The 72,089-nt window shown below is 37.8% G+C and overlaps 2 protein-coding genes and 3 long non-coding RNA genes across 6 annotated transcripts; 3 read left to right on the forward strand and 2 right to left on the reverse strand.

The window, feature by feature from the left end:
- The first annotated feature begins 322 nt into the window (after window positions 1-322).
- Window positions 323-5,694, forward strand: LOC130245473 (uncharacterized). Its single transcript, XR_008839333.1, has 3 exons — window positions 323-410; window positions 2,178-2,314; window positions 5,656-5,694. It is a non-coding gene; the product is annotated as an uncharacterized LOC130245473 (long non-coding RNA).
- Window positions 5,695-27,067: 21,373 nt separating this feature from the next.
- On the reverse strand, window positions 27,068-31,970 carry LOC130246048 (uncharacterized protein C15orf39 homolog). Its single transcript, XM_056478893.1, has 3 exons — window positions 31,536-31,970; window positions 29,585-29,621; window positions 27,068-27,275 (listed from the first exon to the last, which is right to left on the reverse strand). The coding sequence occupies exons 1-3, from the start codon at window positions 31,909-31,911 to the stop codon at window positions 27,269-27,271; spliced, it is 420 nt and encodes a 139-aa protein (XP_056334868.1). The 5' UTR covers window positions 31,912-31,970; the 3' UTR covers window positions 27,068-27,268.
- A 7,808-nt stretch (window positions 31,971-39,778) lies between these two features.
- LOC130246049 (uncharacterized) lies at window positions 39,779-40,544 on the forward strand. The gene is made up of 3 exons (XR_008839390.1): window positions 39,779-39,852; window positions 39,945-40,014; window positions 40,138-40,544. It is a non-coding gene; the product is annotated as an uncharacterized LOC130246049 (long non-coding RNA).
- Window positions 40,545-48,907: 8,363 nt separating this feature from the next.
- LOC130245929 (uncharacterized) lies at window positions 48,908-51,408 on the forward strand. 2 transcript variants are annotated; one of them, XR_008839381.1, is made up of 5 exons: window positions 48,908-49,197; window positions 49,292-49,361; window positions 49,481-49,582; window positions 49,675-49,742; window positions 50,061-51,408. It is a non-coding gene; the product is annotated as an uncharacterized LOC130245929 (long non-coding RNA). The 2 variants fall into 2 exon arrangements; XR_008839380.1 differs by having other exon boundaries at window positions 49,292-49,582.
- Window positions 51,409-55,038: 3,630 nt separating this feature from the next.
- LOC130245834 (uncharacterized protein C15orf39 homolog) lies at window positions 55,039-64,585 on the reverse strand. The gene is made up of 4 exons (XM_056478608.1): window positions 64,431-64,585; window positions 59,430-62,342; window positions 57,461-57,497; window positions 55,039-55,132 (listed from the first exon to the last, which is right to left on the reverse strand). Exons 2-4 carry the CDS (start codon window positions 62,299-62,301, stop codon window positions 55,126-55,128), a joined length of 2,916 nt encoding a protein of 971 aa, XP_056334583.1. The 5' UTR covers window positions 62,302-62,342; window positions 64,431-64,585; the 3' UTR covers window positions 55,039-55,125.
- Between the last annotated feature and the right edge of the window lie 7,504 nt (window positions 64,586-72,089).

Below are 72,089 nucleotides of genomic sequence, written 5' to 3' on the forward strand. Positions count from 1 at the left end.
TGTTTTTTTTGAGAATGACACCCAGCATTTCATAATTATTGTAATACTTTTAAAAAATCCAGTTTTCAGTGTCAAGCAATCAGATTAACTGTTTTGTTAGAAACGATTGGAAATTGATTAGAATGGATTTAAGACACATCAGATTAATCTCTAATGGAATAAAAAAAGAACATTCTCACTAATTTTCTCCAGATTCCCAAAGACATCTTCTTGGTGCATGATTGTTCATAAGACATTTATCAGTACAGCAACACAAATGCTTTTGTGTGCAGGAAGAATTTCCTCAGACAGGAAGTGAAGAGCAGTACTTTGGGAAACTCTGCTGCTGCTGCTAAGCTTCTAGAGCAACTGCAGTTCCGATACCGGATCTCTGCTCACCTGCACTCAACTCAACACTGATGCAGCAAGAGGTGGGTCTTCATTCATTGGCACTCTGTGCTTTTGACAAATAAAGCTTTTGGTTACCTTTAGATTAAGCCCGTTTCACATTCATTCATTGTAATTAAATTCTATATGTCTATATATACACTACCGATCAAAAGTTTGGGGTCAGTAGGATTTTTAAATGTTTTAAAATAAGCTTATCCTGCTCACCAAGGCTGCATTTATTTCATTGTGAAATGTTATTGCACTATAAAATAATTGTTCAAAAGTAGTTTATAATTTAATTTAATAATTTATTCTGTGATTTTAAAGATCATTTTCAGCTTTATTACTCCAGTCTTCAGAGTAATATGATCTCTCAGAAATCTCTCTAATATGAATTATTATTATTGATGGTAATAGTAGTAAATGCAATAATGACTAGAGTAATAATTTCATTTGAAACAACATACAATAAGAAAGCAGTTATTTAAAATCTTAATAAATATTTAAGTTATTTTTTTTTACATTTAATAAATGCCACCTTGATGAACAGAATAATTTTTCTTTCAAGAGTTCACACTTAGCTGATAATCAATAAAGCGTATTTGGCATGCTGTCCCGGGAGAGAGCCCTGAGCTCGTAATGTCCTCGAGCCCGGGCCTCCCTCCCGTTAGAAGGGCGAGAGTGGAGTTCGAGCTCAGGTAGGTCTCGAGGACTCCCCTGCTTGTCGCCGCGTGAGAAGTGTAAACTAGTGTTGTTTCGGTGATAATTTGGTTTAGTCAATTGGCTATAGTTTATGTTTTTGGACGGTGGGAGGAAACCGGGGGACCCGGAGGAAACCCATGCGAACACGGGGAGAACATGTAAACTCCGCACAGAAACACCAACCAGCCCGATAGGAGGTTGGACCAGCGGTGTTCTTGCTGTGAGGCAACAGTGCTAGCCACTGGGCCACCGTGTCGCCCTATTGGAAAAAGGGGGAGGAAGTAGGGGTGGAAGGGGGGGAAGCTTCAAGACGAAGATAACTGGAGTGAAAAACTGGTTATTTATAATGCTTCCGTAATCATATAATGGGTCAGATTACAAAGCTAATGAGGAGCCAGCCGTGTTGATCATAAGCAGGTGATCCTCTCGAAATTAGTTTATAAATAAACCAAACTTTAAAAAAAAACTGAAAAAAAAAACCTGACCCCAAACTTTTGACCGGTAGTGTATGTATATAGTTATGTCCATATTAAATTTAATTAAATTCATCTTTATTTCTATAGCGCTTTTACATTTTAGATTGTGTCAAAGTTGCTTAACATAGAAGTTTTAGTAAATTGAAACTGTGTCAGTCCAGTTTTCAGAGTTGAAGTTCAGTTTGGTACAGTTCAGTGTGGTTTAATTTTCACTGCTGAAAGTCCAAACACTGAAGAGCAAATCCACCGATGCGCAGCCCCACAAGTCCCAAAACGAAGCAAGCCAGTGGTGAGAAACAAGCTTCACCAATAGACGAAAGTGAAGGAAAATATATTATATTATATTATATTATATTATATTATATTATATTATATTATATTATATTATATTATATTATATTATATTATATTATATTATATTATATTATAATATATTATATTTTATTATATTATATTATATTATATAAGTTGGTGGTTCATTTCGCTGTGATTTTCGCCTGATTAATAAAGGGACTAAGCCGAAAAGAAAGTGAATGAATATTATAAAATATTTATTGTAAGAAATACACTACATCTGTTACAATGTATGCCCGTACGTAGCCCATAGATTCAGTTGTTTTGTCATTGCAGATTGTGGAGGAAGCTCCTATGACTATGAGAAGCTTGAGTTTGATCCAGAATGGCTGGCCATCTTGAAAGCAACAGCCAACCTAACCCTCTGCTGGACAACAGATGACACAACAGAGACAAAACATTGCAATGATCAGGTAAGTCAGGGAAGCAGTAAGGCTGCGGGTGCTGACTGGACCAGAACACCTCTTCACCTGCCTTCAGAACAGGCCTGTAGCCAGCCTGGTGAAAGGGGCGGTTCTTCTTTCTCAAAAAGTGGGTCTTTCTGCAGTTATTCGCCTAATTTTGTATTTAATTAGAAGATTTAAGCATGTTAGGGACATTTAAAGCACTATTTTTGTGCTTAAAACAGCACAAACGCTTGTCAGCTGGTCATCGTAACCACACTTTTTGATGTACCAAAAGCATTTCCTAAAGATTTAGAAAAAAGAAATATGAAAACAATACTTATTTTTAAAATACAAACTAAGAATCTGTTAAAGTTTTACATTTATTAGGCAAATAACAAACAATCCAGCACAATGAAATTTCCACTGTTACTATTTGAGATGCTGAATATGGCACTGTGTGACTTCAGAATGGTAAGTCACGCCATGCCAAATTCAGCATCCCAAATTCTGTATTGACAGCCAACACAGGATTCCACTCGGCTTTAAAGCCTTTTTCGATGGGTTATTTTCACAATTCATTATGGAATAGCAGTCAAAATAGGACAAATGAGTTCATGTATGGAACAAATTCTGGATTTTTTTCAGTGAGGAGTGGCTCTTTCGAACCACCCGAACCCCCTTCACCATGTCCTTCTCATCCTTATTCTCATCCAAGCGTGCTCGAAGCAAACATATACTAAATACTAAAGCAAACAAAGAAACTCTGTGTGAAACAGTATTGTTAAGACAAACACTTGGAAAAAATACTACTACAGTGCAAACAAAATAATATGAGAAAAATATACAATACATGCTTACATATGTAGATTCTTCTCCCTTTCATGAAGTATTTAGTACTATTTCTGTCACAACTTGTGACACAGTCACTATATTGTGCTTTGAAAAGTCGGTCTAAACTAGCATGCAAGTATGACTTTAAAACAACATTAGCACTATTCAATCGATTGCCAACAGTGTTGTTTATAGTCATTAGCTGCTAATGTGATTTCTTTATTTAGAATGGGCATATAATACTTTTCTGAAATTAAGGAGAATGTCTGAATATAAAGCAACTTAAACCTAAATAATGAATATTTGATTGATTGGTTAAAACTTTTTTGACTGACTCAGGTAAAGTTGGCTTTATATTTGCACGTTTGGACTTTCAAAGTCAATTAAATAGTGCTAATGTTGTTTTGAAGTCATATTTGCATGCGATTTCAGGCCGAACATTCAAAGTACAATACAGGCACCTTATCCCTGTTCATGAATGAATGAAATTAACCAATGTGCAAGGATAAAACCAACTTAATAAGCCTAATAAAAGCTAAGCAAATTCTGTTACAAGTATAGACTTCTCATTAGAAATAATAAGTTAACAAAAAAGTCAAGGTATACATGTACATAATCTATGAATACAGTAGTTAGCCTTTATTTTGACACAAAGTTGTGCTACATCTCTCTCTAGTGGCTGACTGAGTATAGTATTGAGAAGACAGCATTGAGGAGTATTCGTTTCTGCTCTAAATGCAGTTTCACCGAACGCTAAATATACATTTTTTGTGCTATTTATATTTAGATTATTTTTAAAGAAAAAAATAAAACAATTATTTTAGATTTTTTTTTTCTGTTTAAACGCTTTGAAAGAATTGCAAATAGTTCATCATTTGTTAAGCAGTAACTCTACATTAATATACATTAGCAAGCAGTTTATAAATACAGCTACATAACTTGTATTCTTGACTTATAAGCACATAATGTGCTCTATTATTGTATTTTCGTACTTTGTTAATGATTAATATTTCATTATTAAATTAAGTATTGCCTTATATAAAAACCAATTATTGTACTGTTGAAGTCAGAATTATTAGCCCCCCTTTGATTTTTTTTTTCTTCTTTTTTTTAAAAATATTTCCCAAATGATGTTTAACAGAGCAAGGAAATTTTGACAGTATGTCTGATAATATTTTTTCTTCTGGAAAAAGTCCTATTTGTTTTATTTCGGCTATAATAAAAGCAGTTTTTAATTTTTTAAAAACCATTTTAGGGACAAAATTATTAGCCCCTTTAAGCTATATATTTTTTCCGACTGTCTACAGAACAAACTAAGGTTATACAATAACTCGCCTAATTACCCTATCCTGCCTAGTTAACCTAATTAACCTAGTTAAGCCTTTAAGTTGGTATAATCCGTCAAAAAGACTTAAGCATTCATTTAATTGTTGCAGCGTAAAAGGAGACAAAAAACAGTTTATACTCACGCGTGAGGATTGGCGGGTTATAAACGATATAAACAAACAAAAGGTAGTCAAATCGAGAATCAAAGTTGCTATTTTTATATCCTTTACAGAAATATTATAATTGTTATTATATTATACAGTGCTTCACGGAAATCGCACACTGCACCTTTAAAATAATGGCGGCGCGGTGGCGTTGCTGTGGTTACCGCATTCTAAAAAAAGAATACGTTCGAGAAATATTTTGCTAGTGTTAACTGCATTAAGTGTCTGACCATCGCTGACATTAGCGGTATGTAAAAATCTTTCTAAAACTTTAATTTTAGGTTATTATATTTCGTTTTTTGGACGTGATTTTTGGTGAAGAACATTAAAGATTTTAGCATTTCTCTCGGTCAAATTGTTTGTGATTATTACGTTATATTTGTTTTTCCACTTCTTTTTTCGGTTAGACTGTATATTGTACTGAATGCTGGTTGGAATTGGAGATTGCCTATATTGTTGACTTGTCAGTTTCAGGATTTCGAATGTATATATATATATATATATATATATATATATATATATATTCTAGTTTATGTATTGTTATGTTCTTTAGTAGCCTATTTATAATCGTAGAATGCCATTTGTTATGTTGTCAGGTTGGTAGACAGATACACAATATTGTTTGTTTGTATGCTTCATTTAACATTTGCAGATTGTTATTTGTTATATTGTCAGATAAATATATCTGTCATAATGTATTTGTATGCTGTCAGCTTTAACACCTATTGCACATTACTGTACGTCTATTGTCAGATAGTTTGTTTGGCTGTTGTATTATTAATTTGTAATTTGTGCTGTTGGCCTGTTCAACATTTGCAGATTTGTATTTTTATTTGTTCAGATTATAGTTGTATTAATTATTGTAACACATTTATGTATTCTAAGTTTATAGATTGTCATCCTGTGAAGTATTTATTTATAGCTGCGAAATGTTATTTGTTAGTGTGAGAACAGAACCAGACTGGAGACAATGATAGATAAAGCTTTCAAAGAATCATGGAATTAAGATGAATTAATGACTTGATATTTTTCTATTGTATTTTGCAGATCGCAAGGAACCACATGGAGGAAAAAATGGAATCACACACTTCAGCAATGACTGGAAATTGATGATTAGGAATTTAATTATTTTTTAAATCAAATGGACAATTGCATCGATGTATGTCCTTCCAAGGGGTGGTGGTTGGTATAGATAATTAGGCCTTGTCCATGTCAGGTGTTTCTTTTTCAGGTAATGGAGAGAGAACAGGCAGAAGAGGGAGACTCACAAGAGCATCGGTGGACATATATCTGAAAATTGCTGGAGAACAGCATGTAGGGCTTTGTTGGTGCTGTCTTTGTCTTTTACAGGATGGAGTGGAGCAGAAGAAGGAGACTCACGGGGAAACGGTGCAGATATACTTAAAGACTTGGAGCTCAGCAAACAGGTAGAATGGTTTAAACAGATTGAACAATGGAGTTAGTTTTTCTAAAAAAAATTCTGAGATTAATTAAAAGACTTTTTATTTTTCTTTTAAGCAGATTGACATGGAGCATGTGGAGAAACAGGGAAACACACCTCAGTAATGACAAGTGCATCGAAATAAATTAGGTACTGCCTTCAACTTTTAAGTTGAATCAAATTAACTTTAAAAAACATTTAAAATTATATATTTGAATTTTTACACAATAAGTGATGGTTGGGTATTTAATCCAGCTTGACAGAGATGTGGTTGTATGCTTCATTTGTATATTGCTATTTTGTTTAACATTTGCAGATTGTTATTTGTTATATTGTCAGATAAATCTATCTGTTATAATGTTTTTGTATGCTGTCAGCTTTAACACCTATTGCACATTACTGTACGTCTATTGTCAAATAGATTGTTTGGCTGTTGTATTATTTATTTGTAATTTGTGCTGTTGGCCTGTTAAACATTTGTAGCTTTTTATTATTTGTTCTGTTTATAATTGTACTGGTTATTGTAACACATTTATCTACTCTGTTTACAGATTGTCATCTTAAAGCATATTTATTCATAGCTGTGAAATATTATTTGTTAGTGTGAGAACAGAACCAGACTGGTGGCAATGGCAGATGAAACTTACAAAGAATAGTATGAAGATTATTTAATGACTTGATATTTTTCTATTGTATTTTGCAGAATGGAAGGAACCACATGGAGGATAAAATGGAATCACACACTTCAGCAATGACTGGAAATTGATGGTCGGGAATTTTTTAAATCAGATGGACAGGTGCATGGATGTATGTACTTCCAAGTTGAAGGGGTGGTAGTTGGTATAGATAATTAGATAGGCCATGTCTATGTAATTTTGTTTTTCAGGTTATGGAGAGAGAGAACAGGCAGAAGAGGGAGACTTACAAGAGCATCAGTGGACATTTATCTGAAACATGCTGGAGAACAGCATGTAGGGCTTTGTTGGTGCTGTCTTTGTCTTATACAGGTTGGAGTGGAGCAGAAGAAGGAGACTCACAAGGGGAACGGTGGAGATATACTTGAAGACCTGGAGCTCAGCAAACAGGTAGAATGGCTTGAACAGATTGAACAATGGAGTTAGTTTTTTCTAAAGAAATTTATTGAGATTAATTAAAGACTTTTTATTTTTCTCTTAAGCAGATTGACATGGAGTATGTGGAGAAACAGGGAAACACACCTCAGTAATGACAAGTGCATCGTAATAAATCAGGTACTGCCTTCAATTTTTAAGGTGAATCTAATTCACTTTATAAAACATTTAAAAATATATATTTACATTTTTACACAATAAGTGATGGTTGGGTATTTCCTTCAGATAGACAGAGATAAATACAACATTGTGTTTGTTTGTATGCTTCATTCGTATATTGCTGTCTTATTTGACCTTTGTAGATTGTTATTTGTTATATTGTCAGATAAATCTATCTGTTATAATGTATTTGTATGGTGGCAGATTTAACACATATTGCACATTACTGTATGTCTATTGTCAGATAGATTGTTTGGCTGTTGTATTATTTATTTGTAATTTGTGCTGTTGGCCTGTTCAACATTTGTAGCTTTTTATTGTTATGTGTTCTGTTTATAATTGTATTAATTGTAACACATTTATCTATTCTAAGTTTATAGATTGTCATCTTGTGAAGTATTTATTTATAGCTGCGAAATATTATTTGTTAGTGTTAGAACAGAACCAGACTGGAGACAATGATAGATAAAACTTTCAAAGAATGGTATTAAAATTAATTAATGACTTGATATTTTTCTATTGTATTTTGCAGATTGGAAGGAACCACATGGATGAAAACATGGAATCACACACTTCAGCAATGACTGGAAATTGATGGTCAGGAATTTACTGACCATTAAAACTCAGATGGACGGGTACATGGATGGATGTTCTTCCAAGATGAAGTGGTGGTGGATGGTATAGATAATTAGATAGGCCTTGTCCATGTCAGGTTTTTCTTTTTCAGGTAATGGAGAGAGAGCAGGCAGAAGAGGGAGACTCACAAGAGCATCGGTGGACATATATCTGAAAAATGCTGGAGAACAGCATGTAGGGCTTTGTTGGTGCTGTCTTTGTCTTTTACAGGTCGAAGTGGAGCAGAAGAAGGAGACTCACGGGGGAACGGTAGAGATATAGACCTTTTTCTTAGAATGCAAATTCACCCATTATGCTTTACGTGTATGCGTAAGGAGGATGCTTCAAACTTCCGGTCGACAGATTGATGCGTATAAAGAGTCACATTTGGACAGCTTTGAAACAATAGTTTTAATCTATATTACTTTCTTTAACATCTTTAAACTCATACTGCTGTTAATCAGCGCCACCTTCTGAATGGAAAATAACCTCTGCGAGTCATTTTCCCCTCATTGTCAGATGGCATCTTGTGCTATTTAAATGGACCCTCGTCTTTGCTAAAGTCAACATTTTCTCTTTTTTTCAAATATTTGACTAACCCAAACAAATGTAATTCACCAAAATGTTTGACACACACATACGTACTGTCCCACTAACACATTGATCGAAAGAGTAGCACAAAGTGAAAATAAAATGGCATTTTGAATTGACAGAAAAACACATATCAGGATAAATATTACACAATATAAACTAACTAAATGAAAAAAAAAACTGCCCGATTAGAATCAACATGCAAATCAGCCAGCAGAGGATCAGTAACATACTTTTACTGGTCATTTTTGGAAATTGCATGGCTTACATACCTGTTAGTTTCAGGCCATCTTTGAAACACCTCTCGGGCAGTGTGCTCGGGCATTCTGTCTGAATGGGGAAACACCAAATTCTCCAAAATTGCTTGCCAAGCTTACGATTGAATTTCATATTAGGAATCTCCAATAAAATTAAACATCAGCTGTCTCTTTAGTTTAATTTCTAAACGTCCAAATCACACAAAATCTGCTGAAACTCAAGTCTGGTCCAAGTCCTCTCCCCCAGAGTATTGTCAGTCTATAGCGATCGATGATTGGCTCCTGTACTAGAAGGCGGGCTTTTCTCACCATATAGCGATCGATGATTGATTCCTGTAATAGTAGGCGGGGCTTCATTTGCCATATTGACCATTACACTTTTCTGCATTCAAAGCTGTACGAGAGACATGTTTTGTGTATTCTATAGTCTTTGGTACAGTATAACAGCTGACAGGTCGGGAACACTAACGCTATATTTCAACATTTTATCTGATGGCAGACACTGAATTAGGAGAACTTTTTTCTCTCGCACTTAAACTGCATCTGACAGAAGCATAACAGCTTTAACGCACTTCTTACAAAATTTAAGTTTTGCATCACAAAAACACTCCGGAAGCCACTTAAAACAACATTGACACCCAGTTGAGAAAAGCTGCTCTTGCTGATCACAATTCTAAATGGAAGTTCTAAGCATCTTACCGGAAGGTGCTGGTCACTATGCAGCAATGAAGAAAAAGGTCTATACTTGAAGACCTGGAGCTCAGCAAACAGGTACAACTGCTTGAACAAACTGAACAATGGAGTTAGTTTCCAAAGAAATGTATTATGATTATATATAGACTTGATATCTTTTTCTCTGGCAGATTGGCATAGAGTATGTGGAGAAACAGGGAAACACCTCAGGAATGACAAGTGCATCGTAATAAATTAGGTACTGCCTTCAATTTTTAAGTTAAATCCAATTAACTTCATAAAACATTTAAAATGATATTTAAATTTTTACAGAGTAAGTGATAGTCAGGTATTCCCCAGATAGATAGATAGATAGATAGATAGATAGATAGATAGATAGATAGATAGATAGATAGATAGATAGATAGATAGATAGATAGATAGATAGATAGTATTAAACAAGCAGGTTGAGCTCTATTGATGTTGTCTTTGTCTTTTACAGGTGGAGTGGAGAAATTAGGGAATCACACATCTCGGCAATGATAAGAAACTGATGGTCAGATGACAGATGTCCTTCCAAGAGGATAGATGTCTTGTCTGTGGCAGGTATTTCTTTTTCATGTAATGGACTCTACAAGCAGAATGAAGAAACTCACAAGAGCATTGGTGGAGATTTATCTGAAGAACGCAGGAGAACAGCTTGTGCATTGCTGGAGCTCAGCAAAACATGTAGAGCTCCGTTAGTCCTGTCTTTGTCTTTTACAGAGTGGAGTGCAGCATGTGGAGTAAAATAGGAATTACACACTTCAGCAATGACTGGAAACTCATGGTCAGGAATATTCTTCAAAGGCAGAAGGATGGGTACATGGAAAGATGTACTTCCAAGAACATGGGATGGTGGTGGGCATACATTGTTAGATAGATTTATTATTTACTTTGCAGGTAATGGAACCACAACAGGCAGAAGCAGGAGCAGACAGAAAAGGAGACTCTCAAGAGGAACTGTGAAGATTTATCTAAATAACTCTGGAGAACACTTTTGCAGATTAGACTGGGGCTTGTGAAGAAATGGGAATCACACCTCAGCAATGATTGGAAACTGATGGTCTGGATAGGTATTTCCTGGATTCATGGATGGATAAATACAGTAGAAGTCCTTCCAAGAGGAAGGGGGTGGAGGTGGGCATAGGTTGTTAGATAGATGTCTTCTTTGTGGCAGTTATTTACATTGTAGGTAATGGACAGACAGGCAGAAGAGGGAGCATCGGTGAAGATTTATCTAATAATTGCTGGAGAACAGATTGTGCATCGCAGGAGCTCAGCCAGCAGGTAGGGCTCTGTTGGTGCTTTTATTGTGTATTGCAGATTGGAATGGAGCAGAAGAGGGAGACTCACAAGGGGAACGGTGGAGATATACTTGAAGACCTGGAGAACACTTTGTTTATCGCTGGAGTGCAGCCAGCAAGTAGAGTTCTATAAGTTTTTTTTTGTCTTTTGCAGTTTGGGCTGGAACATGTGGAGAAATGGGAATCACACCTCAGCAATGACTGCAAACCGATTCCCTATTTCTTGGATTGATGGATGGTTACTTAGATAAATCCATGTCCTTCCAAGAGGAAGGGGGTGGTGGTGGGCTTAGATTGTTAGCTAGATGTCTTGTCTACGGCAGATGTTTTTTTTTCAAGTAATGGACACACAACTGGCAGAAGGAAGAAACTCACAAGAAGAGCATCGGTGGAGATTTATCTGAAGAATGCTGGAGAACATCTTGTGCATTGCTGGAGCTCAGAGAGCATGTAGAGCTCTGTTAGTCCTGCCTTTGTCTTTTACAGGCTGCAGTGCAGCATGTGGAGAAAAAAAGGAATTACACACCTCAGCAATGACTGGAAACCCATGGTCAGGAATACTCTTTAAAGACGGATGGATGCATGGATGGATGAACAGATGTCATTCCATAAGGAAGAGGGTGGTTTTGGGCATAAGTTGTTAGGGTATAAGTTGTTGTCTTCTCTATTGCAGTTATTTACATTGCAGTTAATGGACACACGACAGGCAGAAGAAGGAGACTCACATGGGGAACAGTGGAGATTTATCTGAAGAACGCTGGAGAACATTTTGTTTATTGCTGGAGTTCAGCCATCAAGTCTGTTAGTCTTGTTTTTGTCTTTTGCAGATTGAAATGGGAATTACACCTCAGCAATGACTGCAAATTTGCAGTCAGGTTAGGTGTTTCCTGGATGGGTGAGTAAAAAGATTTCCTTCAAAGAGGAAGAGGGTGGTGGTGGGCATAGATTGTTGGATGGATGTCTTCTATGTGGCAGGTATTTCCATTGTAGGTAATGGACAGACAGGCAGAAAAGGGAGACACACAAGAGCATCGGTGGAGATTTATCTGGAAATTGCTGGAGAACAGCTTGTGCATTGCTGCAGCTCAGCCAGCAGGTAGGGCCCTGTTGGTGTTGTTTTTGTCTTTCGCAGATTGGAATGGAGCAGAAGGAGACTCACAAGGGGAATGATGGAGATATACTTGAAGACCTGGACCTCAGCAAACAGGTACAACTGATTAAACAGATTGAACAATGGAGTTAGTTTCCAGAAAAATGTATTAAGATTAATTAAAGACTTGATATCTTTCTCTTTGGCAGATTGGATTGGAGCATGTGAAGAAACAGGGAAACACAGCTCAGTAATGACAAGTGCATCATTAAAAATTAGGTACTGCCTAAGATTATATATTTTCATTTTTACAAAGTTAGTGATGGTCAGGTTTTTTCAGATAGATAGATAGTATTGAACAAGCAGGTAGAGCTCTATTGATGTTGTCTTTGTCTTTTACAGGTGGAGTGGAGAAATTAGGGAATCACAAATCTCAGCAATAATAAGAAACTGATGGTCAGGTATCGCCTATTGACGACAGATGTCCTTCCAAGAGGATAGATGTCTTGTCTGTGGCAGGTATTTCTTTTTCATGTAATGGACACTACATGCAGAAGGAAGAAACTCACAAGAGCATTGGTGGAGATTTATCTGTAGAACGCAGGAGAACAGCTTGTGCATTGCTGGAGCTCAGCAAAACATGTAGAGCTCCGTTAGTCCTGTCTTTGTCTTTTACAGAGTGGAGTGCAGCATGTGGAGTAAAATAGGAATTACGCACTTCAGCAATGACCTGAAACTCATGGTCAGGAATATTCTTCAAAGGCAGAAGGATGGGTACATGGATAGATGTCCTTCCAAGAGGATGGGGTGGTGATGGGCATTGTTAGATAGATTTATTATTTACTTTGCAGGTAATGGAACCACAACAGGCAGAAGTATGAGCGGGCAGAACAGGAGACTCACAAGAGGAACTGTGAAGATTTATCTGAAGAACACTGGAGAACACTTTTGCAGATTAGACTGGGGCTTGTGAAGAAATGTATTCACACCACAGCAATGATTGGAAACTGATGGTCTGGATAGGTATTTCCTGGATTCATGAATGGATACATATAGTAGATGTCCTTCCAAGAGGAAGGGGGTGGAGGTGGGCAAAGATTGTTAGATAGATGTCTTCTATGTGGCAGTTATTTACATTGCAGGTAATGGAACCACAGCAGGCAGAAGAGGGAGCATCGGTGAAGATTTATCTAATAATTGCTGGAGAAAAGCTTGTGCATCGCAGGAGCTCAGCCAGCAGGTTGGTGCTTTTATTGTGTATTGCAGATTGGAATGGAGCAGACGAGGGAGACTCACAAGGGGAACGGTGGAGATATACTTGAAGACCTGGAGAACACTTTGTTTATCGCTGGAGTGCAGCCAGCAAGTAGAGTTCTATTAGTTTTTTTTTGTCTTTTGCAGTTTAGGATGGGACATATGGAGAATAGGAATTTCACCTCAGCAATGACTGCAAACCGATTCCCTTTTTCTTGGATTGATGGATGGATATATAGATAAATCCATGTCCTTCCAAGAGGAAGGGGGTGGTGGTGGGCTTAGATTGTTAGCTAGATGTCTTGTCTGCGGCAGATTTTTTTTTTTTTCAAGTAATGGACACACAACTGGCAGAAGGAAGAAACTCACGAGAAGAGCATCGGTGGAGATTTATCTGAAGAACGCTGGAGAACATCTTGTACATTGCTGGAGCTCAGAGAGCATGTAGAGCTCTGTTAATCCTGCCTTTGTCTTTTACAGGCTGCAGTGCAGCATGTGGAGAAAAAAAATGAATTACACACCTCAGCAATGACTGGAAACCCATGGTCAGGAATACTCTTTAAAGGCGGCTGGATGCATGGATGAATGAACAGATGTCATTCCATAAGGAAGAGGGTGGTTTTGGGCATAAGTTGTTAGGGTATAAGTTGTTGTCTTCTCTATTGCAGTTATTTACATTGCAGTTAATGGACACAAAACAGGCAAAAGAAGGAGACTCACATGGGGAACAGTGGAGATGTATCTGAAGAACGCTGGAGAACATTTTATTTATTGCTGGAGTTTAGCCAGCAAGTCTGTTAGTCTTGTTTTTGTCTTTTGCAGATTGAAATGGGAATTACGCCTCAGCAATGACTGCAAATTTGCAGTCAGGTTAGGTGTTTCCTGGATGGGTGAGTAAAAAGATTTCCTTCAAAGAGGAAGGGGGTGGTGGTGGGCATAGATTGTTAGATGGATGTCTTCTATGTGGCAGGTATTTCCATTGTAGGTAATGGACAGACAGGCAGAAAAGGGAGACACACAAGAGCATCGTTGGCGATTTATCTGGAAATTGCTAGAGAACAGCTTGTGCATTGCTGCAGCTCAGCCAGCAGGTAGGGCCCTGTTGGTGTTGTCTTTGTCTTTTGCAGATTGGAATGGAGCAGAAGAAGGAGACTCACAAGGGGAATGATGGAGATATACTTGAAGACCTGGACCTCAGCAAACAGGTACAACTGATTGAACAGATTGAACAATGGAGTTAGTTTCCAGAAAAATGTATTAAGATTAATTAAAGACTCGATATCTTTCTCTTTGGCAGATTGGATTGGAGCATATGTAGAAACAGGGAAACACAGCTCAGTAATGACAAGTGCATCATTAAAAATTAGGTACTGCCTAAGATTATATATTTTCATTTTTACAAAGTTAGTGATGGTCAGGTTTTTTCAGATAGATAGACAGTATTGAACAAGCAGGTAGTAGAGCTCTATTGATGTTGTTTTTGTCTTTTACAGAGTAGAGTGGAAAAACTAAGGAATTACACATCTCAACAATGATAAGAAACTGGAAACTGGAATTACCTATCGATGACAGATGTCCTTCCAAGAGAAAGGGGGTGCTGGTGGGGTTGAGCCAGACTCCGACTACAGGGGTTTTAAAATCCTAACCGATAATGAAATTTGGCTGCATATTATTAATATTAGACCAACTGCCACTACAAGCAAACATGATCATGCACTCAAGATACATTAGGTTTCCGTTTGTGTAGCTATTAGTGGTGGTTATAAAGTTAAATAAATTATGACAATACGAAATATGTCCAAACAAATGTTTAATAATAATAATAATAATAATAGGCTTATAATCTGCCCATTATGCCAAGATGCCAAGTCAGGAACACTGACGCTATATTTCAACATTTTATCTAACGGCAGACACTGAATTAAGAGAACGTTTTTCTCTCGCACTTCAACTGCATCTGACAGAAGCATAACAGCTTTAACGCACTTCTTTCAAAATGTAAGTTTTGCATCACAAAAACACTCCGGAGGCCACTTAAAACAGCATTGACACCCAGTTGAGAAAAGCTGCTCTTGCTGATCACAATTCTAAATGGAAGTTCTAAGCATCTTATCGGAAGGCACTGGTCACTATGCAGCAATGAAGAAAAAGGTCTATACTTGAAGACCTGGAGCTCAGCAAACAGGTACAACTGCTTGAACAAACTGAACAATGGAGTTAGTTTCCAAAGAAATGTATTATGATTAATTATAGACTTGATATCTTTCTCTCTGGCAGATTGGCATGGAGTATGTGGAGAAACAGAGAAACACCTCAGGAATGACAAGTGCATCGCAATAAATTAGGTACTGCCTTAAATTTTTAAGTTAAATTCAATTAACTTCATAAAACATTTAAAATTATATTTAATTTTTTTACAGAGTAAGTGATAGCCAGGTATTCCCTTCAGATAGATAGATAGATAGATAGATAGATAGATAGATAGATAGATAGATAGATAGATAGATAGATAGATAGATAGATAGATAGATAGATAGATAGATAGATAGATAGATAGATAGTATTGAACAAGCAGGTTGAGCTCTATTGATGTTGTCTTTGTCTTTTACAGGTGGAGTGGAGCAATTAGGGAATCACACATCTCAGCAATGATAAGAAACTGATGGTCAGGTATCGCCTATTGACGACAGATGTCCTTCCAAGAGCATAGATGTGTTGTCTGTGGCAGGTATTTCTTTTTCATGTAATGGACACTACATGCAGAAGGAAGAAACTCACAAGAGCATTGGTGGAGATTTATCTGTTGAACGCTGGAGAACAGCTTGTGCATTGCTGGAGCTCAGCAAACATGTAGAGCTCCGTTAGTCCTGTCTTTGTCTTTTACAGAGTGGAGTGCAGCATGTGGAGTAAAATAGGAATTACACACTTCCACAATGACTGGAAACTCATGGTCAGGAATATTTTTTTAAAGGCATAAGGATGGGTACATGGATAGATGTCCTTCCAAGAGGATGGGGTGGAGGTGGGCATACATTGTTAGATAGATTTATTATTTACTTTGCAGGTAATGGAACCACAACAGGCAGAAGTAGGAGCAGGCAGAAAAAGAGACTCACAGGAGGAACTGTGAAGATTTATCTGAAGAACTCTGGAGAACACTTTTGCAGATTAGACTGGGGCTTGTGAAGAAATGGGAATCACACCTCAGCAATGATTGGAAACTGATGGTCTGGATAGGTATTTCCTGGATTCATGGATGGATAAATACAGTAGAAGTGTGAGGGGTAGAAGGGGGTGGAGGTGGGCATAGGTTGTTAGATAGATGTCTTCTATGTGGCAGTTATTTACATTGTAGGTAATGGACAGACAGGCAGAAGAGGGAGCATCGGTGAAGATTTATCTAATAATTGCTGGAGAACAGCTTGTGCATTGCAGGAGCTCAGCCAGCAGGTAGGGCTCTGTTGGTGCTTTTATTGTGTTTAGCAGATTGGAATGGAGCAGACGAGGGAGACTCACAAGGGCAAGGGGAACGGTGGAGATATACTTGAAGACCTGTTCTATTCTAGTTCTATTAGTTTGTTTGTCTTTTGCAGTTTTCGATGGGACATATGGAGAATAGGGATTACACCTCAGCAATGACTGCAGACCGATTCCCTATTTCTTGGATTGATGGATGGATATAGATAAATCGATGTCCTTCCAAGAGGAAGGGGGTGGTGGTGGGCTTAGATTGTTAGCTAGATATCTTGTCTGCAGCAGATGTTTCCTTTTTAAGAAATGGACACACAACTGGCAGAAGGAGGAAACTCACGAGAAGAGCATCGGTAGAGATTTATCTGAAGAACGCTGCAGAACATCTTGTGCATTGCTGGAGCTCAGAGAGCATGTAGAGCTCTGTTAGTCCTGCCTTCGTCTTTTACAGGCTGGAGTGCAGCATGTGGAGAAAAAAAGGAATTACACACCTCAGCAATGACTGGAAACCCATGGTCAGGAATACTCTTTAAAGGCGGATGGATGCATGGATGGATGAACAGATGTCATTCCATAAGGAAGAGGGTGGTTTTGGGCATAAGTTGTTAGGGTATAAGTTGTTGTCTTCTCTATTGCAGTTATTTACATTGCAGTTAATGGACACATGACAGGCAGAAGAAGGAGACTCATATGGGGAACAGTGGAGATTTATCTGAAGAACGCTGGAGAACATTTTGTTTATTGCTGGAGTTCAGCCAGCAAGTCTGTTAGTCTTGTTTTTGTCTTTTGCAGATTGAAATGGGAATTACACCTCAGCAATGACTGCAAATTTGCAGTCAGGTTAGGTGTTTCCTGGATGGATGAGTAAATAGATGTCCTTCAAAGAGGAAGAGTGTGGTGGTGGGCATAGATTTTTAGATGGATGTCTTCTATGTGGCAGGTATTTCCATTGTAGGTAATTGACAGACAGGCAGAAAAGGGAGACACACAAGAGCATCGGTTGAGATTTATCTGGAAATTGCTAGAGAACAGCTTGTGCATTGCTGCAGCTCAGCCAGCAGGTAGGGCCCTGTTGGTGTTGTCTTTGTCTTTTGCAGATTGGAATGGAGCAGAAGAAGGAGACTCACAAAGGGAATGATGGAGATATAGTTGAAGACCTGGACTTCAGCAAACAGGTACAACTGATTGAACAGATTGACCAATGGAGTTAGTTTCCAGAAAAATGTATTAAGATTAATTAAAGACTTGATATCTTTCTCTTTGGCAGATTGGCATGGAGCATGTGAGGAAACAGGGAAACACAGCTCAGTAATGACAAGTGCATCGTTAAAAATTAGGTACTGCCTAAGATTATATATTTTCATTTTTACAAAGTTAGTGATGGTCAGGTTTTTTCAGATAGATAGATAGTATTGAACAAGTCTTTGTCTTTTACTGGTTGAAGTGGAGCAGAAGGAGATTCACGGGGGAACGGTGGCGATATAGACCTTTTTCTTAGAATGCAAAATTACCCATTATGTTTTGCGTGTATGTGTAAGGAGGATGCTTCAAACTTCCGGTCGACAGATTGATGCGTATAAAGAGTCACATTTAGACAGTTTTGAGACAATAGTTTTAATCTATTTTACTTTTTTAACATCTTTGAACTCATAGTGCTGTGAATCAGCGCCACCGTCTGGACTGGTTATGTAAAAAATTCAATCTATTGGAATGGAAAACAACCTCTGCGAGTCATTTTCCCCTCATTGTCAGATGGCATCTTGTGCTATTTAAATGGAGCCTCGTCATTGCAAAGGTCAACATTTTTCTCTTTTTTCAAATATATGACCAACCCAAACAAATGTAATTCACCAAAATGTTTGACACACACACACACGTACTGTCCCACTAACACATTGATCGAAAAAGTATCACAAAGTGAAAATAAAGTGGCATTTTGAAATGACAGAAAAACACATATCATGATAAATATTACACAATATAAACTAACTAAATGAAAAACAAACTGCAATAGATAGATAGATAGATAGATAGATAGATAGATAGATAGATAGATAGATAGATAGATAGATAGATAGATAGATAGATAGATAGTATTAAACAAGCAGGTTGAGCTCTATTGGTGTTGTCTTTGTCTTTTACAGGTGGAGTGGAGAAATTAGGGAATCACACATCTCGGCAATGATAAGAAACTGATGGTCAGGTATCGCCTATTGATGACAGATGTCCTTCCAAGAGGATAGATGTCTTGTCTGTGGCAGGTATTTTTTTTCATGTAATGGACACTACAAGCAGAAGGAAGAAACTCATAAGAGCATTGGTGGAGATTTATCTGAAGAACGCTGGAGAACAGCTTGTGCATTGCTGGAGCTCAGCAAAACATGTAGAGCTCCGTTAGTCCTGTCTTTGTCTTTTACAGAGTGGAGTGCAGCATGTGGAGTAAAATAGGAATCACGCACTTCAGCAATGACTGGAAACTCATGGTCAGGAATATTCTTCAAAGGAATGGGAAATGGGAATCACACCTCAGCAATAATTGGCAACTGATGGTCTGGATAGGTATTTCCTGGATTCATGGATGGATACATACAGTAGATGTCCTTCCAAGAGGAAGGGGGTGGAGGTGGGCATAGATTGTTAGATAGATGTCTTCTATGTGGCAGTTATTTACATTGCAGGTAATGGAACCACAGCAGGCAGAAGAGGGAGCATCGGTGAAGATTTATCTAATAATTTCTGGAGAACAGCTTGTGCATTGCAGGAGCTCAGCCAGCAGGTAGGGCTCTGTTGGTGCTTTTATTGTGTTTTGCAGATTGGAATGGAGCAGAAGCGGGAGACTCACAAGGGGAACGGTAGAGATATACTTGAAGACCTGGAGAACACTTTGTTTATTGCTGGAGTTCTATTAGTTTTTTTTTTGTCTTTTGCAGTTTAGGATGGGACATATGGAGAATAGGGATTACACCTCAGCAATGACTGCAAACCGATTCCCTATTTCTTGGATTGATGGATGGATATATAGATAAATTGATGTCCTTCCAAGAGGAAGGGGGTGGTGGTGGGCTTAGATTGTTAGCTAGATATCTTGTCTGCAGCAGATGTTTCCTTTTTAAGAAATGGACACACAACTGGCAGAAAGGAGGAAACTCACGAGAAGAGCATCGGTAGAGATTTATCTGAGAACGCTGCAGAACATCTTGTGCATTGCTGGAGCTCAGAGAGCATGTAGAGCTCTGTTAGTCCTGCCTTTGTCTTTTACAGGCTGCAGTGCAGCATGTGGAGAAAAAAAGGAATTACACACCTCAGCAATGACTGGAAACCCATGGTCAGGAATACTCTTTAAAGGCGGATGGATGCATGGATGGATGAACAGATGTCATTCCATAAGGAAGAGGGTAGTTTTGGGCATAAGTTGTTAGGGTATAAGTTGTTGTGTTCTCTATTGCAGTTATTTACATTGCAGTTAATGGACACACAACAGGCAGAAGAAGGAGACTCTGGAGATTTATTGAAGAATGCTGGAGAACATTTTGTTTATTGCTGGAGTTCAGCCAGCAGTCTGTTAGTCTTGTTTTGTCTTTTGCAGATTGAAATGGGAATTACACCTCAACAATGACTGCAAACTTGCAGTCAGGTTAGGTATTTCCTCGATTGATGAGTAAATAGATGTCCTTCAAAGAGGAAGGGAGTGGTGGTGGGCATAGATTCAACCCAGGCTCATTCTGAAAACATACTTCTACAGACATCTCTGGAGACCGCGGAATACGTCCTGGCGGCACGTTTTCCTGCAGTTTTTGTTTCGCGAATCCACCAGAGGTCGCTGTGTACGCTTTTTGAGATCTCAAATTTCCCTCGCGAGTGCCATTCGCGCCTGCTGTTCTCACGTAAACCCACCAGAGGTTGCTGTCGACTCACTCTTTTACAGACTTTCTGACTGAGCAAACGATCGGCTGACCCACTCTCCCCCTTCCCTAAACCCAACCAATTTTATCGATTGAGCCACCCACCCACTTTCCTAAACCCAACCAACACATTTCAAAAGCAGTCCAAAAAAATAAAAGCCCTCGTTTTGTTTTTTTTACCACGTTTTCAGATTTTACCACATTCTCACCCTGCTATTTAATTGTTTGTTTTATTTTTTGGATTCTGTTTTGTCATACCTGCTTTCCTGGAACCGCTCTTCACCAGACTCAAACTCTGTCTTCGTGGTCAACTCCTCTTCTGCGTCTCAAGTCCGCTGATGTACATGGCGGGCTAACGGGACAAACTGGTTGCAGCCGGAATGCCGTCCATAGGGAGGTCAGCAGTCGGTCAGCTGGTAAGCGCGAAAAGGAATGGCGTCACACCGCCTCGTAGCGTTCGTTTAAAAAAAAATTAAATGCAGCCATACGTGCCTCCGACTACGTAATTCGCTGTCTCCAGAAACATCTGTAGAGCTACGTTTTCACAATGAGGCCTGTGTTGCATGGATTGTTAGATGGATGTCTTCTATGTGGCAGGTATTTCCATTGTAGGTAATGGACAGACAGGCAGAAAAGGGGAGACACACAAGAGCATCGGTGGAGATTTATCTGGATTGCTAGAGAACAGCTTGTGTATTGCTGCAGCTCAGCCAGCAGGTCGGGCCCTGTTGGTGTTGTCTTTGTCTTTTGCAGATTGGAAATGGAGCAGAAGAAGGAGACTCACAAAGGGAATGATGGAGATATAGTTGAAGACCTGGACCTCAGCAAACAGGTACACTGATTGAACAAACTGAACAATGGAGTTAGTTTCCAGAAAAAAATGTATTAAGATTAATTAAAGACTTGATATCTTTTTCTTTGGCAGATTGGCATGGAGCATGTGAAGAAACAGGAAACACAGCTCAGTAATGACAAGTGCATTGTAATAAATTAGGTACTGTCGGCGCCAGTGTGTAGTGGTAGTGCGTCGACACACACTCTGGTGATTGCGGCAACCTGAGGTCATTCCCGCCTCGAAAAGCTCTATTGATGTTGTCATTGTCTTTTACAGAATAGAGGTGGAAAAACTAGGGAATCACACATCTCAGCAATGATAAGACACTGGAACAGGAAATTACCTATCATGACAGATGACCTGGAGCTCAGCAAGCAGGTACAACGATTGAACAGATTGACCAATGGAGTTGAGTTTCCAAGAAAATGTATTTAAATTAATTAAAGAGCTTGGATTATTCTTTCTCTTAAGCAGACTGGCATGGAGCATGTGGGAGAAACGGAAACACACCTCAGTAATGACAAGTGCATCGTAATAAATTAGTACTGCACTTTATTTTTAAGGTGAATTAAATTAACTTTACTGTATAAATATTTAAAATTATATATAGGTATAGTTAGGTATTTTCTTCAGACAGACAGACAGACAGACAGACAGACAGACAGACGACAGACAGACAGACAGACAGACAGACAGACAGACAACAGACAGACAGACAGACAGACAGACGATAGATAGATAGATTAGATAGATAGATAGATAGATAGATAGATAGATAATAGATAGATAGATAGATAGATAGTATTGCACCAGACGGTAGAGCTCTATTGATGCTGTCTTTGTTTTTTACAGAGTGGAGTGGAGGGAACTAGGGAATCACACATCTGGAGCTCAGCAAGCATGTAGAGCTCTGTTAGTCCTGTCTTTGTCTTTTACAGACTGGAGTGCAGCATGAGGAGAAAAACAAGAATTACACACCTCAGCATTGACTGGAAACTGAGGGTCAGGAATATCTTTTAAAAACAAGGTTTGGTCCATGGATGGATGTCCTTCCAAGAGGAAGGGGGTGGTGGTGGGCTTAGATTGTTAGATGTCTTCTGTCTGTCTAAGCCTGGAGATTTATCTGAAAACAAGAATTGCTGGAGAGCAGCTTGTATATTGCAGGAGCTCAGCCAGCAGATAAGGCTCTGTTGGTGCTGTCTTTGTTTTTTGCAGATTGGAGTGGAACTGAAGCAGGAGATAATGAAGATTTTTATTCTCTAAAAGTATTCTCTAAATGTGTGCAGCATTTTATGTTATCTTAAAGCAAAAATGCAAGACCCAAAAAGGGTCTTTCTAAATAATAATTAAAAATGCATCGCTCAAGGTCTCAAAACACTTTTCTGGTCAGTGAAGATTGAGCAATTCGGAAACCCACCAAACCTCTCTGGCCAGAAATCTAACCTGATTAATGCTTTCCCAAGTGTATTTAAATGTATCTGAGTCTATATTGACTTATGTTTTAATCAAAGTTCTCAAATATGTTCTTTTAATAATGATTTATGTTATCATCTAGAAAATTTTGTTTTTAAGTTATAGATGCCACAATAAAAATGAGACAAAATATTTGGCCCACATCAAAAAGTACAGTAGCTAACTTATGAACCATAAAGTACTTCAATTAATCTCTTGCTATACTTATATATTATAAAATATGCTGTGGTAGCCTAATAAAACTATTGTCTAACATAAACAATTTACCCAATACTGGACAAAATTATCTACAAATATAGGTTACTGTATATTACAAAAAACGTACTGTATTAACTGAGCCAGTAACAAACTGCTTTAAATACTATACTATGTAACACACTTTACTATGTTAAAAATAGTAGTGTTCATGAAGTACTATATTTTTTAATGTGGGTGTTAGAAAAAGTGTCAGGAAGCGGTTGGGTGGTGTCAGTGTAAAGCTGGAAAAGCTACAATACTGAACTGCGTATTTTAATTATCTGTCTTACTGCAATATAATTAATCAGAGTCCATTCCCTTTTGAGGAGAAAGAATCTCCAATTTCATAGTTATTTATTGTTACATGTTGAAATTGACAGCAGATTTGAGACATTTATCTAACGATCTATTGCTATGCAGAAAAGCTTTACTGACGTAAGAACCAATACTTTAGTGTTTTTGAACCATATTACAGTGCATTATACTCTATATACCATAGTATTAACAACATGTTCATGAATGCTACATCATACTGCATTATTAGCTACAGTAAATTAAATTACTGTCATAATTATGGTAATTCAGTTACTACAACAACAAATGTTTTATATATATATATACACACACATACATATATACATAATATAAACATAGCCCAGTATTTGGTCATTTGTTTATTTTAATAGCTGTTGTATTATTACCACAACAACTATAGAATTCCAACAGAATAACAGAAAAGTAGTTTTTACTATAGTGAGGTTCAAAAACACTAGAATTTACCATAAGTAGTATGTTTTGTTTTGCTTTGTTTTTTCATGTGGGGCCACGCACCGGTGTGTGGGAGCGGCCGTTCTCCTGATCAGCAGTTACCAACCCCCAAACCCAGCTGACATGAAAACCAGGAGGTCAAGAGGAGGAGTATATTAGCATATCCTGCTTAAGGCATGTCTAAACAATAGTACATAGATTGTGCTTTAGACTAGATAAATGTTTCTTGTGGGTTCACCACTACATAGTTGAGACAAAAAACTGTCAAACGAGACCAAACATGACAAAGTTACTTAAAGGAGAACAGCAGTAGATTGATGATATATTATTGGAAGGATCATGCTTACTGAGACAAATGGCCCAAATGTGTTTTTGAGGTGTAATAAACTCTGCCTTCAGGAGCCATCCTGTGCTTGGACTGTCCCAGCATTCATTAGCATTGAAGGGATCGTAAAACTTCCACAAGTATTTACTCAGCCCTTCACCCATTCAAGATGAGAGGTAGGATCTAATGTGATTTAGGAACAGATTTTTATTTTTGAGTACTATTTTTGCTTTGACAACTGATACCCTTTAAATCTGCTGCTTTTTGTGATTATATATGTTTTGCTCCCATTACTTTCATCAGATATGTTATCAGGCGGAATTTTCTACTCATCAAGTGTTGATAGCGTACAGGATTGTTTGACTCCCTTTTGCACATTTTCAGATGATTTAGGTGATTTCACACATGCACCTATTATATATATATATATATATATTTATATATATATATATATATTATATATTAATATATATATATATATATATATTAGGGGTGTCAAAATGAATTGTTTCTTCAATGCACCATGATGAAGATGGGGACTGTTTGACATCGGTTCAGTAAAAGATAATAACTGGTTATTACATACTGACATTATTTATCTCCTATGCACGATGTCGTAGTAGAATACTATAGCGAAGGAGGGCGAGTAATGCTACTTTAAAGGTAGATAATTACGCACAGCTCAACTGCTTGAAAGTTTTCTTGTATTTCGTTGACACTGAAGAAGGCACAGCACACGAGCCGCTTTTTCACTACTAGGGAGAAATGCTTTAAACCCCATATCTGCCTCTCTCTCTCTCACACACACACACACACACACACAGTTTGGACATTTGACCCGCTGGGGTGTTTGTGAGGTAACTTTTCCTCTCCTCTTGGCTGTTAAAGCCATTAATGGATCCAGGCACGAGCGTGCCTGTGGTGCGAGTTTTCTCTATTATGGATTACCTGTGATAACCACGTATTATGCACATATAGACTGTAACCACAGCTGTTCTTCCTGCAATCACACATCGGTGAACAGCGCTTTCTTTCTAAAGCCAAAACGCAGCCCGTTCTGTTAAGTGGTGACGAATCATAGGGGTGTACGCGCTCAAAAAAGGAAGCGGGATAATTTTTACATTAGTTTATTTGCTGTAAATGCTCATTGCTGTCTTCTGTGCATGCGTTGAAGTTTTGTTTGATACATACAAAAAGGTTTTCTTTGAGCAGGTCAAATTAAAAGATACAGTTCATATATATGCCTGCTTGTATTAAAGGACAAATATTGTAATTACAAATAATATGTAAATATTATTATATTTATAGTTTTAATTTAAAAAAATTCTTGTGTAGTGAAGAAAAAAAAAAATCTAATTATTTATGAAAAGCATCAGCAATGCACGTGATGCACCGATATATCAAATTGAACCGAATCGATGGTATGATAATCGTAACCGAACCATGAGCCCAGTGTAGGTTCACACCCCTAATATATATATATATATATATATATATATATATATATATAAACTGTACACTTAATACAAGTTTTTACATATTTTATATTGTCCATTTCACAATATTTTACTGTAATTTTGATGAGCAAACAATTACAAACAGCTTACCAATGCCAATCATATGTAGTATATAAACTGCCGTATATAATGATTTTTAAGTAGAATCCCATTTCCATCCACTAAATGAGTAACACAATAAAACATTCACTAAAGAGCTTGTCAAACAAAATCACACTTACTGAAATATCAAAATATATTGAAAGTCGTTTAAGGTTAATACAAAAAAGCACCTCATAATGAATGTTAAACAAGTCCAATGGATAAAATTTTTTATTTTATTTTCAAAAACACATGACAGCAGCCAATATAAAAAAAATCTGTAAACAGTGAACCATCTTGCTGAACTACATTCCCCTTCCTCCAATCACATGCACACCAACATGCAATGTCACCAGCTGGGAATGTCTGCCAACAACTCCATAAAAACAGCGACACAACAGAGACAATTTGACACCAGAAACACACAAAGAGTCACACACACACTGCTTACACACAAACACATCTCCCGGAATGTGTCAAATATTTTACTGCTCATCAATTCAACATACAGTGATGTTTTCCAAATCTCAGGTGCAAAAATAAAACCATAATACCATAAAAACCTAGTCTTCGACTTTCAGCCATCCTTTCTTATAGTCCACCAGCAGCTCCAGATAGTACTGCCACTCGGGCTCGCTGTCGTATTTGACCTCAAACACGGTTTTCAATGGATTGCTGTGCGGCTCGTGAATGCGCAGCACGACTCCTCTATACCAAACTTCACTTTTATCGTTTTCCTCATATAAATGTCGGATCCTCTTGCCCACCAGATCAGGATATATGTTGTCCAAATGGGCCGACTGAACTGCGGAGCGCAGGACCCATCGGCAGCGTTTTTTGGAGAGGTAGGAACGGTTTTGAATGCAAGACCGGAGCGAAAATTCCCGGTTCGTGTGGCGTCTTTTGTGTCGAGATGATTTGCCCTTCTTTTTCCTGTCTCCAGTAAACCCAGAAGAAGAATCTGTGACTTTTTGGTAGTGGGCGATTCTGCCTCCATGAGCTTCTTTGTAAACAACCTTCCTCAGTTTGAGGACCATGCTGGATCTGTGGCTGGACTTTGATGACGTGCTTTCGGTCTCTTCGCCTGAGGTCAGGTCGTCAGAGGTCAAAGGTCGCCCCCATGATTCATGATCCTGGGTTTCGTCTTCAATCTTTACTTCAACATGGGGGTCTGTGTGGCTACATGAAGATATTTCCCATTGATTTGTGATTTCCCACTGATCCCGATTGCGTAAGGAGCTGATGACGCTCCACCTCCTGGGTCCTACGCTGGATTCGTCCTCTCTGATGAGCTGCTGTGGTCTAAAAAGGTCTTCTTGGAGGAGATCTTTACTCTACTTTTCTTCTTTGTATTCAGGCAGTATGTTTGTTCTACGAGAGAGCTTTGGGGTGTGAGTGTTCTGGAGCACTCGAGGTTGAATTCTTCAGCTCCATTCACACAGCTGGTGGATTCATCTGTGCTGTCCGTGCTCTCGCTCTTGATGGTTATGCTGGTTTCAGCTCCTGGAGAATGAGAAATCGCTGCAAATTTAGGATCAGCATTTCTTGAGTGACTTGTGGTAGGTTAAAGAGTTCATTAATCACACAAAATACTAAGTTCTGTTATTAACTACTTTCTCATGTTGTTAGCATCCCCTGAGACCTTTATCGTATCTTTGGAACACCAATTTAAAAGTTTAGATCAAATCCGAGAACTCTGTTGTCTTCCACAGACAGCAAACATTATGAGATGCTCAAAGTCCAGAAAAGCAACCAAAAACATTGTCCAAACATTCCATGTGACATTAGTGGTTGCACTATACTCATACAAAGCCCCAAGAACAAATGTGTGCATGGAAAAAATATATAAAAAAGGTCAGGTCATGGTGTACGTTTACTATGGCAATAGAATGCAAGCTTTGTACTGCACACCATAATTTGCTGTGCTTAAGTCATAGGGAACAAGTCATTTTCCCATTTTTTTCCCCACACAAGTGTTTTTGGAGCTTTGTATGATTACAGTTGAACTACAAAATCACATTGTGGACTGTTTAGACAATGTTTGGGGATCCTTTTCTGGACTTTGAGCATCATAGGATGACCATTGAGGCCTATAGAGAATGAGAGAGCTCTCTGATTTGATCTAAAACACCTTAAGAAGAACAAATATAGGATTAGAACGAAATGAGATTCAGTAATGAATAAGAGAATTGTAATTATTTGATTGAATTAACCCCTCAATAATTGAAGCAGCTTAATTCTGGGTAAATGCCCTGATAAATGTAAAAAAAAAAAATCCTTTTTTTTGCGTGTTTGGAGTGAGCTGCAGTAAGATGCGGTTTGTAAATATTTAGATGATGTAAATACAGCAGTTTTAAATTCCTAAAAACAAACTGCAAATATCTTTTTGTCTGACATCATAACAGTTTGTTTGATTTCACATCAAAGTCATCAAGGCCTTAATTAAAAAAAAAAAAGTAAAATACAGATCACGATTCATTCATGAAGGTCTTCAGGTCATGAAACACGCTTCTGCAGCCGGTTTAAAAGGCAAATCATTTGAATGCAAAACTATTGTTATCAAGATAATCATCAAGGTTATTATTTAAATCAGTTTGAATTAATGATTTAATGACTCACTCAAAGACTTTACATGATTAAATACTGAATTAATTCACAGTTGAACAAATTTCTTGAATGATTCAATAAATAATAGATTTTAATGAAGATACTTTTCTAACTAAAATGGATAGTGCATGCAAAAAGAAAATGTGTCTCACACCAAATCAAATGTGCACAAAATATTATATGTTGCATTAATGTATGTATTTAATACATAAAAAAACTTATTACATATAATTATAAATATAATTAATGGAATATATAATATTATCATCAAATCTAACTTTAGAATATTAAATCTTCCCAATCTACTCATTTATGTTATGCACAACAAGAGGGGGAAACCTTTTTCTTATTCTTTACTAAAACGGAAGAAACTGGTGAGCATTAACTGAAGCTCATTCGTCATTATTTAAATGAACAGATAGAACACATAAAAGACCAAACTATATGGAATGGCAGGAGGGTTAGGGTTTGGAGGGTTATGAAATGATTAAATAACTTTCGGTGAACCATTGCTTTGAAATTCTAAATGGAATCCATACCGGATGTGTTCTTACTTTCTCTCTCAGATCTAGTTGGTGTAAATGAGTCATACAGATACATGCACATGAAACCTGTTGATATTTTGGTCACAGGTTAGAAACAATCATGAGGTGCCAAATAAAACTCTGTCAAACTGGTTACTATTTATAGTAGCAATGCAACCCAGCCACGCCAACCATAATTATAATAATAATAATAACAACAACAATTAGGCTTTTGATGAAACGAACAGATTAAAGCAACTGTAAAAGGTGCCAGAAATTATTGAAAAAACTAAAAAAAGTGAAGAAAAAAAAAAAAAAGAGAATGCCTTAAACAGGAATTGGCTTTGCAATTTAAATTTTGCTCCCTGTAATTGATAACAGATAAGCTGTCAACACCTGGAGCTCTGCAATGGCACTGCAGATAAAAAAAAGTTATGTCAGTGCACGTGCCAACAATTTATATCCCCTACCTTAGCTTTCCTCCAAAACTACATTTCCTTGCCTGAAGTACATTTATCTGAAACTGAAAGACATCCTATCACTGTTCCGTTTCAGCTTCTATCTGATCAGAAAACACCTGCAACAAAACTGCACCAGTTAATAAGTGTGCAGCTCAAACATAAACAAGGTGCTCTCTAGGTGATTTCAGGACTTTTGGGGGACAAAGGAATAAGAAGGTACCTGGGCGTTTTTTGGACACCATCTGTAGCAGTGGAATCTGCAAGAACAAATGTGTATCAAATCAAAAAAAGTATGACAAAAAAAAATCAGAAAGCATGAACATTGAAAAAAATGTCACCACATGTATGCAGCATGTATGGATTAAAAAAAAGGAATGAACATAAATGTACAATATAAACATAAATGAAAATGACTGATGATCCCCAGATAAAACAGACCCAGTTTTAAAATGCTAAAAAATAGATATGACATGCCTAAGACTAAACCTATTTTAACAAGCCTTGCATTTAAAAGCCAAGACTGTAGCCAGAGTGTTAACAGAATTCAAGAGAAAAGTTTAATAGTTCTGTTTATTTTCCAAATGTGGAACTGAAATTGACTAAATTTAAAATGCAGTTTCATTGTGCACATTCAATTTTTAAGTACTATGACAGATAAGAAAGTTCTATGAAATTTAAGCCTAAAAGTCCTAAATGATTCATTGTGGCACAATTATATAACTATTACTTATCATCACAAAAATAATCAATGATTTAATACATAACAGTTTATGGTGCCAAAATAAAGCTTGTATCAGGGATGCACCAGTAATAAAATTATAACAGATAGGATTTTATGGTATGGCTGATTATTCTTATTTTCTCAAACTTAAAATCTATCGTTTTTAAATGCTACAGGATAATTTACCATGAGAGTAATGCAGAAATTAAATAATCATGCACAATTAAATACACAATATCAACTGATATGAGTTCAAAAATATTTACCATTGAATGTTTACTGTTACAGTGCTGATATAACTGTGAATCTCTAAAGTTGAGCTCACATTACAGGAGTATACTGCAGGAGGCCAGTTTATCTCCCCTTCCTGACAATCTAAGCAATAAATCTCATCAAAGACTTGAGGCATTTACAGATCAAATCTGTAAATCTGCTCCCAGACTCATTGGGGCCTAAAGCTGCTGTAGACAGAGGAGATGGGAAAACTGCTTGTGGAAGGTTGCAAAGAGCACAACTGCCTGTATATATGTCTTGGAAAAGACAACCATAAGAACAAAGAATGTACTGGCCGAGAAATACCACTGCGCTAAATAAAACACATGTAAACTTTACCTGTGAACACATAAATGGTGATTGCTGTGTCAGATTATATGAACTGCTCTCTTTGGAATGGGCTTATGACGGTATCAAATTGTTGTGATTAATAGGTTTTATCATGGTATATGATATCTTGATACTGATCTAAGCGGCAAAAATAATAATTTTTAATTGGTATAACAAAAATACGCAGGGTATTGTTCAGAGTAAACAAATGCTTCAACTTAAAATGGCAAAAGAACTACAAAGTAGTTCTATAAAAATAGGTAAAATTGAACAATAAAGTCTTAGTTAATATCAGTTTATGAATATCAGTTAATCATTAACAGTCAGTTTTATTACAGATACTATGTTAATATTGATTCAAAATACTCCATTTATATTTCAGCATGTAGTAAATCAATTTAACATGAAAATATTATTGTTTCAACTATTAAGCTAAATAATTAAGTCTCCAAGCATTTGGGGCTGTTAAAACACCACTGCAAATACAATGTTCATATTCTTAAATGTTATAATAATTATTCACTGTATTCTAAAGTGCCTGTGATATTAATTGTGCATGTTCATTATCATGATATATTGATTAATTGAATATTGCCACGTCTACTCTGCCGTGATAAACTTAATAGTATCTTGTAAAGTTAAAGATGCATCACAATTTTCAGATTGCCATGTGCATCTTAGAGATTTCAGGGAAGACAATCTGTAACATTCCTCCTCACATATGTGCTGAATTGTTAGAAACTCCTGTAATCTGAGCCCACCTCACAAATACAAAATTGACCTACTGCAACACTGAACAACCAGGAGTTCTTATGCCATTAACAATGGTCAAGCATTCAGCACTCACCGAGGAACTTGCAGACATTGGCATGGTAGAGGAGGTTGAGGACATCAGGGTATATGTCAGGCAGGTGTTTAAGGGACAGAAGTCTCCGGAGTTTTGAAGAGAAAGCCTTTCTGTGGAGTTGAGTGAGTTGCCTTTCCTCTGAAAGCGTGGTGGGCCGGAGCTCCACCCGATGCTCCTGAAGAACCTGGTCTATGAATGTGCCTTGAACCTGAGGAAACAGCACCTCTTTGACCACCAACATGGGAACGAACACAGCACCAGCCCTCATGACATGAGGAAAGGGGCATTCGCTGATATCAATGTACATTTGAAGCTGGCGGACCACCCTTTGAAGAGCCACCTCCATCTCGTCACCTTTAAGCCACACTTCCCTCATTTTTGACCCCACGAGGCAAGAAACTTTCTGAGCTTTGCCTGACTCGCGTAGGTCCAGTTTGCATAACCATCCCTGAGCACCTGACATGGGGTTTGAGTAACATGGCAGTGTAAAAGTCTACAGAGGGACTGGTGAAGCTCCATAAACTGATAACGGGCATGCTTGCTACTAGTTATAATGGGCTTGGGCGACTCCACAGGAGACTGAGGAACTTCCACGGGTTGGGTTGTTGGAGATCTTAAGACCTCAGGGATGACTATTTTAAAACTGGACAATTTTAGGCAATGAGGTGGGATTCTGGTAAGGGAGAATTTGGTCAGTGGAGGAGGTTCTGGAGTTGTTGTGGAACAGGAGTGGATTCTTTGCTGTCTGTCACAGCATTCCCAGTCTTGCATGTTGAAGGTTCATCATTTTCTACTGAGGGTGGATTACTTTCTTCTTCAAAGTCACTCTTTACTACAACTTTACAAGAATGAGAGCCAGACAATTTTGTGTCCGACTCTACTCGCTCTTCTTTGAGCACAGAATCATGTTCTTGATGATTTACCTCCTCAGAAACTCTCACTTTCATTTCTGATTGATTACCCAGTTCACCTGCATCCATTTCTTCTGTTTTAATCTTTATAGCATCTGGTGTTTCAACCGAATCGTCTCTGTTAGCTGGTAAATTTTGGGTTTTTTGTTTTAATCTGAGACTATTTTTGCCAGAATTTGGTTGTACATCACAATTTTGAATGTCTGGCTCTTGTTTAAGCTGCATCATCTCAGGCTGTGGCTTTGGACTTTTTGAATCCCCTAATGAAGACAACATACCTGTAGCTTCCAAATAGACTTTATATGGAGCCAAGCTAAAAACTTTATTAATAACTGGCATTGGAGGTGATGATGGTGAATGAGGCTCATCTTCTGACAACTGGTGCATTGAGTGAGTCTTTTGCTTTTTACTGGCTATGTCTGTTTCAGGTTCCTCTATGGGCCTTTTCGCTAATACACACTTTGTCAGGTGAATTTGAAATACAATGCCTGAATGCCATGACCTCTTCATTGGACTTCATGGAGTATATTGTACTGAATGCTGGTTGGAATTGGAGATTGCCTATATTGTTGACTTGTCAGTTTCAGGATTTCGAATGTATATATATATATATATATATATATATATATATTCTAGTTTATGTATTGTTATGTTCTTTAGTAGCCTATTTATAATCGTAGAATGCCATTTGTTATGTTGTCAGGTTGGTAGACAGATACACAATATTGTTTGTTTTTGTATGCTTCATTTAACATTTGCAGATTGTTATTGTTATATTGTCAGATAAATATATCTGTCATAATGTATTTGTATGCTGTCAGCTTTAACACCTATTGCACATTACTGTACGTCTATTGTCAGATAGTTTGTTTGGCTGTTGTATTATAATTTGTAATTTGTGCTGTTGGCCTGTTCAACATTTGCAGATTTGTATTTTTATTTGTTCAGATTATAGTTGTAATTTTATTGTAACACATTTATGTATTCTAAGTTTATAGATTGTCATCCTGTGAAGTATTTATTTATAGCTGCGAAATGTTATTTGTTAGTGTGAGAACAGAACCAGACTGGAGACAATGATAGATAAAGCTTTCAAAGAATCATGGAATTAAGATGAATTAATGACTTGATATTTTTCTATTGTATTTTGCAGATCGCAAGGAACCACATGGAGGAAAAAATGGAATCACACCTTCAGCAATGACTGGAAATTGATGATTAGGAATTTAATTATTTTTTAAATCAAATGGACAATTGCATCGATGTATGTCCTTCCAAGGGGTGGTGGTTGGTATAGATAATTAGGCCTTGTCCATGTCAGGTGTTTCTTTTTCAGGTAATGGAGAGAGAACAGGCAGAAGAGGGAGACTCACAAGAGCATCGGTGGACATATATCTGAAAATTGCTGGAGAACAGCATGTAGGGCTTTGTTGGTGCTGTCTTTGTCTTTTACAGGATGGAGTGGAGCAGAAGAAGGAGACTCACGGGGAAACGGTGCAGATATACTTAAAGACTTGGAGCTCAGCAAACAGGTAGAATGGTTTAAACAGATTGAACAATGGAGTTAGTTTTTTTAAAAAAAATTCTGAGATTAATTAAAAGACTTTTTATTTTTCTTTTAAGCAGATTGACATGGAGCATGTGGAGAAACAGGGAAACACACCTCAGTAATGACAAGTGCATCGAAATAAATTAGGTACTGCCTTCAACTTTTAAGTTGAATCAAATTAACTTTAAAAAACATTTAAAATTATATATTTGAATTTTTACACAATAAGTGATGGTTGGGTATTTAATCCAGCTTGACAGAGATGTGGTTGTATGCTTCATTTGTATATTGCTATTTTGTTTAACATTTGCAGATTGTTATTTGTTATATTGTCAGATAAATCTATCTGTTATAATGTTTTTGTATGCTGTCAGCTTTAACACCTATTGCACATTACTGTACGTCTATTGTCAAATAGATTGTTTGGCTGTTGTATTATTTATTTGTAATTTGTGCTGTTGGCCTGTTAAACATTTGTAGCTTTTTATTATTTGTTCTGTTTAAATTGTACTGGTTATTGAACACATTTATCTACTCTGTTTACAGATTGTCATCTTAAAGCATATTTATTCATAGCTGTGAAATATTATTTGTTAGTGTGAGAACAGAACCAGACTGGTGGCAATGGCAGATGAAACTTACAAAGAATAGTATGAAGATTATTTAATGACTTGATATTTTTCTATTGTATTTTGCAGAATGGAAGGAACCACATGGAGGATAAAATGGAATCACACACTTCAGCAATGACTGGAAATTGATGGTCGGGAATTTTTTAAATCAGATGGACAGGTGCATGGATGTATGTACTTCCAAGTTGAAGGGGTGGTAGTTGGTATAGATAATTAGATAGGCCATGTCTATGTAATTTTGTTTTTCAGGTTATGGAGAGAGAGAACAGGCAGAAGAGGGAGACTTACAAGAGCATCAGTGGACATTTATCTGAAACATGCTGGAGAACAGCATGTAGGGCTTTGTTGGTGCTGTCTTTGTCTTATACAGGTTGGAGTGGAGCAGAAGAAGGAGACTCACAAGGGGAACGGTGGAGATATACTTGAAGACCTGGAGCTCAGCAAACAGGTAGAATGGCTTGAACAGATTGAACAATGGAGTTAGTTTTTTCTAAAGAAATTTATTGAGATTAATTAAAGACTTTTATTTTTCTCTTAAGCAGATTGACATGGAGTATGTGGAGAAACAGGGAAACACACACTCAGTAATGACAAGTGCATCGTAATAAATCAGGTACTGCCTTCAATTTTTAAGGTGAATCTAATTCACTTTATAAAACATTTAAAAATATATATTTACATTTTTACACAATAAGTGATGGTTGGGTATTTCCTTCAGATAGACAGAGATAAATACAACATTGTGTTTGTTTGTATGCTTCATTCGTATATTGCTGTCTTATTTGACCTTTGTAGATTGTTATTTGTTATATTGTCAGATAAATCTATCTGTTATAATGTATTTGTATGGTGGCAGATTTAACACATATTGCACATTACTGTATGTCTATTGTCAGATAGATTGTTTGGCTGTTGTATTATTTATTTGTAATTTGTGCTGTTGGCCTGTTCAACATTTGTAGCTTTTTATTGTTATTTGTTCAGTTTATAATTGTATTAATTGTAACACATTTATCTATTCTAAGTTTATAGATTGTCATCTTGTGAAGTATTTATTTATAGCTGCGAAATATTATTTGTTAGTGTGAGAACAGAACCAGACTGGAGACAATGATAGATAAAACTTTCAAAGAATTGTATTAAGATTAATTAATGACTTGATATTTTTCTATTGTATTTTGCAGATTGGAAGGAACCACATGGATGAAAACATGGAATCACACACTTCAGCAATGACTGGAAATTGATGGTCGGGAATTTACATGGATGGATGTCCTTCCAAGATGAAGGGGTGGTGGATGGTATAGATAATTAGATAGGCCTTGTCCATTTCATGTTTTTCTTTTTCAGGTAATGGAGAGAGAGAGCAGGCAGAAGAGGGAGACTCACAATAGCATCGGTGGACATTTATCTGAAAAATGCTGGAGAACAGCATGTAGGGCTTTGTTGGTGCTGTCTTTGTCTTTTACAGGTCGAAGTGGAGCAGAAGAAGGAGACTCACGGGGGAACGGTAGAGATATAGACCTTTTTCTTAGAATGCAAATTCACCTCATATAAAGAGTCACATTTGGACAGCTTTGAAACAATAGTTTTAATCTATTTTACTTTCTTTAACTTTAAACTCATACTGCTGTTAATCAGTGCCACCTTCTGGACTGATTATATAAAAATGCAATCTATTGGAATGGAAAATAACCTCTGCTATTTAAATGGACCCTCGTCTTTGCTAAAGTCAACATTTTCTCTTTTTTCAAATATTTGACCAACCCAAACAAATGTAATTCACCAAAATGTTTGACACACACATACGTACTGTGCCACTAACACATTTGATCGAAAGAGTAGCACAAAGTGAAAATAAAATGGCATTTTGAATTGACAGAAAAACACATATCAGGATAAATATTACACAATATAAACTAACTAAATGAAAAAAAAAACTGCCCGATTAGAATCAACATGCAAATCAGCCAGCAGAGGATCAGTAACATACTTTTACTGGTCATTTTTGGAAATTGCATGGCTTACATACCTGTTAGTTTCAGGCCATCTTTGAAACACCTCTCGGGCAGTGTGCTCGGGCATTCTGTCTGAATGGGGAAACACCAAATTCTCCAAAATTGCTTGCCAAGCTTACGATTGAATTTCATATTAGGAATCTCCAATAAAATTAAACATCAGCTGTCTCTTTAGTTTAATTTCTAAACGTCCAAATCACACAAAATCTGCTGAAACTCAAGTCTGGTCCAAGTCTCTCCCCCAGAGTATTGTCAGTCTATAGCGATCGATGATTGGCTCCTGTACTAGAAGGCGGGCTTTTCTCACCATATAGCGATCGATGATTGATTCCTGTAATAGTAGGCGGGGCTTCATTTGCCATATTGACCATTACACTTTTCTGCATTCAAAGCTGTACGAGAGACATGTTTTGTGTATTCTATAGTCTTTGGTACAGTATAACAGCTGACAGGTCGGGAACACTAACGCTATATTTCAACATTTTATCTGATGGCAGACACTGAATTAGGAGAACTTTTTTCTCTCGCACTTAAACTGCATCTGACAGAAGCATAACAGCTTTAACGCACTTCTTACAAAATTTAAGTTTTGCATCACAAAAACACTCCGGAAGCCACTTAAAACAACATTGACACCCAGTTGAGAAAAGCTGCTCTTGCTGATCACAATTCTAAATGGAAGTTCTAAGCATCTTACCGGAAGGTGCTGGTCACTATGCAGCAATGAAGAAAAAGGTCTATACTTGAAGACCTGGAGCTCAGCAAACAGGTACAACTGCTTGAACAAACTGAACAATGGAGTTAGTTTCCAAAGAAATGTATTATGATTATATATAGACTTGATATCTTTTTCTCTGGCAGATTGGCATAGAGTATGTGGAGAAACAGGGAAACCCTCAGGAATGACAAGTGCATCGTAATAAATTAGGTACTGCCTTCAATTTTTAAGTTAAATCCAATTAACTTCATAAAACATTTAAAATGATATTTAAATTTTTACAGAGTAAGTGATAGTCAGGTATTCCCCAGATAGATAGATAGATAGATAGATAGATAGATAGATAGATAGATAGATAGATAGATAGATAGATAGATAGATAGATAGATAGATAGATAGATAGTATTAAACAAGCAGGTTGAGCTCTATTGATGTTGTCTTTGTCTTTTACAGGTGGAGTGGAGAAATTAGGGAATCACACATCTCGGCAATGATAAGAAACTGATGGTCAGATGACGATGTCCTTCCAAGAGGATAGATGTCTTGTCTGTGGCAGGTATTTCTTTTTCATGGACTCTACAAGCAGAATGAAGAAACTCACAAGAGCATTGGTGGAGATTTATCTGAAGAACGCAGGAGAACAGCTTGTGCATTGCTGGAGCTCAGCAAAACATGTAGAGCTCCGTTAGTCCTGTCTTTGTCTTTTACAGAGTGGAGTGCAGCATGTGGAGTAAAATAGGAATTACACACTTCAGCAATGACTGGAAACTCATGGTCAGGAATATTCTTCAAAGGCAGAAGGATGGGTACATGGAAAGATGTACTTCCAAGAACATGGGATGGTGGTGGGCATACATTGTTAGATAGATTTATTATTTACTTTGCAGGTAATGGAACCACAACAGGCAGAAGCAGGAGCAGACAGAAAAGGAGACTCTCAAGAGGAACTGTGAAGATTTATCTAAATAACTCTGGAGAACACTTTTGCAGATTAGACTGGGGCTTGTGAAGAAATGGGAATCACACCTCAGCAATGATTGGAAACTGATGGTCTGGATAGGTATTTCCTGGATTCATGGATGGATAAATACAGTAGAAGTCCTTCCAAGAGGAAGGGGGTGGAGGTGGGCATAGGTTGTTAGATAGATGTCTTCTTTGTGGCAGTTATTTACATTGTAGGTAATGGACAGACAGGCAGAAGAGGGAGCATCGGTGAAGATTTATCTAATAATTGCTGGAGAACAGATTGTGCATCGCAGGAGCTCAGCCAGCAGGTAGGGCTCTGTTGGTGCTTTTATTGTGTATTGCAGATTGGAATGGAGCAGAAGAGGGAGACTCACAAGGGACGGTGGAGATATACTTGAAGACCTGGAGAACACTTTGTTTATCGCTGGAGTGCAGCCAGCAAGTAGAGTTCTATAAGTTTTTTTTTGTCTTTTGCAGTTTGGGCTGGAACATGTGGAGAAATGGGAATCACACCTCAGCAATGACTGCAAACCGATTCCCTATTTCTTGGATTGATGGATGGTTACTTAGATAAATCCATGTCCTTCCAAGAGGAAGGGGTGGTGGTGGGCTTAGATTGTTAGCTAGATGTCTTGTCTACGGCAGATGTGTTTTTTTTTCAAGTAATGGACACACAACTGGCAGAAGGAAGAAACTCACAAGAAGAGCATCGGTGGAGATTTATCTGAAGAATGCTGGAGAACATCTTGTGCATTGCTGGAGCTCAGAGAGCATGTAGAGCTCTGTTAGTCCTGCCTTTGTCTTTTACAGGCTGCAGTGCAGCATGTGGAGAAAAAAAGGAATTACACACCTCAGCAATGACTGGAAACCCATGGTCAGGAATACTCTTTAAAGACGGATGGATGCATGGATGGATGAACAGATGTCATTCCATAAGGAAGAGGGTGGTTTTGGGCATAAGTTGTTAGGGTATAAGTTGTTGTCTTCTCTATTGCAGTTATTTACATTGCAGTTAATGGACACACGACAGGCGAAGAAGGAGACTCACATGGGGAACAGTGGAGATTTATCTGAAGAACGCTGGAGAACATTTTGTTTATTGCTGGAGTTCAGCCATCAAGTCTGTTAGTCTTGTTTTTGTCTTGCAGATTGAAATGGGAATTACACCTCAGCAATGACTGCAAATTTGCAGTCAGGTTAGGTGTTTCCTGGATGGGTGAGTAAAAAGTCCTTCAAAGAGGAAGAGGGTGGTGGTGGGCATAGATTGTTGGATGGATGTCTTCTATGTGGCAGGTATTTCCATTGTAGGTAATGGACAGACAGGCAGAAAAGGGAACACCAAGAGCATCGGTGGAGATTTATCTGGAAATTGCTGGAGAACAGCTTGTGCATTGCTGCAGCTCAGCCAGCAGGTAGGGCCCTGTTGGTGTTGTTTTTGTCTTTCGCAGATTGGAATGGAGCAGAAGGAGACTCACAAGGGGAATGATGGAGATATACTTGAAGACCTGGACCTCAGCAAACAGGTACAACTGATTAAACAGATTGAACAATGGAGTTAGTTTCCAGAAAAATGTATTAAGATTAATTAAAGACTTGATATCTTTCTCTTTGGCAGATTGGATTGGAGCATGTGAAGAAACAGGGAAACACAGCTCAGTAATGACAAGTGCATCATTAAAAATTAGGTACTGCCTAAGATTATATATTTTCATTTTTACAAAGTTAGTGATGGTCAGGTTTTTTCAGATAGATAGATAGTATTGAACAAGCAGGTAGAGCTCTATTGATGTTGTCTTTGTCTTTTACAGGTGGAGTGGAGAAATTAGGGAATCACAAATCTCAGCAATAATAAGAAACTGATGGTCAGGTATCGCCTATTGACGACAGATGTCCTTCCAAGAGGATAGATGTCTTGTCTGTGGCAGGTATTTCTTTTTCATGTAATGGACACTACATGCAGAAGGAAGAAACTCACAAGAGCATTGGTGGAGATTTATCTGTAGAACGCAGGAGAACAGCTTGTGCATTGCTGGAGCTCAGCAAAACATGTAGAGCTCCGTTAGTCCTGTCTTTGTCTTTTACAGAGTGGAGTGCAGCATGTGGAGTAAAATAGGAATTACGCACTTCAGCAATGACCTGAAACTCATGGTCAGGAATATTCTTCAAAGGCAGAAGGATGGGTACATGGATAGATGTCCTTCCAAGAGGATGGGGTGGTGATGGGCATTGTTAGATAGATTTATTATTTACTTTGCAGGTAATGGAACCACAACAGGCAGAAGTATGAGCGGGCAGAACAGGAGACTCACAAGAGGAACTGTGAAGATTTATCTGAAGAACACTGGAGAACACTTTTGCAGATTAGACTGGGGCTTGTGAAGAAATGTATTCACACCACAGCAATGATTGGAAACTGATGGTCTGGATAGGTATTTCCTGGATTCATGATGGATACATATAGTAGATGTCCTTCCAAGAGGAAGGGGGTGGAGGTGGGCAAAGATTGTTAGATAGATGTCTTCTATGTGGCAGTTATTTACATTGCAGGTAATGGAACCACAGCAGGCAGAAGAGGGAGCATCGGTGAAGATTTATCTAATAATTGCTGGAGAAAAGCTTGTGCATCGCAGGAGCTCAGCCAGCAGGTTGGTGCTTTTATTGTGTATTGCAGATTGGATGGAGCAGACGAGGGAGACTCACAAGGGGAACGGTGGAGATATACTTGAAGACCTGGAGAACACTTTGTTTATCGCTGGAGTGCAGCCAGCAAGTAGAGTTCTATTAGTTTTTTTTTGTCTTTTGCAGTTTAGGATGGGACATATGGAGAATAGGAATTTCACCTCAGCAATGACTGCAAACCGATTCCCTTTTTCTTGGATTGATGGATGGATATATAGATAAATCCATGTCCTTCCAAGAGGAAGGGTGGTGGTGGGCTTAGATTGTTAGCTAGATGTCTTGTCTGCGGCAGATTTTTTTTTTTTTCAAGTAATGGACACACAACTGGCAGAAGGAAGAAACTCACGAGAAGAGCATCGGTGGAGATTTATCTGAAGAACGCTGGAGAACATCTTGTACATTGCTGGAGCTCAGAGAGCATGTAGAGCTCTGTTAATCCTGCCTTTGTCTTTTACAGGCTGCAGTGCAGCATGTGGAGAAAAAAATGAATTACACACCTCAGCAATGACTGGAAACCCATGGTCAGGAATACTCTTTAAAGGCGGCTGGATGCATGGATGAATGAACAGATGTCATTCCATAAGGAAGAGGGTGGTTTTGGGCATAAGTTGTTAGGGTATAAGTTGTTGTCTTCTCTATTGCAGTTATTTACATTGCAGTTAATGGACACAAAACAGGCAAAGAAGGAGACTCACATGGGGAACAGTGGAGATTATCTGAAGAACGCTGGAGAACATTTTTTTATTGCTGGAGTTCAGCCAGCAAGTCTGTTAGTCTTGTTTTTGTCTTTTGCAGATTGAAATGGGAATTACGCCTCAGCAATGACTGCAAATTTGCAGTCAGGTTAGGTGTTTCCTGGATGGGTGAGTAAAAAGATTTCCTTCAAAGAGGAAGGGGGTGGTGGTGGGCATAGATTGTTAGATGGATGTCTTCTATGTGGCAGGTATTTCCATTGTAGGTAATGGACAGACAGGCAGAAAAGGGAGACACACAAGAGCATCGTGGCGATTTATCTGGAAATTGCTAGAGAACAGCTTGTGCATTGCTGCAGCTCAGCCAGCAGGTAGGGCCCTGTTGGTGTTGTCTTTGTCTTTTGCAGATTGGAATGGAGCAGAAGAAGGAGACTCACAAGGGGAATGATGGAGATATACTTGAAGACCTGGACCTCAGCAAACAGGTACAACTGATTGAACAGATTGAACAATGGAGTTAGTTTCCAGAAAAATGTATTAAGATTAATTAAAGACTCGATATCTTTCTCTTTGGCAGATTGGATTGGAGCATATGTAGAACAGGGAACACAGCTCAGTAATGACAAGTGCATCATTAAAAATTAGGTACTGCCTAAGATTATATATTTTCATTTTTACAAAGTTAGTGATGGTCAGGTTTTTTCAGATAGATAGACAGTATTGAACAAGCAGGTAGTAGAGCTCTATTGATGTTGTTTTTGTCTTTTACAGAGTAGAGTGGAAAAACTAAGGAATTACACATCTCAACAATGATAAGAAACTGGAAACTGGAATTACCTATCGATGACAGATGTCCTTCCAAGAGAAGGGGGTGCTGGTGGGGTTGAGCCAGACTCCGACTACAGGGGTTTTAAAATCCTAACCGATAATGAAATTTGGCTGCATATTATTAATATTAGACCAACTGCCACTACAAGCAAACATGATCATGCACTCAAGATACATTAGGTTTCCGTTTGTGTAGCTATTAGTGGGTGGTTATAATAGTTAAATAAATTATGACAATACGAAATATGTCCAAAACAATGTTTAATAATCATAATAATAATAATAGGTCTTATAATCTGCCCATATGCCAAGATGCCAAGTCAGGAACACTGACGCTATATTTCAAACATTTAATCTAACGGCAGACACTGAATTCTAAGGAGAACGTTTTTTCTCTCGCACTTCAACTGGCATCTGACAGAAGCATAACAGCTTTAACGCACTTCTTTCAAAATGTAAGTTTTGCATCACAAAAAACACTCCGGAGGCCACTTAAAACAGCATTGCACACCCAGTTGAGTAAAGCTGCTCTTGCTGATCACAATCTAAATGGAAGTTCTAAGCATCTTATCGGAAGGCACTGGTCACTATGCAGCAATGAAGAAAAGGTCTATACTTGAAGACCTGGAGCTCAGCAAACAGGTACAACTGCTTGAACAAACTGAACAATGGAGTTAGTTTCCAAAGAAATGTATTATGATTAATTATAGACTTGATATCTTTCTCTCTGGCAGATTGGCATGGAGTATGTGGAGAAACAGAGAAACACCTCAGGAATGACAAGTGCATCGCAATAAATTAGGTACTAGCTGCCTTAAATTTTTAAGTTAAATTCAATTAACTTCATAAAACATTTAAAATTATATTTAATTTTTTTACAGAGTAAGTGATAGCCAGGTATTCCCTTCAGATAGATAGATAGATAGATAGATAGATAGATAGATGATGATAGATAGATAGAATAGATAGATAGATAGATAGATAGATAGATAGATAGATAGATAGATAGATAGATAGTATTGAACAAGCAGGTTGAGCTCTATTGATGTTGTCTTTGTCTTTTACAGGTGGAAGTGGAGCAATTAGGGAATCACACATCTCAGCAATGATAAGAAACTGATGGTCAGGTATCGCCTATTGACGACAGATGTCTTCCAAGAGCATAGATGTGTTTGTCTGTGGCAGGTATTTCTTTTTCATGTAATGGACACTACATGCAGAAGGAAGAACTCACAAGAGCATTGGTGGAGATTTATCTGTTGAACGCTGGAGAACAGCTTGTGCATTGCTGGAGCTCAGCAAACATGTAGAGCTCCGTTAGTCCTGTCTTTGTCTTTTACAGAGTGGAGTGCAGCATGTGGAGTAAAATAGGAATTACACACTTCCACAATGACTGGAAACTCATGTCAGGAATATTTTTTTAAAGGCTAAGGATGGGTACCATGGATAGATGTCCTTCCCAGAGGATGGGGTGGAAGGTGGGCATACATTGTTAGATAGATTTATTATTTACTTTGCAGGTAATGGAACCACAACAGGCAGAAGTAGGAGCAGGCAGAAAAAAGAGACTCACAGGAGGAACTGTGAAGATTTATCTGAAGAAACTCTTGGAGAACACTTTGCAGATTAGACGGGGCTTGTGAAGAAATGGGAATCACACCTCAGCAATGATTGGAAACTGATGGTCTGGATATGTATTTCCTGGATTCATGGATGGATAATACAGTAGAAGTGTGAGGGGTAGAAGGGGGTGGAGGTGGGCATAGGTTGTTAGATAGATGTCTTCTATGTGGCAGTTATTTACATTGTAGGTAATGGACAGACAGGCAGAAGAGGGAGCATCGGTGTGAAGATTTATCTAATAATTGCCTGGAGAACAGCTTGTGCATTGCAGGAGCTCAGCCAGCAGGTAGGGCTTGTTGGTGCTTTTATTGTGTTTGTAGCAGATTGGAATGGAGGCAGACGAGGGAGACTCACAAGGGCAAGGGGAACTGGTGGGAGATATACTTGAAGACCTGTTTCTATTCTAGTTCTATTAGTTGTTTGTCTTTTGCAGTTTTCCGGATGGGACATATGGAGAATAGGGATTACACCTCAGCATGACTGCAGACCGATCCCTATTTCTTGGATTGATGGATGGATATATAGATAAATCGATGTCCTTCCAAGAGGAAGGGGGTGGTGGTGGGCTTAGATTGTTAGCTAGATATATTGTCTGCAGCAGATGTTTCCTTTTTAAGAAATGGACACACAACTGGCAGAAGGAGGAAACTCACGAGAAGAGCATCGGTAGAGATTTATCTGAAGAACGCTGCAGAACATCTTGTGCATTGCTGGAGCTCAGAGAGCATGTAGAGCTCTTGTTAGTCCTGCCTTCGTCTTTACAGGCTGGAGTGCAGCATGTGGAGAAAAAAAGGAATTACACACCTCAGCAATGACTGGAAACCCATGGTCAGGAATACTCTTTAAAGGCGGATGGATGCATGGATGGATGAACAGATGTCATTCCATAAGGAAGAGGGTGGTTTTGGGCATAAGTTGTTAGGGTATAAGTTGTTGTCTTCTCTATTGCAGTTATTTACATTGCAGTTAATGGACACATGACAGGCAGAAGAAGGAGACTCATATGGGGAACAGTGGAGATTTATCTGAAGAACGCTGGAGAACATTTTGTTTATTGCTGGAGTTCAGCCAGCAAGTCTGTTAGTCTTGTTTTTGTCTTTTGCAGATTGAAATGGGAATTACACCTCAGCAATGACTGCAAATTTGCAGTCAGGTTAGGTGTTTCCTGGATGGATGAGTAAATAGATGTCCTTCAAAGAGGAAGAGTGTGGTGGTGGGCATAGATTTTTAGATGGATGTCTTCTATGTGGCAGGTATTTCCATTGTAGGTAATTGACAGACAGGCAGAAAAGGGAGACACACAAGAGCATCGGTTGAGATTTATCTGGAAATTGCTAGAGAACAGCTTGTGCATTGCTGCAGCTCAGCCAGCAGGTAGGGCCCTGTTGGTGTTGTCTTTGTCTTTTGCAGATTGGAATGGAGCAGAAGAAGGAGACTCACAAAGGGAATGATGGAGATATAGTTGAAGACCTGGACTTCAGCAAACAGGTACAACTGATTGAACAGATTGACCAATGGAGTTAGTTTCCAGAAAATGTATTAAGATTAATTAAAGACTTGATATCTTTCTCTTTGGCAGATTGGCATGGAGCATGTGAGGAACAGGGAAACACAGCTCAGTAATGACAAGTGGCATCTGTTTAAAATTAGGTACTGCCTAAGATTATATATTTTCATTTTTACAAAGTAGTGATGGTCAGGTTTTTTCAGATAGATAGATAGTATTGAACAAGTCTTTGTCTTTTTACTGGTTGAAGTGGAGCAGAAGGAGATTCACGGGGTGGGAACGGTGGCGATATAGACCTTTTTCTTAGAATGCAAAATTACCCATTATGTTTTGCGTGTATGTGTAAGGAGGATGCTTCAAACTTCCGGTCGACAGATTGATGCGTATAAAGAGTCACATTTAGACAGTTTTGAGACAATAGTTTTAATCTATTTTACTTTTTTAACATCTTTGAACTCATAGTGCTGTGAATCAGCGCCACCGTCTGGACTGGTTATGTAAAAAATTCAATCTATTGGAATGGAAAACAACCTCTGCGAGTCATTTTCCCCTCATTGTCAGATGGCATCTTGTGCTATTTAAATGGAGCCTCGTCATTGCAAAGGTCAACATTTTTCTCTTTTTCAAATATATGACCAACCCAAACAAATGTAATTCACCAAAATGTTTGACACACACACACACGTACTGTCCCACTAACACATTGATCGAAAAAGTATCACAAAGTGAAAATAAAGTGGCATTTTGAAATGACAGAAAAACACATATCATGATAAATATTACACAATATAAACTAACTAAATGAAAAACAAACTGCAATAGATAGATAGATAGATAGATAGATAGATAGATAGATAGATAGATAGATAGATAGATAGATAGATAGATAGATAGATAGATAGTATTAAACAAGCAGGTTGAGCTCTATTGGTGTTGTCTTTGTCTTTTACAGGTGGAGTGGAGAAATTAGGGAATCACACATCTCGGCAATGATAAGAAACTGATGGTCAGGTATCGCCTATTGATGACAGATGTCCTTCCAAGAGGATAGATGTCTTGTCTGTGGCAGGTATTTTTTTTCATGTAATGGACACTACAAGCAGAAGGAAGAAACTCATAAGAGCATTGGTGGAGATTTATCTGAAGAACGCTGGAGAACAGCTTGTGCATTGCTGGAGCTCAGCAAAACATGTAGAGCTCCGTTAGTCCTGTCTTTGTCTTTTACAGAGTGGAGTGCAGCATGTGGAGTAAAATAGGAATCACGCACTTCAGCAATGACTGGAAACTCATGGTCAGGAATATTCTTCAAAGGAATGGGAAATGGGAATCACACCTCAGCAATAATGGCACTGATGGTCTGGATAGGTATTTCCTGGATTCATGGATGGATACATACAGTAGATGTCCTTCCAAGAGGAAGGGGGTGGAGGTGGGCATAGATTGTTAGATAGATGTCTTCTATGTGGCAGTTATTTACATTGCAGGTAATGGAACCACAGCAGGCAGAAGAGGGAGCATCGGTGAAGATTTATCTAATAATTTCTGGAGAACAGCTTGTGCATTGCAGGAGCTCAGCCAGCAGGTAGGGCTCTGTTGGTGCTTTTATTGTGTTTTGCAGATTGGAATGGAGCAGAAGCGGGAGACTCACAAGGGGAACGGTAGAGATATACTTGAAGACCTGGAGAACACTTTGTTTATTGCTGGAGTTCTATTAGTTTTTTTTTTGTCTTTTGCAGTTTAGGATGGGACATATGGAGAATAGGGATTACACCTCAGCAATGACTGCAAACCGATTCCCTATTTCTTGGATTGATGGATGGATATATAGATAAATTGATGTCCTTCCAAGAGGAAGGGGGTGGTGGTGGGCTTAGATTGTTAGCTAGATATCTTGTCTGCAGCAGATGTTTCCTTTTTAAGAAATGGACACACAACTGGCAGAAGGAGGAAACTCACGAGAAGAGCATCGGTAGAGATTTATCTGAAGAACGCTGCAGAACATCTTGTGCATTGCTGGAGCTCAGAGAGCATGTAGAGCTCTGTTAGTCCTGCCTTTGTCTTTTACAGGCTGCAGTGCAGCATGTGGAGAAAAAAAGGAATTACACACCTCAGCAATGACTGGAAACCCATGGTCAGGAATACTCTTTAAAGGCGGATGGATGCATGGATGGATGAACAGATGTCATTCCATAAGGAAGAGGGTAGTTTTGGGCATAAGTTGTTAGGGTATAAGTTGTTGTGTTCTCTATTGCAGTTATTTACATTGCAGTTAATGGACACACAACAGGCAGAAGAAGGAGACTCTGGAGATTTATCTGAAGAATGCTGGAGAACATTTTGTTTATTGCTGGAGTTCAGCCAGCAAGTCTGTTAGTCTTGTTTTTGTCTTTTGCAGATTGAAATGGGAATTACACCTCAACAATGACTGCAAACTTGCAGTCAGGTTAGGTATTTCCTCGATTGATGAGTAAATAGATGTCCTTCAAAGAGGAAGGGAGTGGTGGTGGGCATAGATTCAACCCAGGCTCATTCTGAAAACATACTTCTACAGACATCTCTGGAGACCGCGGAATACGTCCTGGCGGCACGTTTTCCTGCAGTTTTTGTTTTCGCGAATCCACCAGAGGTCGCTGTGTACGCTTTTTGAGATCTCAAATTTCCCTCGCGAGTGCCATTCGCGCCTGCTGTTCTCACGTAAACCCACCAGAGGTTGCTGTCGACTCACTCTTTTACAGACTTTCTGACTGAGCAAACGATCGGCTGACCCACTCTCCCCCTTCCCTAAACCCAACCAATTTTATCGATTGAGCCACCCACCCACTTTCCTAAACCCAACCAACACATTTCAAAAGCAGTCCAAAAAAATAAAAGCCCTCGTTTTGTTTTTTTTACCACGTTTTCAGATTTTACCACATTCTCACCCTGCTATTTAATTGTTTGTTTTATTTTTTGGATTCTGTTTTTGTCATACCTGCTTTCTGGAACCGCTCTTCACCAGACTCAAACTCTGTCTTCGTGGTCAACTCCTCTCTGCGTCTCAAGTCCGCTGATGTACATGGCGGGCTAACGGGACAAACTGGTTGCAGCCGGAATGCCGTCCATAGGGAGGTCAGCAGTCGGTCAGCTGGTAAGCGCGAAAAGGAATGGCGTCACACCGCCTCGTAGCGTTCGTTTAAAAAAAATTAAATGCAGCCATACGTGCCTCCGACTACGTAATTCGCTGTCTCCAGAAACATCTGTAGAGCTACGTTTTCACAATGAGCCTGTGTTGCATGGATTGTTAGATGGATGTCTTCTATGTGGCAGGTATTTCCATTGTAGGTAATGGACAGACAGGCAGAAAAGGGAGACACACAAGAGCATCGGTGGAGATTTATCTGGATTGCTAGAGAACAGCTTGTGTATTGCTGCAGCTCAGCCAGCAGGTCGGGCCCTGTTGGTGTTGTCTTTGTCTTTTGCAGATTGGAATGGAGCAGAAGAAGGAGACTCACAAAGGGAATGATGGAGATATAGTTGAAGACCTGGACCTCAGCAAACAGGTACAACTGATTGAACAAACTGAACAATGGAGTTAGTTTCCAGAAAAAAATGTATTAAGATTAATTAAAGACTTGATATCTTTTTCTTTGGCAGATTGGCATGGAGCATGTGAAGAAACAGGGAAACACAGCTCAGTAATGACAAGTGCATTGTAATAAATTAGGTACTGTCGGCGCCAGTGGTGTAGTGGTTAGTGCGTCGACACACACTCTGGTGATTGCGGCAACCTGAGGTCAATTCCCGCCTCGAAAGCTCTATTGATGTTGTCATTGTCTTTTACAGAATAGAGTGGAAAAACTAGGGAATCACACATCTCAGCAATGATAAGACACTGGAAACAGGAATTACCTATCAATGACAGATGACCTGGAGCTCAGCAAGCAGGTACAACGATTGAACAGATTGACCAATGGAGTTAGTTTCCAAAGAAATGTATTTAAATTAATTAAAGACTTGATTATCTTTCTCTTAAGCAGACTGGCATGGAGCATGTGGAGAAACGGAAACACACCTCAGTAATGACAAGTGCATCGTAATAAATTAGGTACTGCCTTTAATTTTTAAGGTGAATTAAATTAACTTTACTGTATAAAATATTTAAAATTATATATAGGTATAGTTAGGTATTTTCTTCAGACAGACAGACAGACAGACAGACAGACAGACAGACAGACAGACAGACAGACAGACAGACAGACAGACAGACAGACAGACAGACAGACAGACAGACAGACAGATAGATAGATAGATAGATAGATAGATAGATAGATAGATAGATAGATAGATAGATAGATAGATAGATAGATAGATAGTATTGCACCAGACGGTAGAGCTCTATTGATGCTGTCTTTGTTTTTTACAGAGTGGAGTGGAGGGAACTAGGGAATCACACATCTGGAGCTCAGCAAGCATGTAGAGCTCTGTTAGTCCTGTCTTTGTCTTTTACAGACTGGAGTGCAGCATGAGGAGAAAAACAAGAATTACACACCTCAGCATTGACTGGAAACTGAGGGTCAGGAATATCTTTTAAAAACAAGGTTTGGTCCATGGATGGATGTCCTTCCAAGAGGAAGGGGGTGGTGGTGGGCTTAGATTGTTAGATGTCTTCTGTCTGTCTAAGCCTGGAGATTTATCTGAAAACAAGAATTGCTGGAGAGCAGCTTGTATATTGCAGGAGCTCAGCCAGCAGATAAGGCTCTGTTGGTGCTGTCTTTGTTTTTTGCAGATTGGAGTGGAACTGAAGCAGGAGATAATGAAGATTTTTATTCTCTAAAAGTATTCTCTAAATGTGTGCAGCATTTTATGTTATCTTAAAGCAAAAATGCAAGACCCAAAAAAGGGTCTTTCTAAATAATAATTAAAAATGCATCGCTCAAGGTCTCAAAACACTTTTCTGGTCAGTGAAGATTGAGCAATTCGGAAACCCACCAAAACCTCTCTGGCCAGAAATCTAACCTGATTAATGCTTTCCCAAGTGTATTTAAATGTATCTGAGTCTATATTGACTTATGTTTTAATCAAAGTTCTCAAATATGTTCTTTTAATAATGATTTATGTTATCATCTAGAAAATTTTGTTTTAAGTTATAGATGCCACAATAAAAATGAGACAAAATATTTGGCCCACATCAAAAAGTACAGTAGCTAACTTATGAACCATAAAGTACTTCAATTAATCTCTTGCTATACTTATATTATTATAAAATATGCTGTGGTAGCCTAATAAAACTATTGTCTAACATAAACAATTTACCCAATACTGGACAAAATTATCTACAAATATAGGTTACTGTATATTACAAAAAACGTACTGTATTAACTGAGCCAGTAACAAACTGCTTTAAATACTATACTATGTAACACACTTTACTATGTTAAAAATAGTAGTGTTCATGAAGTACTATATTTTTTAATGTGGGTGTTAGAAAAAGTGTCAGGAAGCGGTTGGGTGGTGTCAGTGTAAAGCTGGAAAAGCTACAATACTGAACTGCGTATTTTAATTATCTGTCTTACTGCAATATAATTAATCAGAGTCCATTCCCTTTTGAGGAGAAAGAATCTCCAATTTCATAGTTATTTATTGTTACATGTTGAAATTGACAGCAGATTTGAGACATTTATCTAACGATCTATTGCTATGCAGAAAAGCTTTACTGACGTAAGAACCAATACTTTAGTGTTTTTGAACCATATTACAGTGCATTATACTCTATATACCATAGTATTAACAACATGTTCATGAATGCTACATCATACTGCATTATTAGCTACAGTAAATTAAATTACTGTCATAATTATGGTAATTCAGTTACTACAACAACAAATGTTTTATATATATATATATACACACACATACATATATACATATATATAAACATAGCCCAGTATTTGGTCATTTGTTTATTTTAATATAGCTGTTGTATTATTACCACAACAACTATAGAATTCCAACAGAATAACAGAATAAAGTATTTTACTATAGTGAGGTTCAAAAACACTAGAATTTACCATAAGTTAGTATGTTTTGTTTTGCTTTGTTTTTTCATGTGGGGCCACGCACCGGTGTGTGGGAGCGGCCGTTCTCCTGATCAGCAGTTACCAACCCCCAAACCCAGCTGACATGAAAACCAGGAGGTCAAGAGGAGGAGTATATTAGCATATCCTGCTTAAGGCATGTCTAAACAATAGTACATAGATTGTGCTTTAGACTAGATAAATGTTTCTTGTGGGTTCACCACTACATAGTTGAGACAAAAAACTGTCAAACGAGACCAAACATGACAAAGTTACTTAAAAGGAGAACAGCAGTAGATTGATGATATATTATTGGAAGGATCATGCTTACTGAGACAAATGGCCCAAATGTGTTTTTGAGGTGTAATAAACTCTGCCTTCAGGAGCCATCCTGTGCTTGGACTGTCCCAGCATTCATTAGCATTGAAGGGATCGTAAAACTTCCACAAGTATTTACTCAGCCCTTCACCCATTCAAGATGAGAGGTAGGATCTAATGTGATTAGGAACAGATTTTTATTTTTGAGTACTATTTTTGCTTTGACAACTGATACCCTTTAAATCTGCTGCTTTTTGTGATTATATATGTTTTGCTCCCATTACTTTCATCAGATATGTTATCAGGCGGAATTTTCTACTCATCAAGTGTTGATAGCGTACAGGATTGTTTGACTCCCTTTTGCACATTTTCAGATGATTTAGGTGATTTCACACATGCACCTATTATATATATATATATATATATTTATATATATATATATATATATATATATATATATATATATATATATATATATATATATTAGGGGTGTTAAAATTAATTGTTTCTTCAATGCACCATGATGCAGATGGGGACAATTCGATATCGGTTCAGTAATAGGTCATAACCGGTTATTACGTACTGACGTCATTTATCTCATATGCGTGACGTCGCAGTAGAATACTATGGCGAAGGAGGGCGAGTAAATGCTACTTTAAAGGTAGATAATTACGCACAGCTCAACTGCTTGAAAGTTTTCTTGTATTTCGTTGACACTGAAGAAGGCACAGCACACGAGCCGCTTTTTCACTACTAGGGAGAAATGCTTTAAACCCCATATCTGCCTCTCTCTCTCTCACACACACACACACACACACACACAGTTTGGACATTTGACCCGCTGGGGTGTTTGTGAGGTAACTTTTCCTCTCCTCTTGGCTGTTAAAGCCATTAATGGATCCAGGCACGAGCGTGCCTGTGGTGCGAGTTTTCTCTATTATGGATTACCTGTGATAACCACGTATTATGCACATATAGACTGTAACCACAGCTGTTCTTCCTGCATCACACATCGGTGAACAGCGCTTTCTTTTCTAAAGCCAAACGCAGCCCTTTCTGTTAAGTGGTGACGAATCATAGGGGTGTACGCGCTCAAAAAGGAAGCGGGATAATTTTTACATTAGTTTATTTGCTGTAAATGCTCATGCTGTCTTCTGTGCATGCGTTGAAGTTTTGTTTGATACATACAAAAAGGTTTTCTTTGAGCAGGTCAAATTAAAGATACAGTTCATATATATGCCTGCTTGTATTAAAGGACAATATTGTATTACAAATAATATGTAAATATTATTATATTTATAGTTTAATTTAAAAAAATTCTTGTGTAGTGAAGAAAAAAAAAATCTAATTATTTATGAAAAGCATCAGCAATGCACCGTGATGCACCGATATATCAAATTGAACCGAATCGATGGTATGATAATCGTAACCGAACCATGAGCCCAGTGTAGGTTCACACCCCTAATATATATATATATATATATATATATATATATATATATATATAAACTGTACACTTAATACAAGTTTTTACATATTTTATATTGTCCATTTCACAATATTTTACTGTAATTTTGATGAGCAAACAATTACAAACAGCTTACCAATGCCAATCATATGTAGTATATAAAACTGCCGTATATAATGATTTTTAAGTAGAATCCCATTTCCATCCACTAAATGAGTAACACAATAAAACATTCACTAAAGAGCTTGTCAAACAAAATCACACTTACTGAAATATCAAAAATATATTGAAAGTCGTTTAAGGTTAATACAAAAAAAGCACCTCATAATGAATGTTAAAACAAGTCCAATGGATAAAATTTTTTATTTTATTTTCAAAAACACATGACAGCAGCCAATATAAAAATAAATCTGTAAACAGTGAACCATCTTGCTGAACTACATTCCCCTTCCTCCAATCACATGCACACCAACATGCAATGTCACCAGCTGGGAATGTCTGCCAACAACTCCATAAAAACAGCGACAACAGAGACAATATTGACACCAGAAACACACAAAGAGTCACACACACACTGCTTACACACAAACACATCTCCCGGAATGTGTCAAATATTTTACTGCTCATCAATTCAACATACAGTGATGTTTTCCAAATCTCAGGTGCAAAAATAAAACCATAATACCATAAAAACCTAGTCTTCGACTTTCAGCCATCCTTTCTTATAGTCCACCAGCAGCTCCAGATAGTACTGCCACTCGGGCTCGCTGTCGTATTTGACCTCAAACACGGTTTTCAATGGATTGCTGTGCGGCTCGTGAATGCGCAGCACGACTCCTCTATACCAAACTTCACTTTTATCGTTTTCCTCATATAAATGTCGGATCCTCTTGCCCACCAGATCAGGATATATGTTGTCCAAATGGGCCGACTGAACTGCGGAGCGCAGGACCCATCGGCAGCGTTTTTTGGAGAGGTAGGAACGGTTTTGAATGCAAGACCGGAGCGAAAATTCCCGGTTCGTGTGGCGTCTTTTGTGTCGAGATGATTTGCCCTTCTTTTTCCTGTCTCCAGTAAACCCAGAAGAAGAATCTGTGACTTTTTGGTAGTGGGCGATTCTGCCTCCATGAGCTTCTTTGTAAACAACCTTCCTCAGTTTGAGGACCATGCTGGATCTGTGGCTGGACTTTGATGACGTGCTTTCGGTCTCTTCGCCTGAGGTCAGGTCGTCAGAGGTCAAAGGTCGCCCCCATGATTCATGATCCTGGGTTTCGTCTTCAATCTTTACTTCAACATGGGGGTCTGTGTGGCTACATGAAGATATTTCCCATTGATTTGTGATTTCCCACTGATCCCGATTGCGTAAGGAGCTGATGACGCTCCACCTCCTGGGTCCTACGCTGGATTCGTCCTCTTCTGATGAGCTGCTGTGGTCTAAAAAGGTCTTCTTGGAGGAGATCTTTACTCTACTTTTCTTCTTTGTATTCAGGCAGTATGTTTGTTCTACGAGAGAGCTTTGGGGTGTGAGTGTTCTGGAGCACTCGAGGTTGAATTCTTCAGCTCCATTCACACAGCTGGTGGATTCATCTGTGCTGTCCGTGCTCTCGCTCTTGATGGTTATGCTGGTTTCAGCTCCTGGAGAATGAGAAATCGCTGCAAATTTAGGATCAGCATTTCTTGAGTGACTTGTGGTAGGTTAAAGAGTTCATTAATCACACAAAATACTAAGTTCTGTTATTAACTACTTTCTCATGTTGTTAGCATCCCCTGAGACCTTTATCGTATCTTTGGAACACCAATTTAAAAGTTTAGATCAAATCCGAGAACTCTGTTGTCTTCCACAGACAGCAAACATTATGAGATGCTCAAAGTCCAGAAAAGCAACCAAAAACATTGTCCAAACATTCCATGTGACATTAGTGGTTGCACTATACTCATACAAAGCCCCAAGAACAAATGTGTGCATGGAAAAAATATATATAAAAAAGGTCAGGTCATGGTGTACGTTTACTATGGCAATAGAATGCAAGCTTTGTACTGCACACCATAATTTGCTGTGCTTAAGTCATAGGGGAACAAAGTCATTTTCCCATTTTTTTCCCCACACAAGTGTTTTTGGAGCTTTGTATGATTACAGTTGAACTACAAAATCACATTGTGGACTGTTTAGACAATGTTTGGGGATCCTTTTCTGGACTTTGAGCATCATAGGATGACCATTGAGGCCTATAGAGAATGAGAGAGCTCTCTGATTTGATCTAAAACACCTTAAGAAGAACAAATATATAGGATTAGAACGAAATGAGATTCAGTAATGAATAAGAGAATTGTAATTATTTGATTGAATTAACCCCTCAATAATTGAAGCAGCTTAATTCTGGGTAAATGCCCTGATAAATGTAAAAAAAAAAAAAATCCTTTTTTTTGCGTGTTTGGAGTGAGCTGCAGTAAGATGCGGTTTGTAAATATTTAGATGATGTAAATACAGCAGTTTTAAATTCCTAAAAACAAACTGCAAATAATCTTTTTGTCTGACATCATAACAGTTTGTTTGATTTCACATCAAAGTCATCAAGGCCTTAATTAAAAAAAAAAAAAGTAAAATACAGATCACGATTCATTCATGAAGGTCTTCAGGTCATGAAACACGCTTCTGCAGCCGGTTTAAAAGGCAAATCATTTGAATGCAAAACTATTGTTATCAAGATAATCATCAAGGTTATTATTTAAATCAGTTTGAATTAATGATTTAATGACTCACTCAAAGACTTTACATGATTAAATACTGAATTAATTCACAGTTGAACAAATTTCTTGAATGATTCAATAAATAATAGATTTTAATGAAGATACTTTTCTAACTAAAATGGATAGTGCATGCAAAAAGAAAAAATGTGTCTCACACCAAATCAAATGTGCACAAAATATTATATGTTGCATTAATGTATGTATATTAATACATAAAAAAACTTATTACATATAATTATAAATATAATTAATGGAATATATAATATTTATCAAATCTAACTTTAGAATATTAATATAATCTTCCCAATCTACTCATTTATGTTATGCACAACAAGAGGGGGAAACCTTTTTCTTATTCTTTACTAAAACTAGGAAGAAACTGGTGAGCATTAACTGAAGCTCATTCGTCATTATTTAAATGAACAGATAGAACACATAAAAGACCAAAACTATATGGAATGGCAGGAGGGTTAGGGTTTGGAGGGTTATGAAATGATTAAATAACTTTCGGTGAACCATTGCTTTGAAATTCTAAATGGAATCCATACCGGATGTGTTCTTACTTTCTCTCTCAGATCTAGTTGGTGTAAATGAGTCATACAGATACATGCACATGAAACCTGTTGATATTTTGGTCACAGGTTAGAAACAATCATGAGGTGCCAAATAAAACTCTGTCAAACTGGTTACTATTTATAGTAGCAATGCAACCCAGCCACGCCAACCATAATTATAATAATAATAATAACAACAACAATTAGGCTTTTGATGAAACAGAACAGATTAAAGCAACTGTAAAAGGTGCCAGAAATTATTGAAAAAACTAAAAAAAGTGAAGAAAAAAAAAAAAAAGAGAATGCCTTAAACAGGAATTGGCTTTGCAATTTAAATTTTGCTCCCTGTAATTGATAACAGATAAGCTGTCAACACCTGGAGCTCTGCAATGGCACTGCAGATAAAAAAAAGTTATGTCAGTGCACGTGCCAACAATTTATATCCCCTACCTTAGCTTTCCTCCAAAACTACATTTCCTTGCCTGAAGTACATTTATCTGAAACTGAAAGACATCCTATCACTGTTCCGTTTCAGCTTCTATCTGATCAGAAAACACCTGCAACAAAACTGCACCAGTTAATAAGTGTGCAGCTCAAACATAAACAAGGTGCTCTCTAGGTGATTTCAGGACTTTTGGGGGACAAAGGAATAAGAAGGTACCTGGGCGTTTTTTGGACACCATCTGTAGCAGTGGAATCTGCAAGAACAAATGTGTATCAAATCAAAAAAAAGTATGACAAAAAAAAATCAGAAAGCATGAACATTGAAAAAAAATGTCACCACATGTATGCAGCATGTATGGATTAAAAAAAAGGAATGAACATAAATGTACAATATAAAACATAAATGAAAATGACTGATGATCCCCAGATAAAACAGACCCAGTTTTAAAATGCTAAAAAATAGATATGACATGCCTAAGACTAAACCTATTTTAACAAGCCTTGCATTTAAAAGCCAAGACTGTAGCCAGAGTGTTAACAGAATTCAAGAGAAAAGTTTAATAGTTCTGTTTATTTTCCAAATGTGGAACTGAAATTGACTAAATTTAAAATGCAGTTTCATTGTGCACATTCAATTTTTTAAGTACTATGACAGATAAGAAAGTTCTATGAAATTTAAGCCTAAAAGTCCTAAATGATTCATTGTGGCACAATTATATAACTATTACTTATCATCACAAAAATAATCAATGATTTAATACATAACAGTTTATTAAAGGTGCCAAAATAAAGCTTGTATCAGGGATGCACCAGTAATAAAATTATAACAGATAGGATTTTATGGTATGGCTGATTATTCTTATTTTCTCAAACTTAAAATCTATCGTTTTTAAATGCTACAGGATAATTTACCATGAGAGTAATGCAGAAATTAAATAATCATGCACAATTAAATACACAATATCAACTGATATGAGTTCAAAAATATTTACCATTGAATGTTTACTGTTACAGTGCTGATATAACTGTGAATCTCTAAAGTTGAGCTCACATTACAGGAGTATACTGCAGGAGGCCAGTTTATCTCCCCTTCCTGACAATCTAAGCAATAAATCTCATCAAAGACTTGAGGCATTTACAGATCAAATCTGTAAATCTGCTCCCAGACTCATTGGGGCCTAAAGCTGCTGTAGACAGAGGAGATGGGAAAACTGCTTGTGGAAGGTTGCAAAGAGCACAACTGCCTGTATATATGTCTTGGAAAAGACAACCATAAGAACAAAGAATGTACTGGCCGAGAAATACCACTGCGCTAAATAAAACACATGTAAACTTTACCTGTGAACACATAAATGGTGATTGCTGTGTCAGATTATATGAACTGCTCTCTTTGGAATGGGCTTATGACGGTATCAAATTGTTGTGATTAATAGGTTTTATCATGGTATATGATATCTTGATACTGATCTAAGCGGCAAAAAATAATAATTTTTAATTGGTATAACAAAAATACGCAGGGTATTGTTCAGAGTAAACAAATGCTTCAACTTAAAATGGCAAAAGAACTACAAAGTAGTTCTATAAAAATAGGTAAAATTGAACAATAAAGTCTTAATAGTTAATATCAGTTTATGAATATCAGTTAATCATTAACAGTCAGTTTTATTACAGATACTATGTTAATATTGATTCAAAAATACTCCATTTATTATTTCAGCATGTAGTAAATCAATTTAACATGAAAATATTATTGTTTCAACTATTAAGCTAAATAATTAAGTCTCCAAGCATTTGGGGCTGTTAAAACACCACTGCAAATACAATGTTCATATTCTTAAATGTTATAATAATTATTCACTGTATTCTAAAGTGCCTGTGATATTAATATTGTGCATGTTCATTATCATGATATATTGATTAATTGAATATTGCCACGTCTACTCTGCCGTGATAAACTTAATAGTATCTTGTAAAGTTAAAAGATGCATCACAATTTTCAGATTGCCATGTGCATCTTAGAGATTTCAGGGAAGACAATCTGTAACATTCCTCCTCACATATGTGCTGAATTTGTTAGAAACTCCTGTAATCTGAGCCCACCTCACAAATACAAAATTGACCTACTGCAACACTGAACAACCAGGAGTTCTTATGCCATTAACAATGGTCAAGCATTCAGCACTCACCGAGGAACTTGCAGACATTGGCATGGTAGAGGAGGTTGAGGACATCAGGGTATATGTCAGGCAGGTGTTTAAGGGACAGAAGTCTCCGGAGTTTTGAAGAGAAAGCCTTTCTGTGGAGTTGAGTGAGTTGCCTTTCCTCTGAAAGCGTGGTGGGCCGGAGCTCCACCCGATGCTCCTGAAGAACCTGGTCTATGAATGTGCCTTGAACCTGAGGAAACAGCACCTCTTTGACCACCAACATGGGAACGAACACAGCACCAGCCCTCATGACATGAGGAAAGGGGCATTCGCTGATATCAATGTACATTTGAAGCTGGCGGACCACCCTTTGAAGAGCCACCTCCATCTCGTCACCTTTAAGCCACACTTCCCTCATTTTTGACCCCACGAGGCAAGAAACTTTCTGAGCTTTGCCTGACTCGCGTAGGTCCAGTTTGCATAACCAGTCCCTGAGCACCTGACATGGGGTTTGAGTAACATGGCAGTGTAAAAGTCTACAGAGGGACTGGTGAAGCTCCATAAACTGATAACGGGCATGCTTGCTACTAGTTATAATGGGCTTGGGCGACTCCACAGGAGACTGAGGAACTTCCACGGGTTGGGTTGTTGGAGATCTTAAGACCTCAGGGATGACTATTTTAAAACTGGACAATTTTAGGCAATGAGGTGGGATTCTGGTAAGGGAGAATTTGGTCAGTGGAGGAGGTTCTGGAGTTGTTGTGGGAACAGGAGTGGATTCTTTGCTGTCTGTCACAGCATTCCCAGTCTTGCATGTTGAAGGTTCATCATTTTCTACTGAGGGTGGATTACTTTCTTCTTCAAAGTCACTCTTTACTACAACTTTACAAGAATGAGAGCCAGACAATTTTGTGTCCGACTCTACTCGCTCTTCTTTGAGCACAGAATCATGTTCTTGATGATTTACCTCCTCAGAAACTCTCACTTTCATTTCTGATTGATTACCCAGTTCACCTGCATCCATTTCTTCTGTTTTAATCTTTATAGCATCTGGTGTTTCAACCGAATCGTCTCTGTTAGCTGGTAAATTTTGGGTTTTTTGTTTTAATCTGAGACTATTTTTGCCAGAATTTGGTTGTACATCACAATTTTGAATGTCTGGCTCTTGTTTAAGCTGCATCATCTCAGGCTGTGGCTTTGGACTTTTTGAATCCCCTAATGAAGACAACATACCTGTAGCTTCCAAATAGACTTTATATGGAGCCAAGCTAAAAACTTTATTAATAACTGGCATTGGAGGTGATGATGGTGAATGAGGCTCATCTTCTGACAACTGGTGCATTGAGTGAGTCTTTTGCTTTTTACTGGCTATGTCTGTTTCAGGTTCCTCTATGGGCCTTTTCGCTAATACACCTTTGTCAGGTGAATTTGAAATACAATGCCTGAATGCCATGACCTCTTCATTGGACTTCATGGGAAATTCTTTGGAACTGCCAGTGAAAAAGCCAGGCACCTCTGAGTGTTCAGTGGTAGTGGTATTACTGAGACATCTGTAGTGGGACGGAGTAGGATGGAAAGCCCCAGAAGTTCCAGACGGCTTACAAAGATCCCGAGGAGAGTCTGGTGTCTGAACCCTTCGTGTCGAGAAATCAAGTGGCCTTTCTGACTGATCCACTGGAAAAGGTGGATGTGTCTGTTCATTAGTGGATGCTTGGTTAGTATTTAAATGGACCCCATATGGATGATAAGTAGGATATTTTGAGATCAGCGGATGGTGAGTGGGCACAACAGAGCAGGGTGGTGATATCAAGTCTGTTTGAGGTGAATGAAACTGACCCATGTGGTGGTGCTGACCATGCTCATTTGTAAGAGCACTGGAATCGGTTCTGTAAGTCTCAGGATGACTCTGAGGATAATAGATATTGGGACATGGTGGCACTGGTGTGTATTTGGGTATGGGAGAACGGCCCTGATACACTTTTGAAGAAACTTCATGGTGTGCCAATGTCCTTGGGTCGTAAGGATGTGGATACCCCTTGTATACCTGTGGAGGAATTGGGGCACGATGGCAGTACTCTGGTGTGGCACTAATAAATGGATGTGGAGCATTATAAGTATAGCTTGGTTCCATTACAGGAAGTGGCCTCCTTGGCCCATTAGATCCAATATTGTAGCCCCCTGTCTTTCCATCCTTTATACCCTCCGCACCATGCTCCAAATGCAAACCCCTCTGTTGTGCCAGTGCTTCCTGGCCTTTTTTATGCAGATAAGCCAAGCGGCTATAATGAGCAGCCCAATCCTCATCATATATGTGAGGGGACATCCTATGTGGGCCATGTTCCATGCCATAGTTGTGCCCGGCAGTACATCCACGATCTGTACAGCAAGGGCTATGACTGTATACTGGTTTTGGAATAGCCAATCCAACACATCTTTCTGCATCAGAGCCTCTAATATGACCATTAGGAACTGCCACTGGCGAGACTACCCTAGCCGCCCTGGGACTGTGCTGTCTTGGACTGCTGGAATAATAGGCCAACCTCTGCTTCACTGCCAACTCTTGGGGTCCATTACAGTGCCCACTTCCAGCATCCACAGGGAAAGACACCTTATCAGGTCTGTAAACAGCTGGAATTGTAAATGACCCATCAGTGGCCGACGAGTGAATCCCTGGACTTGGCCCATTTCTCATGCAGCTTTTTGAGTGGCCCCATGGAGAAGGAAAGTCAAGAGCATCTTGTCCACTTAGAGTGTAAGAAAAGTAAGCCCTGCTGATTGGTAGAGCTTTGTCATGGGAATAGTGTGGCAGGCTGTCGGCTTTAGGGAGCCCCGCGGGGACTACAGTACCCATGGTACCTTCCATATTACTTTGAACAAGAGGGTTGATGCAGCCCAGTCCCTGCTTATTGCTCATCTTGGACTCCCAAGCTCCGCCTTGACCCAGCTAAATCATATCTGTACAAGGAAATAATAAGAAAAAAAATTAAAATGTTGAGTTCCATCTATTATGCAAATGGGCATAATGAGAAAAGTGAGATGTGTATTCAAGCAGCTTCACGTCTGAGGTTTATTTATTTACTTGGCAATACCTTCCTTTCTGTGGTTGTCAAAGCATAGTTGCCTGAAGTTACAGTTCTTTATTATATTTCCACAAGTGTCATGTGACAGGTTCCTACAAACATTAGGAAGTGTGTAAGCAGTAACCACAACAAGAAAAAAAAAATGCAGGCACTTTTCTGTTTCACCTTACTTCCTTTGCATGCAGGACCACTGCATCTTGCAGTTTGGCAAAATACAACGCTAATTAGGTCTGAATATGCATAAATGGTCCAACTCTCAGGTTACATTTTTGACAGTTTAATAAAGTCTCTCTCTTTCATACAATCCCACTGTACTTCTGACTATAATAATAATATAATTCTGTATCAGGAACCATACATCTTACAGTTATGCTTTTCATCCTCAGACATATTTCATATACATATCTATATATTCAAATAGATGTTTCATGAGTGCACATTTGCTGTATATGAACATCTTTTTAAGACTATAAAAGGTTATATATGAGCAATTCCAGCATTATGGATGTCACATTTGCAGTAAAAACTCAAAACATAAATTTGCATAGAAAGAATATGTAAACATTATATTAAAACTTTTGTTTATATTTTCCAGAACAACTGACCACAGAGTTATGGAACCAGAAAAAATATAAATCTGTAAACAAGTTTTGTACTTTAAATGAGGACAAAAAAGTCTGCAGGTTGACAGTATACAACATACTTTGTAGAAATTCTGTGAATTAAACTGCACAACCCAAAAGAAACAATAATAATCAAAAGCATAAGAGTTGGGTCTCTATAAAAAAAATTATTGATTTTATTTTATTTAACATTTTTTACATTTATGAGGAAAAAGTGTCGTTATGGATATGACAGATGTAAAATCGCCACTTGTGTGATTTTGGTGAATCAAAAAGAATAGTTTAGAAACATTGACAGAGACATTTTTGGTGAAAACGTTTTTTTCATGGCAGGGTTGACATTTGCATGGAATTGCTCATATATATATATTTTACACAATTAAAACTCCATGCCATCTTAAAAAGGTGAGGTGTTCATAATATATAGCAGAGGTGCACTCATTCCCTCCAGTGATGTTCCCTAATGAGCAAAGAGAGCATAATGATGCTCACAGGAGGGTAACACTAGACTTGACAGAGGCAGTGAAAGGATTTAAGTGGTTTATCAGTGAAGGAGACAGCTAGTCTCTAGGTGAGGCCACCCAGAGGTCTCAAAGTGATGAAATAACCCCCAACATCTTTCAGCATACTGTGGTTGTGTGTAAAATAACAAATGAGCTGCCTTCCTAGTCAACATGACACGTGTGCAGCATTTGGAACGCAACCATAATGTCCAAATATGTTGCACGTGCCTATGAAACACAGAGGGACAGTCTTGTCTGTTAGTTACTGAAAACGTCTAAGCAATAAGCAAAATGATTTAAAAACTAAACATAAATATGATACAGTATAACGTGCACATCCTTAATGCACATTGACAAACTGAGGACAATACTCTATTGTTTGTGCAAGGCGAACATGCAAATTCATTTATGCAAATCCGCGTTAAGAAAAGAGACCATTTAGGGCACGTTTTGAGTGTTTTGGTAAACTTCCGTCAACATTTCTATGTGCTATTTTTTACACACTTCAACATGCTGTGGTGAAACGAAAGCGACAAAACCTTCCGAGTTTGAAAGTAGTAACCGACATTTGATTATAAAAGGTAAGTGAACGCAAATTCAAATAAAAATATGTAACTTACTGGATAACGTTCGGTCTTTAACACCGTACATCGTTTTACTTGATCTAAAGATGAAACGATTAATGATAAACTTTCAACCACTGTCAAAAGTTAACACAACTGCCAACTTTTTTATCCCTGTATTATTAATTTCAGGTAAATCCTCCGTCAATCTTCGCCAGAAAGTTTGCGTTTTCAACATCCCCTCAAACAACTTATTTTATGTGGCAACACTCACCTCATGAACTGCAATTCCTATCCGTGCATACCAATCCATGTCAACCGAAACACACCACATAAGCCAGACTGTTTGGAAGATGAAGAAATTTCGTACCGGAGAGCAGAAAGACATGCTTTAACGCCGCTGCTGACTTTCCGAAAGGTTTTTTTCTCACTGCCAGTCGAAGTATGTCGGCGGCAGCGCGTCTGGCCAATCATACGGCGACAGTACAAAATAGGGCGGGGCTTCAGCATAGAGGCGGCAGCAGTTAAACCAGTGATGCATTATTATTGTTTATGAACATGGGACATTTCAAAATAACGTATTAACCTGTTTTCCTATTTAGTTCAAGCTCAGGTTAAGCATAACAGAACTGCAGTTTAGTAATAAAATTGTGAAACTTTTTTGTCTTATTACATTTAGCTACAAAATTAAAGAAGCGGAGTTGGACAAAATACAATATAATTTAAATAGATTTTTTAAAGAAAAAAGAGGCATGTGACAAAAAATGCTTGGATTGAATGAAATGAGTGCTAAAGTTGATGAAGTTCACAAGAATGTGACAAACCCTGGTGCTTCGGCCTATGATGTCCTTCAGCATCACATGAGAATGGGAGCATTTTATGCTTGACTGGAAAACAACATCTGACCGTTGTGGTAGAATTTTTCAGTAGTATTTTTTTGTTGCAAATAGCTCAGATGAGACCAGAAAAACATACAGGATCTCAATAGAGCTTTTATGCTATACTCACAGACCTCTCCTTGACCTGTTCTATACAGAAGTGAGTTATGCAATATTAATAATGCACCAGTCACTATAGCTGCTGATTATGATGAATTACAGAATTTTTAACATAAAAAATTATTGTTGTCTCAAAAGTTTCTTGTTAAGCCAATAAAATCTCACTAAAACAGTGTAAAATGTTAGAGTTTTTAATGTTCATGTTTTATAAGACACATTAAAATGCTCTGTTATGCGTTTTCAATTATTTTCTTCAGTAATCTACATTGAAAGCGACACGGTGGCTCAGTGGTTAGCACTGACAAACAGTCTGGCTTATGTGGTGTGTTTCGGTTGACATGGATTGGTACGCACGGATAGGAATTGCAGTTCATGAGGTGAGTGCTGACACAAAAAAAAAGTTGTTTTAGGGGATGTTGAAAACGCAAACTTTGAGATCGACGGAGAATTTACCTGAAATGAATATTACAGGGATAAAAAAGTTGGCAGTTGTGTTAACGTTTGACAGTGGTTTAAAGTTTATCATTAATCGTTTCATCTTTAGATCAAGTAAAACGATGTACGGTGTTAAAGACCGAACGTTATCCAGTAAGTTACATATTTTTATTTGAATTTGCGTTGACTTGCCTTTATGATCAAATGTCGGTTACTTCTTTAAAACTCACAGCAAGAAGGTCACTGGTTCGAGCCCAGGCTGGGTCAGTTGGCATTTCTGTGTGGAGTTTGCATGTTCTGTCCATGTTTCCTCCGGGTGCTCCGGTTTCCTCCACAGTCCAAAGATATGCGCTGTAGGTGAGTTGAACAAGCTAAATTGTCTGTAACGTATGTGTGTGAAAGCAAGAGGTTATCAAAGTCAAAGTCAAAGCAAGAGTGTGAAAGCAAGAGGTTATGGGTGTTTCCCAGTGCTAGGAAGGGCATCCGCTGTGCAAAATAAATGCTGGATAAGTTGGCGATTCATTCCGCTGTGGCGACCACTGATTAATAAAGGCACTAAGCCGAAAAGAAAATGAATGAATCTACACTGACACATTATATTTTATAATTTCAAACATTTTAGAATAATTGTTGACATCATGTCAGGAAGTAATTATTGTTTTTAAACACACTTGTCTGTTTTAGTATACACAGTGAACAGAGGAAGTATTTATTTTAGAGACAAAACACTTATTCTAATGCAACACATGCACTTTCACCAAAAATATAATAATTAAAGTGTATCCATTTGGCTTATAATCAGCTTCTTACGTTGTATTTGCACGCTGAGCAAAGATAAATTCAGTGGATATGAAGGCGACACATTGGTTAGCACTGTCGCCTCAAAGCAAGAGAGTAGCTGGTTTAAATCCCGGCTGGGCCAGTTGGAGTTTCTGTGTGGAGTTTACATGTTCTCCCCATGTTCGTGTGGGTTTCCTCTGGGTGCTCCGGTTTCCCCCACAGTCCAAAGACATGCGCAATGTCGCATGAATATCGCATCAAGTGAACTGAATAAACTAAATTGGCCAGAGTGTATGAGTGTGTGTGAATTTGAGAGTGTGTGGATGTTTCTTAGTACTGGGTTGCGACTGGAAGGGCGTCCCTGCGTAAAACATATGCAGGACTAGTTGGCGGTTCATTCTGCTATGGCGACCCCTGATAAATAAGGGACTGAGCTGAAGGAAAATGAATGGGGTATGAATGAGCCACTAAGATGCCAAAAAGTAAAGTTTAGTAAAGTAAAGTCTTCAAAAATAAAGAAGTCTGAGATTTTGAGAGGTTGTTGGCAAAGCAGTTTATTATTACTTATTTATTATTATTATTATTATTATTATTATTATTATTATTATTATTGTTATTATTATTATTATTATTATTATTATTATTATTATTATTTCTTCAGCAACAACAGAGACATGTGGATCGAGAGTCTGAGAAGCTTTTATACCCTCCCTTTTATCTTGTTTGTTATACACTCTCCATACACTAAATATCCTCCACCCTTTTTTTTCCATAGAAATCACTGTTTTTAGAGGTCACACTGTTTGCCCTTTGTTTGCCCTAAAAGCTGGCACAACATTGCCAGTAAATCCTGTTTAAATCCTGAGCACTGAGCCATCAGCTGCAAGTTCAGCTCAAGCTTGCATAGGGTTTTAGGGTAATAGGGTCATGGGAGTATCCTGCTGTTGGTCAAGCACCCATGATGTAATTAATGTATTTTTAAGAGAGCCATGTGAGTATGTGCTATAAACTGTAACTCAGAGCTAATGCACTCTTGACCTTACATCCATACATCCATGAGCCCTTACAAATTTTGGCTGTGAGCATCGCTCCATATAACTCTTTACACACTTCTGACCGTGTTCACACAAAGTGTCTCGACAGTTCTCATCTGGCTGCTGTCTGCTTAAAGTGGCTTTTATAAAAGTATAAAGGTTAAGTATACAATGAATGATAGTGATAATACAACAGATATAGGAGGATAATAAAGTGATGGTATAACATAGAGGCATAAAAGCATAAAGATAATAGTGAAGTCATCCAAATAAGCATATAATCGAAAATAATGAGATCATCAGTAAAACATCAATAAGTTTCTCAATAAGATCGAGCCGGATCAACTAGTTCTTCTGATGTTCTATCACTGGGCTTAAAATAATATGGTGAAATTGTTAAGCATTGAGGAAGCCTTCAGGAATGAACTGTTTTCATTATTCAAATCTTTTTATAATTCTGTCTTCACTGAAGCTTTTTCAGCAGCCAACAATTCCAATAGAGAAGAGTACAGTGAAAATAATGATCAATTGGATTTATTAATTAAAAAAAAATTTTTATATGGGCATATTTTAAACAAACATATTAAATTTAGTCATCTTCAACTTGAAGTTTAAATTCAGCCCATATAAACTGTTTGCAAGCACTTACCTTAAAAAATGTAGTAAATCCAACACTGTGAAACCCAATAAGTTAAGTCAACTCAAACCGTTTGAGGAAACCAATTGCTACAAACCATTTGAGTTAAAAAACAAATCTATATGAGTACTGTGAACTTACTCCATTTAAGTTAAAGTAATGAGGTATTTAATTAATTCATTACCTTCAACACTGAGTTCAAAACTCTTTTCAAATGAGTAGAATTAACTTTTAGTCAATTTTGAGTTCACTACACTCATTTCATTTGATAAAGCTGACTGTTGGGTTGTACCACCACAATCCCATGGCAATTCGTAACTTTGGCTAATCGTATGAATTCGTACGATCTAATTCGCACAATTTAGTACGATTTGCTCATCCCCCAATGACGGTTGGGTTTTGGGGTGGGGTTAGGTGCCACGCCTCCTTTTTAAAATCATACAATTTCGTATGAATTAGCCTCTAAACTGACAAAACATAAAATAATTACGTTTTCTCGTGAGATCAGGCTGGTTTTACAATGAATGAATAATTTTTTTCAGTGTAGGCTCACAGAAAAAAAAAAAAACACAATTTGGTACTTTTAAAATATCATAAAGTGACTTAGTAATGTTAGCATCAGACACTGCATTAACAGCCATCAACTACAGTAGAGCCCACATATCATGTAGGCCTGAATGTGGTTTGTGATGTCTGACAAGTACATTCACACACGTCTGCATGGAAATATCTTCAACTGTCAGTTGAAGAATGAAAAAAGAAAAGAAACGATAAACTCATGATAGCAAAACTTGAGCTCAGTTGATTGACTAACTGAATAGCTTGCCTCACAGGGTTATTGTATTACTTTTGGACGATGTTTAACGGTCTTAAAAACTGACCATCAACACCTCTGACAAGCTGAGAACTATGTGGTCAAAAAGTGCTATCACATATAGTCATGAGCTTGTGTGACAAATGCAGTGAGCATTATATACTTACTGTGTAAATTTCTAAATTTAAACTCATAATTAGCATCACTGTGTTTGTTTATGTGTGCAACAAGACTGTCATTTGATTCATTTGACAGACATGCCGGTTCACCTCATTAATCCATCTGGCAATGTACAATTGTGTTATACATAAAAGTTTATTTACACTGCGGCCTGACTAACCTTGTGACATTATATTTGATCTGCTCTGCTGAATTTGTGTTTGCTCAATCAACTATTGCTGATGCAAAAGTCAATATTCAGAAGAACTGAGGAATATAGACAATGAACACAAAAACACATTTTAGACCTGGCCTCTTTCCATACATCTGTCTAGAGGAATGCAAAACTTCCTTTTTAATCTATCCTGAGACGCAGATGTTTCCAGTCCTCTTGTTTAGCCTGAGACTATTACAGGACAATAGATCATGTTAACCTAACAAGAATGTAGAGCTAAGCATGATATAAGAAAACGAAACAAAAAATCAGCTGTCATGCTCCCATGACCAGGAATGACACAACGATTTCTGAAAGAAAGCTCTTCAAAACTGACACAACCAAAAGTGTCAGGATTTGCTCTTGTGCTGCTTCATAAAGTTGCCATCACCCTGTGTTAGGATTTAAAACAGCACTGACAGGTAGTCTAAACTTTGCAGGAGGGAATGACTGGGTCAGTACTGGGTAAACGCTGTGTAAATGTTGGCGGTTCTTTCCAATGTAGCGACCACTGATGAATAAAGGCACTAAGCCGAAGGAAAATGAATTGATGTGTATTGCAGTGTGTGTATGCATTGAATAAACTGTTTAGGGAGAAAAAATAACCACACGTTATACTGGGAGAACATGCAAACTCCACACAGAAATGCCAACTGACTCAGCCGAGGCTCGAACCAGCGACCTTTTTGCTGTGTTGCCCTACCGTTTTTCACTTAGATGCAATTTAATACATCACAATCCAATAAGTATCATCTCTTAAAAAGAGATCACTCCAGAAAGAATTTTTGTCATCATTTGATTTCAATGTCAAATGTAAATCATTTTCATGTTTTTTAAAATAAAAGGTCTTTATTGGCATTTAAGGTTTCATGTAGATCTTTTAACATGCAAAGAAAAATCTATTCTACAAAAAGTATTATATATACATTCATTCATTCATTTTCTTTTTGGCTTAGTCCCTTTATTAATCTGGAGTCGCCACAGTAGAATGAACCGCCTGGGAAACACTGGGAAACACCCATACACTCCCATTCACACACATACACTATAGACAATTTAGCTTACCCAATTCACCTGTACCGCATGTCATTGGACTTATGGAGGAAACCCACGCGAACGCGGGGAGAACATGCAAACTCCACACATAAATGCCAACTGACCCAGCCGAGGCTGACCCAGCGACATTCCTGCTGTGAGGCGACAGCGCTACCCACTGCGCCACCGAGTCGCCTGTTATATAAATGTTATTTACACCAAATTAATAATTAATTTAAGAACTGCACGAAACCATAATCAGGGGAACCACAAATGGTTCCTCTCTGGCATCACTTCAAAATATATTTAGATGAAGACAAAATTATTAGTTGTTCAGTGAAATTTAAGTTCTTTTTTTTGTGGCTTCAGTTTCAGTGGCTTAGCCAATGGGCTATATGCTAGTGTTTTTCAGCCAATGATGAACTTCCGGTGAAATCTTTATGTGACTATTTTCAATTTCATAAGGTTCCTTTAACAGCATTGATGTTGTAATTACAAAACATTCAGTGAAATAGCCTTATTCATTTGGTTGGTCAAGTGTAAAAAGAGATAAAAGACCGTTTAAAAGCAGGCACCGCCATTAGCAGCAGGCTAACGCAGAAACTCCATTGAAAATGCTGGGGTAAAATTAATTTCCATATTTGAAAAGATGTGGAAAAATAAAATTTAATGCAGTGCTTCTTGTTTGGTCTGATACCCACTTTATATTGTATCTCAGCCAGGTAGTGAAGATCGCTGTTTTTTAAAGAAATCAGATCGCTTAAACGCGTCAATTTTGTATGAGATGACAATTAACCAGAAGCCCTGGGGCTGGCTGATTAAAATTAAAAGTCTGTGTGCATATAGCCCATTGAAAAAAAACTTTTTTATTTTTGCCAAATTAAGAAAGAAAGGAAAATATAAGTAATCTGTTAAAAGTGTTCTGTGAAACATCACTTGGGAGATGCTTGAAAAAGAATGACAGTTTTACATTAGTGCTAATAATTTTAGCTGTGAAATGTTTATGTGAGGCGATTGTGCTACCCACTGCGCCACCGTGCTGCCATTATTTGTTTTAGTTCGGCTATATTACAATTTTTATTAATAATATTTATTAAGAGCATTGTGTTGTATGGGAAATCCCTCTTTTTTAAAGGAATATCTTGAGTCAAGGAGCTCCAGATGCCAAAATCAGACTTTATCTAAGCAACAAGATGCCTGCAGTCTGCAAGCAGAACATCTAACAATTGCACTTGCTGCTCACACATTTCTGCAGTTCTTGCACAGTGATGTCACCACAATTGAGTTTCCCTCCCTTTTTCTTGTAATCTCTTCAATGCTCTGCAACAATTCTTTCATAACACTGCTTCCTTGTTTCTAACAATGGCATCCTGCCAGCCAGTGTAATTTAAAAAGGTCACACAATGTACACACGTTTACGTCAAACATGAGATCTCCCCTTTTGGTGAATGCATCAAATTAAATCCACAAAAGTGGCTGCAATTATTGCACGTGTCCACTGTGTCCAATCTCTAGTTTCAGATATCAACATTAACTTAAAATATGAGTAAAATAATGTGCCATAAGCGTTACATAATTATGCAAAACTGAAACAACATATTAATTGTGACCTATAAGTTTGTAAAAAGACAAGTGATCACTCTAAATCTGTTTCACCTGACAAGATATTTTAGCATATAAACTATTATTACACACACAAAAAAGTGTAGTGGGTGTTTCTGATAATAGGTCTTCCAGATGCCAAAGAATAAGTGTCGTTTATTGGAGCTATTGTGGATATTGCTACAAACCATCTGAGTGATAAATATACCATATTTTTTAAACAGG

The sequence above is a fragment of the Danio aesculapii genome, chromosome 18, assembly GCF_903798145.1.
Source record: "Danio aesculapii chromosome 18, fDanAes4.1, whole genome shotgun sequence".
Classification (NCBI taxonomy): Eukaryota; Metazoa; Chordata; class Actinopteri; order Cypriniformes; family Danionidae; genus Danio; species Danio aesculapii.

Bases quoted from the DNA above. Each gene is read 5' to 3' on its own strand.
- LOC130246048 (XM_056478893.1), bottom strand. From the start codon at position 31,911: ATGAGGGAAGTGTGGCTTAAAGGTGACGAGATGGAGGTGGCTCTTCAA. The intron at 29,622-31,535 runs GTGAGTGCTGAA...TTGTTCTTGCAG, and splicing joins CAATGTCTGCAAGTTCCTCG to ATTCCACTGCTACAGATGGT.
- LOC130245834 (XM_056478608.1), bottom strand. From the start codon at position 62,301: ATGAGCAATAAGCAGGGACTGGGCTGCATCAACCCTCTTGTTCAAAGT. The intron at 57,498-59,429 runs GTGAGTGCTGAA...TTGTTCTTGCAG, and splicing joins CAATGTCTGCAAGTTCCTCG to ATTCCACTGCTACAGATGGT.